General features: G+C 41.4%; 3 protein-coding genes across 4 annotated transcripts; all 3 read right to left on the bottom strand.

Moving 5' to 3' along the window:
• Positions 1-1,284: 1,284 nt before the first annotated feature.
• asb13b (ankyrin repeat and SOCS box containing 13b) lies at positions 1,285-6,610 on the bottom strand. Its single transcript, XM_072681459.1, has 6 exons — positions 6,256-6,610; positions 3,566-3,765; positions 3,238-3,388; positions 2,951-3,085; positions 2,578-2,769; positions 1,285-2,140 (listed from the first exon to the last, which is right to left on the bottom strand). The coding sequence occupies exons 1-6, from the start codon at positions 6,296-6,298 to the stop codon at positions 1,968-1,970; spliced, it is 894 nt and encodes a 297-aa protein (XP_072537560.1). The 5' UTR covers positions 6,299-6,610; the 3' UTR covers positions 1,285-1,967.
• A 2,489-nt stretch (positions 6,611-9,099) lies between these two features.
• Positions 9,100-23,118, bottom strand: plekha2 (pleckstrin homology domain containing A2). Its single transcript, XM_072681461.1, has 12 exons — positions 22,470-23,118; positions 20,191-20,334; positions 19,974-20,030; positions 18,125-18,173; positions 16,595-16,692; positions 14,417-14,548; positions 14,191-14,307; positions 14,037-14,105; positions 13,871-13,941; positions 12,608-12,671; positions 11,738-11,815; positions 9,100-9,861 (listed from the first exon to the last, which is right to left on the bottom strand). Exons 2-12 carry the CDS (start codon positions 20,329-20,331, stop codon positions 9,577-9,579), a joined length of 1,161 nt encoding a protein of 386 aa, XP_072537562.1. The 5' UTR covers positions 20,332-20,334; positions 22,470-23,118; the 3' UTR covers positions 9,100-9,576.
• Positions 23,119-28,662: 5,544 nt separating this feature from the next.
• On the bottom strand, positions 28,663-50,130 carry tasor2 (transcription activation suppressor family member 2). Of its 2 annotated transcripts, none has more exons than XM_072681463.1 (22): positions 49,566-50,130; positions 47,813-47,961; positions 47,594-47,689; positions 47,423-47,495; positions 45,237-45,328; positions 44,965-45,102; positions 44,649-44,776; positions 42,731-42,744; positions 42,438-42,537; positions 42,228-42,322; positions 41,820-41,920; positions 41,652-41,724; positions 41,486-41,557; positions 39,280-41,394; positions 37,900-38,239; positions 35,707-36,148; positions 31,056-35,198; positions 30,846-30,968; positions 30,170-30,323; positions 29,942-30,047; positions 29,653-29,834; positions 28,663-28,981 (listed from the first exon to the last, which is right to left on the bottom strand). In XM_072681463.1, exons 1-22 carry the CDS (start codon positions 49,660-49,662, stop codon positions 28,884-28,886), a joined length of 8,931 nt encoding a protein of 2,976 aa, XP_072537564.1. In that variant the 5' UTR covers positions 49,663-50,130; the 3' UTR covers positions 28,663-28,883. The 2 variants fall into 2 exon arrangements, with proteins under 2 accessions (XP_072537564.1, XP_072537563.1); XM_072681462.1 differs by having other exon boundaries at positions 37,900-38,671.
• Between the last annotated feature and the right edge of the window lie 1,141 nt (positions 50,131-51,271).

Raw genomic sequence — 51,271 nt, forward strand, 5'->3', positions numbered from 1 at the left:
TGACCCATATGTAACCTGACGGGCAGCACCTGTCCTTCTGCTGAATGGACACCATAGAATGGGTGTCATCTACTCTGCTGGAGATCTTCTCTTTTTGAGGGTAAAATCAGATTTTGGCTTTTGGTTAGGGTTGCTCTGTGTGCTGTGGAATACACTGTCAGTTTGGTACATTAACCAGTTAAGCAAGAAACCACACCTGTGTGGAAACATCTGCTTTATTTCTCCCCTTTTATTCAAACGTCTTCATTATTTTGACAGCACCACTGACAGAAGACAACTGAATACCGTTCCAGATGGACTTTAACATGTGTCAGTCATGGCGTCTTTGACTAGATAAAAATAAAAAACATGATTACAACACATCTTAATCATTTCCAAGGAAACCAGTACAGATCACATAAATTATATACTTTGTAGACATATATGTATAACAGTACTATATGTGTATATATATATATATATATATATATATATATATATATATATATATATATATATATATACACACATACACACAGTACAGTGCACAGGTTATGGCACCTAAGCACATTATTTACAAGCATTTCTCTCAGCAATAAGAGTTTTCACTGTAGAAGCTCCAGCACCCATAAATCCAGTAAAAATGAACAAGAGTTTCTCATTCTGAAGAAAGTATTAAGATCTTGTCGGTGAGCTAGTCTGAAGAACAGAGCTCGGTTCCTCCAGGTTTCTCCTGGACGCCCCCCAGTCCAGCCCAGCATAGCGTGAATTTGTTTAACTCCATCAGCAGCAGCAGCAGCAGCATCTCACCTGATTTACCATCATTAAGCCCTGATTTACCACCAAACCAGGTGTTGATCTGAGGGGAACTCTAAATAATACTGGACTCCATGAGGAGAACTTTGGAGATGTTCTAATGATGAACACAGTGATGGAGACCCACCACCACTTTCTGTGGGAATGTTATTAATATCGAGTGGTTGGTGTGGCGCAACAGAAAACACCACTACCTCCCACTGAGTTACAACACCATGTGGGAGACTAGGGTTCGATTCCCGGTCTGGGTGACTATGCTGCGCTGCACCAATAAGAGTCCTTGGGCCAGACTCCTAACACTACATTGGCCTACCTTTGTAATATGAGTAACCTTGTAAGTCTTGTGGTCTGTGTGAATAAACACTTACTGCCCAGATAAGCTGCTTTAACACTTCTAAATTTCACAGCTAACTAAAACCTTTGCACAGTACTGTGTATATATATATATGATAAAATCTAGATTACAATAAGCATACAATAAACATTCACTTTATACAAATACTGGATTTAAATATTGTACACATGTTGATTAGTACATACATATATACACCTCCACATTCACTCATTTATTCTCTGCCATCCGGTTTTACTCATCTCAGGCCTCGATTAAACAGCCAGCTGTTAGATTTAATGCCGACTGCGAAAAGTGCTCAGAGGTGAATCATCACCTGTAGAACATGCGTCAGGGCTGCCACCTGCATGATTTATGGTTTTCCATGACGGGGAAAATAAAAAAAAGGTCATAAATAATACTGAATGAGTTTGAGATAAACACCGTTGTGGTATCTTCATGTAAAGCTGCAGTGTGCAAGACTGGATCAACTATTGTGTTTTGCCTGATGCAAAAGCTTTGTCTAATTCTGCGTTTTCTGTTTTTCACATGATGTGAATCTGGCAGTTCTTTACATTGTTTCCAAATGTTATGATAATAGGACCAATGTAAGTTCCCTAAAATTACTTGGAATAAAACCTTTTTACACTGACCTTCATTGAAGGTTATGTTTTTTTCCCTTCTCCATTTTTAAAAAAAGGAATAGTTTTAATTTAGAGCTGAGCAGGAACTCAACTTTCACAGCAGTGCTTCACAAACTGCAGACTTTACAGTTTTCTAGACAGAGTGAACCAGTTCGTATTTTCCTCTTTATTTTCCTCATTCAGTCAATTGGTCACTGTTAGAGCCCACGCTGCGAGCTGGTCAGTAGGTCCTGGGGTGGCGCAGGCCTGTAGGTGAGGTAGCAGATCATGCGGTTGGGCAGCCCCAGCTGAGGCAGCACTTCCAGCACTTTTTTCCCCATTGCTTTCCTGAGTGCAATCCTGCTTAAGTGCTGAAGACTAAGTGGTTCAGCTATAAACAAACAGGAAAACACAAGTTTAGACTTTAATTTCAGACATTTTCTACAGTTTGAAGCCTAAAACAATGCTTCTGTCATAAGAATCTTTTTTTGTAACTGCACAGCCAGCTGTACTTTATGATGAATAGACCAGTGTAATTTTGAATAATTACATTTTTAAAGTTAAATGAACAGATAATAATGTGATAATAACGTGATGATAACTCATAACAAGTGGAACCTGTTTAGGTGCTGTAAATAACCCTCTATAGAAGGTATTGTATTATATTAGCATAACCAGGTACCATTTATGCATTTAAACAAAATTTTGTTCAGCTGTGGTGGTTCTATATACTTATCTGCCTTTACTAAAGAACCCATAAAGTGCCCTTATTAGGGCTGGATAAATTAGGGTTTCGTTTCAGAGATATGAGGATATGGCAAAACTCACTTTCATAGAAGTCCAGGCAGACAGCTGCTTGAGAGCCAGGGCTGGTGTAGTGGATGGGCTTTTTGCCGAGGTTGTCTCTGGCAAACACGCTGCCCCCAAACTCAACCAGCAACTCAATCATCTCTAGATTGTTTGCTTTAGCAGCATGGTGGAGGGCTGTCTCGTGGAGCTTCGCAGCATTTACATTCGCACCTTTGGACAGTGAGTTTTGAAAAAGGAACAAAGGTATTTACTGAATCAGTGACTTGTTTTTGATGGTGAAGATATCATCTGAGAGTCCAAATACACATTTTGGTTGATGCTGTTCACAGATTGAAGCAAGACTTACTTTAAAATACCGGCAGTAACAAAATACAGCCTGTGAAAAACTGACCTGCATTTAGAAGAACTTTGACGCAGTCTAGATGCTGCCTGGCACAAGCCACATGAAGAGGAGTCCCAAAATGACAGTCATGGGCCTCCATGAGTGCCCCCTGTGTGATCATGAGCTGCACGCACTGTGAATTACCTGACATACAAACACAGATGGACAAACCGAGACTAGGTGTCACACATGCAGTTTAACTGTCACATTCTTTATTTTAGATAAACTGGGTTAGGGGTAAATAAGATACTACATTGTGAAACTAAAGGCCAGAGAAGAAAAAACAGTTGTCTTACCCCCCATGCAGGCCTCGTGAAGGGGAGAGAAGGTGAAGAGAGGAGGGTTTACCACAGCTCCATACTCCAGCAGCAGCTGCACACACTCCAGACTTCCAGCTGCACAAGCGTCACACAGTGGTGTGCTCCCGTCTATGTTACGGGCATCCACCTGGAGAAAGAAAAAAAAGTTATCATAACAGTCATAACATACATAATAATGTCTTTGTGGTGTTAAGCCCTAAAATTAAATAAATATATTTAATATATATTTTAATTAACAAAATATTTTATGTTTTTGTAATATATTACTGTCCCTCTAGGGTACCCACTAGGGTATAATGCTTACATGAGCTCCGGCCTCCAAGAGCAGCTTCACACACTGCGTTTGGCCTTGTATACAAGCTTCGTGGAGTGGGGTAATGGAGTCAACGGCTACAATGTTAACCATTGCTCCATTTTGGATCAGCTGCTGAAGCTGCGCCACTCTTCCGTGAGCCGCTGCTTCATGAACGGCGGAGCGGTCTGTCCAGAAGCCCAGGCCGTGTGCTACGCGTGGGGAGAAGAAGAGATCACAGAAGGTCTGAAATGTACATCCTGATAAAATGTCCAGCTACTTTAACTCCTTAACACTCCAAGGCTTAGTACACACTCGGGCGTATTACTCAGTAACTACAGGGATGTCTGTGTAAACTTGTAGGGCTATTCTTTGGTAATAGAAGTGTGTAATAAACCTTCGGGCCGCTTGCATCATTTCCATAGAAATGTTTTGCCAATACGGTTACGGTTACGAAGGTCCCTAAAGGTCACCATGCCCAATGCCAAGTTATGGCTTGAAGTGTCTACAGCCCCCAGCACTGGGCAGTGGAGCAGTGGAACTGTGGTTCTCTGGGGTGATTTGTGATGGGACCCATCTAACATATGTACATGACCTCACTGATGCTATGGTGGCTGAATGTAATAAAATCCTGACAGTAAAATCTTGATATCTAGCGTAAAGCCTTCCCTGAAGAGCAGAAGCTTTTACTGCAGAAAAATACACTGATCAGCCATTACATTAAAACCACCTCCTTGTTTCTACACTCACTGTCCATTTTATCTGATCTACTTACCATGTATGAGTACTGTGTAGTTCTTTAATACAGACTGTAGTCCATCTGTTTCTCTGATTACTTTGTTCGTAAGCCTCCTATCACCATGTTCTTCAATGGCCAGTGCTGAAAATCACCAACCACCCAAATAATACCTGCTCTGTGGTGGTCCTGTGGGGTCCTGACCATTGAAGAACAGGACGAAAGGAGACTGATAAAGTATATAGAGAAGCAGGTTATAATTAAGTTAAGACTGATCAGCGTGAACTAAATTAATAATAACAAATCAATATTATTTCAGAGGATGTTTGACGAGCATGTGTCTGCAAACTTTTGGACATATAATGTATGTGGCAACTACTGAACCTACAGTTAGTCTCATACAAACCCTTTCTACCCTTATCATGACATTCTTGACCTTAATTAGTTCTCTATACTTTAAAGGTAAATATACTTTACCAAGCAAACACACAGCATTGTCACAACCTCATTATTAATCAACGTTGTGAAAGTTATGAGGAATTACATTTCAACGTTGTGACAATGTTGTTGCAACTTTCGGCCGATTTACATTTTGACATTATGAAAAAATTCAGAGCACCAAATAGAAGTATAAAAATATAACAGAAGAAGTATATATTTTTATGTTGCCACAATGTTATGGACATCAAAAAAAAAAAAAAGGTTGTCACAATGTTCTCACAACTTTTAAAATAATTTGATTTCAACATTGTCACAATGTTATGGCCTTCAATAAAAAGGTTGTGCCAATATTGTCACAAAATTTTAAAGAATTATATTTCATCATTGTCACAACGTCACAATGTGGGCACCAAAACAGGTAGTCCCAACATTGTCCCAACGTTCTGAGGAATTAGATTTCAACATTGTGACAACGTTGAGAGCATCAAACAGACAAGGCTGTAAGCACCCCCTCCCCCCCAAAAAAGAGAAAAATTGTTTAGAAATGTCTGAGGAATTAGATTTCAACGTTGTGACAATGTTGCGGGCAAAATACAGGCTGTTCCAATGTTATCAAAACTTTCTGAGGACTTACATTCCATTATAGACTTATATAACATTATAACTTACATAACATTGTGAAAACGTTGAGCGCACCAAGCAATGTTGTGTGCAACAAAAACAGGTAGTCCCAACGTTGTCACAACTTTCTGAGGACTTATATTCCAACATTGTGAAAACGTTGATAGTCCCAAATTGTCCCAATGTTGCCAGAACTTTTCGAGAATCAGGCGGACAGCGTTGTGGGTACCAAAAAACAGGTTGTCCCCAACGTTGTCACAACTTTCTGAGGACTTATATTCCAACATTGTGAAAACGTTGATAGTCCCGAATTGTCCTAATGTTGCCAGAACTTTCTGAGAATCACGCAGACAGCGTCGTAGGCACCAGAAACAGGTAGTCCCCAACGTTGTCACAACTTTCTGAAGACTTACGTTCCAACGTTGAGACAACGTTGAGGGCACCATGCAGACAACGTAGCGGGTACCGAAAAAATTAGGCAGTCACAGCGTGACCGTGTTCGCTGGGTATTTGGAAGCACAGTGAAAGCCATGCTCACATTCAGACAAATCAGTAAAGCAACAACTCAGCAAACAGCCGGGAAACCCTCCACTGAGACAAACAGCGTGGCTCATACTGGCTTCCGCTCGGTTGCTAAGGAAACCACGGCTAACGTTAGCATTAGCAAGCCTGCGTTAGCTAAACACACTGCAATAACATGAGTCATGGCTGCTTCGTGCATTTCCAGAACAACACCGAATATATTTACCAAGCTAAAGCATGACTAGGCAGCATTTACACGACGTATAAAGCGCTGATATTATAGCTAGCTAGCTAAGTAGCTACATTGGAGCCCATGCCTGTAGCACCTAGCTAGCTAGCTAACGTCAGCTAGCTTAATTCTCTCTGTTTACAGCAGCCTTACCTATATCACTGAAAAGCGACGGCCGTGTGCGTGTTATCTCCATTTCATCTTTCCCGTTTGAGTCTTAGAAAAGTCCGAGGATGTCGTTCAGTCCTGCTCTTAGTAGCTAGCTAGCACAGAGCTGTATGGTAGCCATGGCGTACAGTTAGCTAGCTGGCTAGCCTCCTTTGTTTACAGCGTTAAAGCATTAGCTAGCAGCGGACTTAGCGCCGGCTAGCGTTCCCAGGCTTGCTGCTACCACCGACTGGACTGGAGTAAGTGGTACCTGGCAGAGATGAGACAAATTAAAGGACAAAATAGCAGAGAAAAGTGCTTCTGTAAAGTGTTTAATCACCACAAGCTGCTAGAACAGCTTCAACTGTGGGACTAGAGGGAAGTTAGATGTCCATTCTTCCAAAGAATTTCCCTAAGTTGGTGTTTTGGTGATAATGGAGAGCTCTGCTGGTTTTAGATAGCTGGTTCATGCTGGTCTTGTGCTGCTTTGGCTGCAGGGTCATAATGGTTGACCAGCATACCAGCATTACAATGCATCTGCTGGGTTTGCTGGAAAGGCCAAAGCTCCAACCCTACAATCCCACAAGCACATGCCACAGCATGTCATACTCCTCAAACCATTAGCTAAGTGATCCCCATTCAGCGACTCCCTGAGCCCTGTGGTTGGGTCACTGTCGTCTTGGAAGTGATCAGTCATGATGACTGTATTTGTATGGTGTATTGATTTGCAGTGACCCCTTCTTCTAAAGGGACGAGTGGACCCCAACCATGCCGAGAGTAGCCTTCCAGAGCCTCCTCACTGTTCAGGCCTGTACTGGGCATCATGTTCTTCCACATCTTTGTAGACGACTGCCTTTACACCCCTGAACTCTTTCTAATGAGGGGTTTATGCAGTGCAGCACTACTACAATCTCGCTCTCTGTGTGGTTGTGGACGAACTGTTCTCACTGACCATGTGATTGCGTCCTGTGTTGTTGGAACAGCTGCTTCCCTGGTTTTCCTCAAATATTGCAGTAATGCATTAGCCTCGCGTTTGCCGAATGTGAGCTTTCAACCACAATTTCCAACCCTGATTCCCACAGACCTAAATGCAGAGGTCATTTTCGGGCTGGGCCGGCACAAGCCTTTATACTTTTGATTTGGGGCCCTCCATACCACCACCTCAGCACCAGATGCTTTATCAACCACCCAAGCGGCGCATATCTGCATTTTCCCAACCGCAGGAATTGATTAACCTAGTATTAGTGAGCCAACTATGAAAATAAATTCATATAAAAATCACTTTTCCCTGTATAATACAATTTTGTTTTATCATGTTATTCATGTTATTTTTTACAATATCATGTTATTTTTAAAATATTGATTTTTTTAATCATGATATATTGGTTCCCCTGGCCCTCTTGTGGCGTTGGGGCCCTAAACGGGCGCATAATTCAAGTATGCCTTGGGCCGGCTCTGCTTTAGGGACCCCCCCCCCCCCCCCCCCCCCCACAGTTTGGTACTGGTAATTAACCCACCCATTTATAGCTCCCCCTAGTACTAGCAGTGATCTAGAAGTGATCTAGACTTCCCCAAAACAGGTCTCCTCTGATACATGGAAAGCCAGTCACCACCTCTTTTTGAACTGCTGCTAATGCAGCATCACTCTGCAGCCGAAACACTCGGAGGAAAGCGTCGGGTCTCCAGCTCCACCAAACTCACTAACAGATTGCTTAAAGAGGGATGAGGGCAGCGAGTATCATCTACCCACCCAGAAATATCATGACCGATTATGCTCTCTCCGACTCCGACAGCTGATGGCAAAGAACACTGAGCCACTTGGATGGCCATCAGAGTTGATGGATGTTGTCATCTGGTTAAATGTAGGTTGAGACATCAGGTGACCAGAATTCAAAGCCAACGTCAGTTTGATGTGGAACAGTGAAGACAGCTGACGTTAATATTTCGTTGGTAGCTGTAACGTTAAGTAACCAAAATCCAACGTTTTCCAAACGTCACATGCCAACATCATATGGACAAACAGTACCAACATTTAGTTATATGGATTTTAACGTTGTTAAAATGTTGATAAGTTTTAAGTCATGATGTTGAGCACCCAAAATGTAACGTCTGTCTAACGTGTTGGTTTTTGCCGGATACATGACTTTGATTTCCAACCAAAATTCTGTCTGAGAGTCTGTGCAACACTGTATCAACAGTTTTCCCCATAAATTCAATGTCTGTCTGATGTTAGAGACCAACTTCATCTTACGTCAAATTGACTCTGAGCATTTAGGATGGTAACTAGGCTACTTGACCGCCTTGACCTCAACTGTTTCACTGAAATAAACACACACACATAAGCAACACCAACCCCAACCTGAACACACACACACACACACACAGATTATTCTGATCCTTCCAGTTCATCCACCATATCCACACTGAGCTCCACCAGCTCAGGGACTGTAAGCACTCTGCACTTTAAGCTTTACCTGAACTTCAAGCTGCTACGTATTCCTGCACTGTACACTCTGCTTACGTCTGAGGTGCTGTTTACAAAACCAGTGGGTCTACCTCAGCATACACTCCTGAGCTCCCTGTTTTACTTACATGCACAGCACATCCATCACTGCTCTTTTACATTTACTGTTAGTATAATAACTTCGTTCTAATCTAATCCCCCAGTCTTCATGAACACATTTTTGGATTTATTGTCTTTGTACTTATTGCCTAAGCACCCTGTCTCGTGTTTTGTCTATTGTCCTTGCACTACTGTATGTCCTACCTATTCTGCAGCAGAGACTTGGCCTAACAGTGTTTGATTGAGCTGAACTGAATAAAGCATCACCAGGTTGACATTTTTCCCTCAATCATATTTTATTCATATTATTTAGCGACAGCAGCATTTACGCACATTTAAAAAGTACAGTTAAATCACGAACACACTTCAACAGTTTGTATGAACCTTGCAACATCTTCAAGTATGTGCCATACGGGTTAAGTTGTGGAGCAAAGTCAAAATGCATAGTCAGTCGTACACAAAAAAACACCAGTCTCTGGAACTGGACTTCACTTCTTTTTTTTTCTTCTTCCACATAAAGCACTTTTCCTCCCAGCACCATTCACAAACCTGTGCAGCCTTAACAATGAGGGAATCAGCGTTTTTCTGAACAATGACTGGACCCTGTCACTCCTCGTTCTTCCTCGTCTCTCCTTCACACGTATTTTCTTATTTCTAGAAGCGTTCGTACACTGCGGACAGGCTGCAGGCCTTCATTTGAAAGTAAAGCATAATGAAATGGTTAAAATGACGTAAGTGGTGAGCAGCAGTAGCAAAGGAAACATTTAGACATCAGTGGTGCGAATATGTCTGTCCAAAGGAAAGTCTGTGTCCTTGGTCGGCTGAGGCTGGGAGTGGTGCCTCTGGCGTACTTGTGACTCCATGCTCTCGCCTGTGTGCGAGAGGGAGGGCAGGGAGGAGAAAGCGCTCTCCCTCTGGCCTTCTTCCTTTGACTGCGTCTCGTGCTTTGGGACCGGGGTCCAGGGCTGCCACGACTGAGCTGTGGAGCAGGATTTTACAAGCGGGGGTTTCCCCTGTGCGGAGAACGCAGAACCGCTGAAACGACAACTCTGTCAGAGAGAGAGAGAGAGAAGGAGAAAGTGTAAAAGAGTGTGCAAGAGAGAGAGAGAGTGTGTGTGTGAGACAGAGAGGGAGTTTGAGAGAGAGTGTGTGAGAAAGAGAGTGTGTGTGTGAGAGAGAGGGAGTTTGAGAGAGAGTGTGTGTGTGAGAGAGAGGGAGTTTGAGAGAGAGTGTGTGAGAAAGAGTGTGTGTGTGAGAGAGAGGGAGTTTGAGAGAGTGTGTGTGTGAGAGAGGGAGTTTGAGAGTGTGTGTGTGTGAGAGAGAGAGAGTGTGTGAGACAGAGGGAGTTTGAGAGAGAGTGTGTGTGAGAGAGGGAGTTTGAGAGAGAGGGTGTGTGTGAGAGAGGGAGTTTGAGAGTGGGTGTGTGAGACAGAGAGGAGGTTTGAGAGTGGGTGTGTGAGACAGAGAGGGAGTTTGAGAGAGAGTGTGTGTGAGAAACAGAGAGTGTGTGTGAGACAGAGAGGGAGTTTGAGAGAGAGTGTGTGTGTAAGAGAGGGAGTTTGAAAGAGTGTGTGTGTAAGAGAAGGAGTTTGAAAGAGTGTGTGAGAGAGAGGGAGTTTGAGAGAGTGTGTGTGAGAGAGAGAGGGAGTTTGAGAGAGAGTGTATGTGTGAGAGAGTGAGAGAGAGTAAGAGAGAATGGGTGTGTGAGAGAGACAGTGAGAGAGAGTAAGAGAGAGTGTGTGTGTGAGAGAGAGAGTGAGAGAGAGTAAGAGAGAGTGTGTGTGTGAGAGTGAGTGAGAGAGAATGGGTGTGTGTGAGAGAGAGTGAGAGAGAGTGAGAGAGAGAGAGTGAGAGAGAGTAAGAGAGAGAGTAAGAGAGAGTGTGTGTATGAGAGAGAGAGAGAGAGAGTGAGAGAGAGTAAGAGAGAGAGTGTGTGTGTGAGAGAGAGTAAGAGAGAGAGAGTGTGTGTGTGAGTGTGTGTGTGTGTGTGAGAGAGAGAGGGAGTTTGAGAGAGAGAAAAAGAGAGAGAGAGGATTAGATTATCCAAAAAGTCAAAAAGAATGTAAAAAAAGCAACCGCTTAGCAACTGTACAGCAACCACCTGAAACACCACAGTAATCTGACATAGCACAGCAACCACTTCTTAACTGCATAACAACTACTTCGGATACCTTAGCAACTGTATAGCAAAAGCATAGTAACTACTTGGAACAGCACAGCAACCACCTAGCAACCACCTAGCAAACACCACTTGGCAACAACATGGTAACCACTTAAAATAGCATAGGAACTGTTTAGCAACCACCAGGAACAGCATTGCAACCACCTAGCAACAGTCCAGGAAATCTTATGCGTATCAACTGCATAGCAATCACCATGACATCACAGCATGTGTTTTGGCAACAACATGACAACCAACAGCATACCAACTGCCTAGTAACTGCATAGCAACCACCAGGACACCACATGCAACAACATGGCAACCACTTAGAACAGCATAGCAACCACCAACTAACTGCCTAGCTACCCTCCAGGACATCATAACAAGTGCTTAATAATTACAAGCACTTGGAATAGCTTATTAATCACCTATCAACTGCATAACAACCACATTGGATATTTTGGATAGCATCTGTCTATGAACATCACAGCAATCACCTAGCAACTACTTAGCAACCATTAGAGAAAAAACTGAAAACTGGTTTGTTACTATGGTTTTTTTTTACCAGTCAGTGAAGGTCTTCATTCATGGGCAAGGTCATCATTTTTCATCAAGTGACTGTCCAGCCTTTCGCTGTATTGTTTTATTGTCTATATTTTCAATTTAGTGGATATTTATGATCACAAATTCTAATGAATTCTAATATTCTGGAGTTTGTTCATTTTACACTGAGCTGCTGTCCGTTCAGACACTGTGCACTTTACCTTTGATGGTCCTCGGAAGTCTTGGATTTTTAATGCAATATCTCTTATCCAGCCATTCATTTCCTCAGGAGTGTCTGCCTGTGTGGATAAAAAAAACCCAACATCTCAGAATTAAAGCTCTGTCACACTACGCACCCCACACCCCACAAATCTACTGCAGTTTATCAGCATCAGCTTCTGACTGGAAAATTTTTCACAAAATACTAAATATTCTTATTTTAATATAAATATAAATGTAAAATATAACTAAGTATAAATTATACATTAGTACAATACATATTAATAATAAATTAGTGATAAATTGAATAACAATACCTGATATATAATAAAATATAATAATAAACAGCAAACATGATAATGCATTTTTATTATTATATTTTATTATATATCAGACAATGTGAAACTAAATCATTTATCTTAACCCAAGTACTTTTTCCAGTGAATGAAATCTGGTAACGACTAGCAATCATTATGCAAATTATTCAGGGCTAAAGGCCCCAGCCAGCCTTTCATTCATTCTCATCATCAGTGTTTGGTTTGAAGAAATTCTTTAATCATAAAACTGATGTAAAATGACTTACTAAAACAAAGTTTCAGCGGGTAAAAATATTCAGGCATTACTTGTAAAGCAACCTCCGCGTTTACAAACATGCCTCAAATGAGTTGCTGAATGGTGTAAAAGCAGGTGTTGTTTACATCTTGCTTGACCAACGATGCATTTAAGCAGAGATCATTCAAAAACAGCTTCGCTCAAAATACATTCAGGTGCAGATCACTCACACACACAACCTCAAACGCCTCCACCAACATCTCCAGTCCGTTGTGAACTAAAATCTTAATTTAATGTTGAGGATTTTTAATTTTAGGTACCTGGATGTAGAACGTTCTTGCATTGGTGATGATCTCAAACAGGTTATCACGTGAGAGCAGCTCCCTGAAAATACAGCAAATAATTAAGATGGGAGAAAAGGATTCTTTCTCTTATTAAAGCTAAATTCTAGGATATATTCGTTTTAATGTGAGCATTCTGTAATTAAATCAGTTATACATAATATTTCTGACTAAACTCTTCAAAATAAAGGTGCTACAAAGGGTTCTTTGAGTGATGCCACAGGAGAAACACTTTTGGTTCTATAAGGAACCAGGCTTGTAAAAGAGGTGTGTGTGAAGAACCTTTAAACTAGTAAAATCCATTAAAAATGTTCAGTGAAAACATTTTTGGCACCTAAGCACATTATTAAAAAGCATTTCTCTCATTCTGAAGAAAGTAGGTGAGATCTTGTGAGCTACTCTGAAGAACAAAGCTTGGTCCCAGGTTTCTCCTGGACGCCCTGGACGTCAGAGTGTGGGTTTGTGTGGATCACCTCCATCACCAGCTCATCTGATTTGCCAACATTAAGCACTGATTTACCAAACCAGGTGTTGAGGATGGTAATTCTAAATAACACTAGACTCCCATGAGGAGAAGTTTGGAGATGTTTTAATGAATGCCCTCAAAACCACAACTTTTTCTCCCAATTTGGTACTGCCAATTAACCCACCCGTTCTAGCACTAGCAATGCTCCAAGTGCTAGGAGGGCAAGGCCTTAACTCATGTCTCCTCCGATACATGCAAAGCCAGCAACCGCCTCTTTTCAAACCGACGCCTGTGCGGCATCGTCGGGCAGCCGGACAGTGCTGGGTCCCTGGCTCCAGCTAACCAGCTAACAGATGCCTGTCCCAGCCAACATCGCTTTAAGAGAGATGAGGGGAGAGAGCTCCATCTACCCACCCGGAGGGAGAATGGCCAATTGTGCTCTCTCTCTCAGACTCCGGCCACTGATGGCAAAGAGCTTTTTTACTTCTAATTTGTACAGGTGATGTATATATCCATGCATAAATATGTACAAACACAGTAATGCAGTCATACAGATTTAAATAACAGACCCAGATATTCAGCCAGATTTCAGCAGAATTTAGGCTAATTGACTGCCCAGTCTCAGCTTGGGATTTAGTGCTTAATTTTAGGGCTGGTTATTCAGTAATGTAATATGAACAACTCAGCAAACACAATGAAACTAAAGAAGACTTGAAGGGGTTAAGAAAGGCTACTCTAGACAAGTCAAACACATGACTGGAATCTTGTCTACTCACCCTGATTTTACAAGGCACTCATGAACCTTGTGTATGTCCCTCAAGCGAATGCTGCGCAAGGGGTCTTTATCCTGCAATTAGACAGTTACACTGGTTACACTGGAGTCCACTGTACCTCTAGTTCTTCCATGAGCAGAAAAGGATCGCTGGGATTCCTGTATCTCACCGATTCATTTTTATAGTAGCTCACAGCCTGGTCATCTAAAATGAAAAATCTCCTCTTCCAGCTTTTTCTCTGAAAGGGTTCAAGAAAGAGCAGTTAGAGCCGTGCCTGTAGGATGGTCACCTCATTTCAACAGCTGAATGGTAGCACAGCCTACCACATTGCCTTGTTTGACGCAGTAGCCTGATCTCACAACGTTGGGGCGTAGACTTATGCACCTTCTCAGCGTTACATGTGAGCTCGGTTCACTAGTGAAGACATCATCTGCTTCGTTCTAGAAAACACAGAAAGCAGCGACCCAAACAGGCTCACAAACCTCTGCTATCATGTGCTCTCAAATGTCCTCAGAAAGGTAATAAAATACAAAAGCCGTTGAAAAGAACCTGTTGGACCGGTGTGTGGACGACAACACCTCCCACAATCTCCGTCTTGTAGGCCTGTCGAGATGTCGACTGAGTTTGGCTCGTCACGGTGGCGGCATCTGTGCTCTGAGCAACGGGTGATATTTTGGGAACCTGAACGTGGAACCAGAGGAACAGCACTCATTAATGCCCAGCTGTTCTCAACTTGAAGGTGGAGCTGGCACTACGAGCTATACTCTAGCGGTCAAAACTAATTGGTGACTTTCTGAAATGATCACTGCTCTACTGACCATATAGGAGCACTCTGTAGTTCTAAAACTCCCGACTGTGTCCATCTGTTTCTCTGCATACTTTGTTTGTTAGCCTCCTTTCACCCTGTTCTTCAATGCTCAGGACCCCACAGGACTGACCACCACAGAGCAGGTAGTATTTGGGTGGTGAGGCATTCTCAGCACTGCAGCAGTGACACTGACTGACATGGTGGTGGCGAGTGTGTTAGTAGTGTGTGTTGCGCTGGTGGTACGAGTGGATCAGACACAGTAGTGCTGCTGCTGGAGTCATTAAACACCTCAGTGTCACTGTGTCCAGAAATATCCAGCCAACAGCGGCGTCCTATGAGCACTGATGAAGGAACACAAACGGTGCAGCAACAGATACATAGCTTCTGTCTCTGACTTTACCTCTACAAGCTGGACCAACTAGGTAGGGGCGTCTAATAGAGTGGACAGTGAGTGGACAGACACAGTGTTTAAACACTCCAGCAGCACTGCCGTTTTTGATCCACTCGTACCTCCAGGGTAACACACACTAAAACACACTTTTTGCCACCATGTCAGTCAGTGTCACTGCAGTGCTGAAAATGCCCACCACAAAAAAACACCACACGAATAATAGCTGCTCTGTGGTTGAAGAATCAGAGGAGACTAACAACGTATGCAGAGAAACAGATGGTCTACAGATGGTCGGTTATTACAGAACTACAAAGAACTGCAAAGAACTGATTCAGAGGGCAGTGGTGGTGACAGGAACCGGGGTCACAAAGTCTACAAACAAATATGGCCAAATTGACTATTGACTATTTAAAACTAGCAGTGAACCTACACTTAAAAAATGTAGGTGCCCTAAATTATTCTTTACGAGATGCCATTGAAGAACCACCTATGGTTCTATATAAAGAACCGTGTTTGTAATAGAGGTAAAGCTGGGCAATATGACAATATTTTATCAAATTGCGATAAAGTTTGTTATCATGTTACACAATATGCTTCTATGAGTGTATCATGGATATCGTCAGTGTTTAAAGAGCACTGATAAACTGCACGTTTCATTACAAAGAGTGTAATCAGTAATCAAAAATATTGTAATAAATATCGAACATCATTAAAAATATCTTTAAATATCGTGAAATAATTTTTTTCCAGATCCCCCACCTCTAAATAGAGGTGTGTAAGTGTGTAGAACCTTTATACAGGAAAAGAACATTTACATCCAGTGAAGGTTGCTTAGACCTTTAGCATTTAGCATTCAGCTGATGCTCTTATCCATAGCGACTTGCAAGGCTACTCGTATTACAGAGGTGGGCCAGTGTAGTGTTCGGAGTCTTGCCCAACACAGCAAGACACAGCACAGTCACCAAGACTGGGAATCGAACCCCACTCTCCTATATGGTGTGGTAGCTCACTGGCAGCTAGTGGTTGAATCAATTGCACCAGACCCAGAACCACTTCTTCACATTCACAGATCTCTATTACAAACAAGGTTGTTTATGGTTCCTCTATGGTTCCTCACTGCGGTCCACAGACCTCTTACACCACACTTACACAGTCCCACAAGTTGTGCCTGCTGTTTAAATCTGAAAATGGTCTTGACATCGCCTGATCTTCCTCACTCCTCAACTCGCTTAATCTCTAGATGAGGTTCCTATAGTGTGTGGTTGTGAGCCACAAAATGAAGGGCATACACATCCATCTGGCTGCTAAGCATCAGTGTATGCCATATGTTCATCTGAGCAACTCTCATGTGCATTATATATATATATATATATATATAGAGAGAGAGAGAGAGAGAGAGAGAGAGAGAGACCTCTAGTTCTATGAACACACTTGCGCTCAGGAACAGTGTGGTAGATTGCAAACTTTCAGTACTTGTTCACAGTCACAGTAGCCTAAAGGTTCATGAGACTGAGTGTTGTTAACTCACTGTGATTTTGGTGGCCTTATTCAGTGCGATGACCCACTCCTTTAAGTCTGCCGCATCATTGGCTTGGAGGAAGTACCGTCGTGACAGTGCATTTATCACTGCAGGTAAGGTAGAATGTGTTATTCATGTCATTACAGAATAATAATTTATAATTGAGTTAATATTCAGTTATTAAAATCTTAAATAGACTCTAGATTCTAGATTAGTTATAATTACAGTTGACAGGCTGCTTTTGTTACTGTGCCTTTAAGACTGTTGTATGTAAACAATCTCTGTTCTGATTAACTGCACTGTGTTCTTTTAAAATGCAGGCCATCACTGACTGGGGCTATATATATATATATATATATGACGGGGTTCATAGATTGAGAAGAGGTGGTACAGTGCAGGGAGTGTCTCATTGGATGTTAGGAAAATGGGTCACAAAGCAGATATTAATGATTGGCTAAAAGACCATAATGAGACCATAGTGTGAAGGAAGTAGCTGAATCTGCAGGTAAAGGTAAAGGTGCACGTATTTGTCACTGTACAGTGTACAGCGAAATGTGTCCTCCGCATTTAACCCATCTGGTAGTGAACACACACTCACACACACACATGTGATAGGGGCAGTGAGTACACACACACACCCAGAGCGGCGGGCAGCCAACTCCAACGCCCGGGGAGCAGAGAGGGTAAAGGGCCTTGCTCAAGGGCCCAACAGTGGCAGCTTGCCGAGCCCGGGAATCGAACCCACAACCCTGTTATCAATATCCCGGCGCTCTAACCGCTGAGCCACCACTGCCCCAGGTGTATGGAAGCATATGGTCATACGGGTCTACCAGCAGTGGCAAAAATCCCAGTCTATAAGACATTCCAGTCAGAATTGTGTCTAAAAGACGGCAGAAATGAGGAGAATTCCCTGTAGGCTGAAATTGTTGCCACTGCTGGTAGACCCGTATGACCGTATGCTTCCATACACCTGCAGCTTCAGCTACTTCCTTCACACTATGGTCTTTGGCCACGCCCAAATGCAATCACTCCTTCTTAGCCAATCATTAACATCTGCTTTGTGACCCATTGTCACACAGCCTGCAGGTATTTATAGCCCAATCATCCTTATGCAGAGCCATCTGTGGAGATTTATCATGAAATCCATTTATCATGATAAATTATTCCAGATTCATATTATGTCAAAAAGAAATTAAATTCCACAATGAAATTTCACCTACTCAGCAAACACTAAACTAAAGACACAAAACGTTTAGGGGTTACTAATATACTATATACTATATACTATTTATATAGATACTATATAAATGTGCTCACAAATCAGTCCATTAGAATTGGGCAGTATTTTGCAGTGCAGTAACTCAATATGAACTGTATGAGCGAACGTTATGACACCAATGTTTACAGTGAAAAAGTGTCCATGATATGAGCCCTTCAATAATCCTGAGACAGATTATTATGTGACTACTATTATGTGACTCATGTGTAGGTGATGTAGGTGTGGGAGTGAGGAGGGCTTGAGGGGTGACTAGCACTCACCAAAGCAGAATTCAGTCTTGGGTTTCTGCTTGATTGACACTTCGCTGACCTGTAAGCAAACGAGGAGTAAGGAAAAGACGAAAGAATTAAAATAAACATGTCTATGCAAATAAGACAGAGCTGAACAACATCCTGAACATGAATGACATTAAGGTTTTGACATGCACTTAGACCCCAAGTGACAGCAAGGCCACTCAGAGAGCATACAAACAAACATCAATTTTTAAATGTGCAGCATCAAATGCAGCAGTGTTAACTACAGTCTGGAATCAATAGTGTAAGGAATCAGGGTTTTAACACTGTAAAATGACTTAATTTCAGATGAATATATATAACGTATATATTATTGTACTTCTGTGCAATGCAATACTTAGTAGGAGGCCAAATAATTTGTAAAAAAAATAAAATAAAATGAAGATATTAAATTGAAGAAATGTCTAGACGTGCTCTCAATAATGAACAGTGCTGTAGATAAAGGTAAACTGACAGAGAACACTGCAGCACATCAGGAATCATGTTACAATCCTTTATCCTTTTTCTTACTTCTTTTACTAATTACTAATTATGTAAAGCTGCTTTGTGACGACAACAGTTGTAAAAAGCTATACAAATAAATCTGACTTGACTTGACTTGATAATAAACTGAACATACAGAAGGCCTTGTATTTGAAGCGTGGTGGTCAAATCCTGAAATAGATCAGCTGACAGAAGTAACTGTGAGTAGATAAATAATGTACATTCTTTATTTAAAGTACACAATAACTCTAAACACTTGATCTACTGGATCTACTCTAATTACTAATCTACTCTACACTGTATTTGGTATCACTGCTCACGAAATTACAGAAAAGATAGGATAATCCTTTATTAGTCCCACAGTGGGGAAATTCTCAGTGTCACAGCAGAAAAGGGGTAGCAAGACAGATGCCTAAATGTAGATAAATTACCAATATATACACAAAATAAGTAATAGAAGTAAAAAGTAATAACAATATTATTTACAGATTATTTACAGGTAATTGCAAATGACTTTTAATTGCACATGTGTGTGTGTGTGTGGGGGGGGGGGGGGGGCACATTGTATTTTTACATTGAGGGATCTCTTTTCCCTGAACATGTGTGTGTAGTTTAAGTGTGTGTGTGTGTACGTGGTCCGCTGGGAGCAGTTCTAGTTGTAGAGTCTGACGACAGCAGGAAGGAAGGACCTTTGATACTGCTCCTTCACACACTTAGGGTGAAGAAGTTATAGAAAATTATATATATAATATTATATATTAATAGTGTGATTCCAAACTTTTTAATGTTGGTGTATATTGTTGCTTTGTTTTTGCCATTTTCATTTGTTTACACAAAGTCAATCTGGTTGTTGTTCTTTACATTTTTGTCCAAATTCTGTTAAATAGTGGAATCTAATTATTTTGCATTCACTTCCACTTAAAGTTACAAATGTTTTTTCCTCCTCCAATAAAGTTGCCAGTTCAGATTTCTGCCACTGCTGGTAGACCTGTATGACCGTATGCTTCCATACACCTGCAAATTCAGCTACTTCCTTCACACTGTGGTTTTTGGCCACAGCCAAATGCAGCCAAATCTGCTTTGCAACCCATTTTCCACACATCCAATTGCACTGTACCACCACTTCTCAATCTATGAATCCTGTCACACACCATGAGCTTATATATATATGTGGCTATATATATATGTATATATATACATATATCATTTCTATTTTTTATATTCAATCATCGTCATGTAAAAGCCTCAGACATTTTGTGTGACAAACAATAATTAAGTGCATTATTTTCGGATTGATAAATCACCTGCTAACTGACTGTAACAAAAACTTTACCTTTGAAATGTAACTCAGACGCAAACTTCCAACAAAGCCTGCTCCCTCTGGTAAGTTCTGTTCCCAAGAAGAATGCAAAGTTATGCAAAACATACAAGCAGTTCTTTGGAATCAATAGCAGTCATAACAGCCTTCTTCAAAAGTTCTGCTTTTCATCAAATCTGCTGCTACTTCAATGGGCACAGGCCCTTCTGCACTACTGTGCTCTTCTAATTACCTGTGGATTGTCCATGTACCAGAAGAGAGAGTTGCGCGAGGTGTCCAGGATGAAGTAGCGCCGGTAGAACTTCCCAGTGCTCTCATTTTCCTCGATGTCCAAGAATCCACAGATGCGGTTCTGTCTGTCCAGATAAGGCATGTCCTAGAACCAGCAACAGCAGACCAACCGTTTAACTACACACTCTCACTTGCAGGACACAGGTCAAACTAACGAGCTGTTAATAGGGATCCACATGCATATTAATATTAACATATATATAACATATAATATTAACATATAATTACCAACAGGGCTACAGAAAACTACTGAATCATTTAAAGTGAGAACTATATTCTGCACAGACAGGATGAACACTGCTAATATCCAGTGGCTTCAAGTTTGTTGGTTGGACAAAACTTTTAATTTCTTCTGTTTCTTCAATTTCTTCTGATCAAACTCTTTCATTTCACTCTCTACTGGAGAGCCAGTCTCATACCGGAGCTCTTTGTTTCATCTGCATGAACGGTGTGTGTAATATTGAGAAATAAGTTATAATAAAAACCCACAGAAGGCCTCATGTTTTAAATGTGCTAGATAACTTACCACTAAATAATAATAATAATATAAATACATATTTAAATAAGTATAATAATAATGAAATACATGAATGTATTACATACTCAAATAGCTTTTTGATGCTAAAAAACAAATTTATAAAACAGAAATATGAAAAGAACTATAAAATAGTATAGTATAGTATTACATAGGTGAATGTATATGTATATATATATGCACACACATTACAGCTATTTATGTATTGGTTATATATATACATTTTGTTCTACATTATATTTTATGTTATTTCTGTAAAATTAGCAACAGTTATTAATATAATAAGTGATTCTAAACATTTAAACAGTAGCATAACTGAGCAATATTAAATATAGCATCAATCTTGCATCAATCACTGCATCCTGTGTCCTTCTAAGTGGATATATTATAAATGTCTATGTTTGTTAAATATAAAATAAAATAAATAAAATAAATCACTTATTTGTATTATTTGCATTTTTATTTGATCCCTTTTACATTCTTTAAAAATGTATTTTAAAGATAAAGATTAAAGAACTTTATAGTAGCTCTAAAATTGCCATCAGATACAGAAGCACAAAGTTTTCTGTTTTCTAATTTAAAAATCCAAAAACAGTAAAATCCTGCTCCACAGACTTACTGTGGTAATGAACCCTAGAACCCTACGCAGCTCAGCCATAACATTAAAACCACCTGCCTATTATTGGGTAGGTCCCCCTCGTGCCCCCAAAATGGCCAAAATGGACTCCACAAGACCTCCGAAGGTGTCCTGTGGTATCTGGCACCAAGACGTTAGCAGCAGATCCCTTAAATGTTGTAAGCTGTGAGGCCGGGCCTTCATGGACTGCATCAATGAGCCTTAGGCGCCCATGACCACGCTGCTGGTTTAAGGACGGCTGTCCTTTCTTGGACCACTCTTTGGTAGGTGCGGACCACTGCGCGGCGGGAACACCTGCTAATCAGGAGATGCCCCAGCCATCACAGTTTGGGTCTTGTCAAAATGGCTCAGATTCTTATGCAGGCCCGACTCATCACCTTCAAGAGCTGACTGCTCACTTGCTGCCTAACACGTAGATCCCACCTCTTGACAGGTACCGTTGTAACCTGATATTCTCATAACTCTCATAACTCTGTCTGGTTATAATGTAATGGCTGATCGGTGTACAGCACCACTCCAAGTGACCTACACCGCTCACCTGTGCGATGACTGATACTCAAATATTTATGGACCTGGCCTGCAGCTGGTTTGTGTACACTGACAATAAGCCTGCCACAGCCAGCAGCAGATCAGCTCCACCTGAGAGCTTCCCCAACCTCCAGAAGCTCACTTTATCTGCTTGTATTGTCTATGCAAAGCACTTGTAGCTGGACCTGCTCGTGTTTTAATGTCTATGGCTGTCCTGTCCTGAGCTGAGACTGCTGGTGGGGGTAAGAAGGGTGTGAACTCTGAAGCATCAGCTGCTCCCACTTACGTCCACCACAAAAACCAGGAGGTGGACAGGTTTTACGTCAGAAGCAAGGATGGTGAATATCAGGAGAAAAAAGCCTTTCAGGAGGGAGGAAGTTTCTCCTGAGCCACTAGCAGTCCACACACACACACACACACACACACACACACACGCACACATCTGCCACACCTAGTATCAGCTTCTCTGCGTTACCAGAGCTCCACAAAAAAAGCCCACTAGGGCAAAAGTCAAACTCACCGATGGTGTCCTCGTTCTGTTTGGGTCTTAGATCCTCCTTCTGCTCCTCAAAACGCGCAGAAAGCGCTCACCATGGCGGAGAGGGCTGGAGAGAGGGTGTTTCGAGCGGGAGAGGAGAGGACAGTTTGCTTTAGCGCATGATAGCTCTGACATGGATGGCTTTTCCGGGTCTCTCTGCAGTTGAGTTAAAACGAAAACCACGCATCCGGTTGTGCGCTTTTTTATGCAGAAAGAGGAACGTAAGTAGGAGCATGTGCGAAGAGGACTCAACTGACCACACATGGACACTGGCAGCACAACTTTCGGGCGACTTTCCCCCCCTACACACCACCCAGAAGCTGCCTGACTGCTGTAGACACTGTGGTGACTTTTGTGCGTTTGCGTTTTTACGCGTAGGCGCGAACAGCCATATAAGTCTATATATAGCTGTATAAAGTTCCCTTTTCTATTTTAGCAGTTCATGAAGTAACTTTACAGCACTTTAATCAGTAATGGCTGCTACTGTCTGTACAGTTCGGCTTATTTATTAACCTTATATAACCCAATGCCTTCTTTTAATCACCTAAAAACAACAACAACGACAACAACAACAACAACTACTGCTGGCGTTTGTAGCAATGCATGTACCCGCACGCAGGCAGTGCACCATATGTGAAAACATCGACATGCCCTTTCCCCTAGAGATAGTCTGCCACCCGCCCAAAGTCCAAAGACTCCGTTATAGAGAGCTAGAGAGAGAGAGAGAGAGAGAGAGAGCTAGAGAGAGAGAGAGAGAGAGAGAGAGAGAGAGAGAGAGAGAGAGCTAGAGAGAGAGAGAGAGAGAGAGAGAGAGCTAGAGAGAGAGAGAGAGAGAGAGAGAGACGCCACTTCCTTTAGAGAAAGACAAACATGCACTTGGAGGCGCTATTAGACAAACTACAACAGAGGTGGGGGTTGTTACACTGAGAAGGCAAAGTCTGTTAAACATTTGTTTGTGAGACTCTGAGGAGGCAGCAGTGTTGTTTGTAGCAGTGTGAGAAGGCAGCAGTATTGTTTGTAGCAGTGTTAGGAGGCAGCAGTGTTGTTTGTAACAGTGTGAGGAGGCAGCAGTATTGTTTGTAACAGTGTGAGGAGGCAGCAGTGTTGTTTGTAACAGTGTGAGGAGGCAGCAGTATTGTTTGTAACAGTGTGAGGAGGCAGCAGTGTTGTTTGTAACAGTGTGAGGAGGCAGCAGTATTGTTTGTAGCAGTGTGAGGAGGCAGCAGTGTTGTTTGTAGCAGTGTGAGGAGGCAGCAGTATTGTTTGTAACAGTGTGAGGAGGCAGCAGTGTTGTTTGTAACAGTGTGAGGAGGCAGCAGTGTTGTTTGTAACAGTGAGAGGAGGCAGCAGTGTTGTTTGTAACAGTGAGAGGAGGCAGCAGTATTGTTTGTAGCAGTATGAGAAGGCAGCAGTGTTGTTTTTAGCAGTGTGAGGAGGCAGTGGTAGTGTTTGTAGCAGTGTGAGAAGGCAGCAGTAAAACTACAGCAGTATAACTACAACAGTGGCAGCAGTGTGTTTGTAACTTGAGCTTGGAGACCTCATTAGGGCTTGTAGCAGTGAGAGGAGGCAGCAGTATTGTTTGTAACAGTGTGAGGAGGCAGCAGTGTTGTTTGTAACAGTGAGGGGAGGCAGCAGTATTGTTTGTAGCAGTGTGAGGAGGCAGCAGTGTTGTTTGTAACTGTGTCAGGGGGCAGCAGTATTGTTTGTAGCAGTGTGAGGAGGCAGTGGTAGTGTTAAACTGTGTTAGGAGGCAGCAGTGTTGTTTGTAGCAGTGAGAGGAGGCAGCAATATTGTTTGTAGCAGTGGGAGGAGGCAGCAATATTGTTTGTAGCAGTGAGAGGAGGCAGCAGTATTGTTTGTAACTGTGTGAGGATGCAGGGGAAGTGTTTAACTGTGTGAGGATGCAGGGGTAGTGTGTAACTGTGAGGCGGCAGCAGTATTGTTTGTAGCAGTGTGAGGATGCAGGGGTAGTGTGTAACTGTGAGGCGGCAGCAGTATTGTTTGTAGCAGTGTGAGGAGGCAGCAGTATTGTTTGTAACTGTGAGAAGGCAGCAGTATTGATTGTAGCAGTGTGAGAAGGCAGCAGTATTGTTTGTAGCAGTGTGAGGAGGCAGCAGTGTTTGTAACTGTGTGAGGATGCAGGGGTAGTGTGTAACTGTGTGAGGCGGCAGCAGTAATGTTTGTAACTGAAAATGCAGCAGTATTGTTTGTAACTATGAGGAGGCAGCAGTATTGTTTGTAGCAGTGTAAGAAGGCAGCAGTATTGTTTGTAGCAGTGAGGAGGCAGTAGTATTTGTAACTGTGAGGAGGCATCAGTATTGTTTGTAACTGTGTGAGAAGGCAGCAGTATTGTTTGTAACTGTGAGGATGCAGGGGTAGTGTGTAACTGTGTTGCGGCAGCAGTATTGTTTGTAGCAGTGTGAGGAGGCAGCAGTATTGTTTGTAGCAGTGTGAGAAGGCAGCAGTATTGTTTGTAGCAGTGAGAGGAGGTAGCAGTATTGTGTGTAGCAGTGTGAGAAGGCAGCAGTATTGTTTGTAGCAGTGTGAGGAGGCAGCAGTACTGTTTGTAGCAGTGTGAGAAGGCAGTAGTATTGTTTGTAGCAGTGAGGAGGCATCAGTATTGTTTGTAACTGTGTGAGAAGGTAGCAGTGTTGTTTGTAGCAGTGTGAGGAGGCAACGGTATTGTTTGTAGCATTGTGAGGAGGCAACAGTATTGTTTGTAACTGTTCAAAGAGGCAGCAGTAGTGTTTGCAACAGTTTGAGGAGGCAGCAGTAGGATTTGAAACTAACAAGGCAGCAGTAGTGTTGCCAGTAGTAGTGTTGACAGTGGGAGGAGGTGGCAGTAGAGTTGGTTATCATGTGATAAGGCAGCAGTAGGTTGGCATCAGGATGGTAAGAGGAAAAGAAGCAGATTTGAAAGAAGGGCAATTGTTGGGGCATGGATAGCAGCCAGACTGCTCAAGTGACCAGTGTGTCAATAGATACAGTGACTAAAATGACCTCTGCATTTAGATCTGTGGGACAGACATCAGTAAGAAAAACAACAGGGTTGGAAATTGGCAAATATGCACATTCAGTCAGAGTGTTGCAACTTTTCCTCAGGTGACTGAAAATGTAAGAATAGGACATGACCAGACTCGCAGCATGGCAACTGCCGTTCACAAACTTTTACTTTTAATTAAAAATAAATAAATAAATAAATAAATAAAATAAAAGTTTTCAATCCCCCCCACTCCTAGTAACTGAAATCCAAGGTCTGAGAGGAAAGATCACACTTTTTTAGAGATCCACCTTGAGATTTATGGTTTTTGTGTACCTAAGCAGTCATAATCCACCATTGTTATTCCTTAGAATTAAATGGGCAATTCCTTTTCATTTACATTTACGGCGTTTAGCAGACGCTCTTATCCAGAGTGACTTACAAAAACTATTTACCCAAGGATAACCTCAGCTAGTTTGAATAGGCTAAAAGTTCAAAGTAAACACAAGTCAATAAGGAGACCACTCTACTCTTCGCCGGAAGAGGAGGGTCTTCAGTCTGTGTTTGAAGACCGTGAGCAACTCTGCCGTTTGGAAGTTCGTTCCACCACTTTTCAGACTGACACATGTAAGCAATCTCTGCTCTGTGCAGCTGCCCCGGAACTCGATTGGGTGGGGCTTACTTTCCATATCCAAGGTGTTTGTGGGTCTATGCTGTCTAATACTCAAATAATTTGAAGGGAGAAAGTAGATCTGTAAAATATTTTGATACAATATTACCTTTAATGTAAGAATTTATGAATCAGTATTCAGTGTTTCTAATACATGTATCCAAATTACTGCCTATTCAGATTACTGCTGTAGTGCAAAAAAGTTGTTTCTCTGCTGTTGCCTCTTTTTTATCTACTTTTTTGAATAATTTGAAAGTTGGAAATTGTTGAAATTTAATGAACATGGTGGACAGACCAATAGCAGTATTGTTTGTAACTATGAGGAGGCAGCAGTATTGTTTGTAGCAGTGTAAGAAGGCAGCAGTATTGTTTGTAGCAGTGAGGAGGCAGTAGTATTTGTAACTGTGAGGAGGCATCAGTATTGTTTGTAACTGTGAGGATGCAGGGGTAGTGTGTAACTGTGTTGCGGCAGCAGTATTGTTTGTAGCAGTATTGTTTGTAGCAGTGTGAGAAGGCAGCAGTATTGTTTGTAGCAGTGAGAGGAGGCAGTAGTATTGTTTGTAGCAGTGAGGAGGCATCAGTATTGTTTGTAACTGTGTGAGAAGGCAGCAGTGTTGTTTGTAGCAGTGTGAGGAGGCAACGGTATTGTTTGTAGCATTGTGAGGAGGCAACAGTATTGTTTGTAACTGTTCAAAGAGGCAGCAGTAGTGTTTGCAACAGTTTGAGGAGGCAGCAGTAGGATTTGAAACTAACAAGGCAGCAGTAGTGTTGCCAGTAGTAGTGTTGACAGTGGGAGGAGGTGGCAGTAGAGTTGGTTATCATGTGATAAGGCAGCAGTAGGTTGGCATCAGGATGGTAAGAGGAAAAGAAGCAGATTTGAAAGAAGGGCAATTGTTGGGGCATGGATAGCAGCCAGACTGCTCAAGTGACCAGTGTGTCAATAGGAACAGTGACTAAAATGACCTCTGCATTTAGATCTGTGGGACAGACATCAGTAAGAAAAACAACAGGGTTGGAAATTGGCAAATATGCACATTCAGTCAGAGTGTTGCAACTTTTCCTCAGGTGACTGAAAATGTAAGAATAGGACATGACCAGACTCGCAGCATGGCAACTGCCGTTCACAAACTTTTACTTTTAATTAAAAATAAATAAATAAATAAATAAATAAAATAAAAGTTTTCAATCCCCCCCACTCCTAGTAACTGAAATCCAAGGTCTGAGAGGAAAGATCACACTTTTTTAGAGATCCACCTTGAGATTTATGGTTTTTCTGTACCTAAGCAGTCATAATCCACCATTGTTATTCCTTAGAATTAAATGGGCAATTCCTTTTCATTTACATTTACGGCGTTTAGCAGACGCTCTTATCCAGAGTGACTTACAAAAACTATTTACCCAAGGATAACCTCAGCTAGTTTGAATAGGCTAAAAGTTCAAAGTAAACACAAGTCAATAAGGAGACCACTCTACTCTTCGCCGGAAGAGGAGGGTCTTCAGTCTGTGTTTGAAGACCGTGAGCAACTCTGCCGTTTGGAAGTTCGTTCCACCACTTTTCAGACTGACACATGTAAGCAATCTCTGCTCTGTGCAGCTGCCCCGGAACTCGATTGGGTGGGGCTTACTTTCCATATCCAAGGTGTTTGTGGGTCTATGCTGTCTAATACTCAAATAATTTGAAGGGAGAAAGTAGATCTGTAAAATATTTTGATACAATATTACCTTTAATGTAAGAATTTATGAATCAGTATTCAGTGTTTCTAATACATGTATCCAAATTACTGCCTATTCAGATTACTGCTGTAGTGCAAAAAAGTTGTTTCTCTGCTAATTTGAAAGTTGGAAATTGTTGAAATTTAATGAACATGGTGGACAGACCAATAGAAACAGTCCAAAACACCATGGCAAAATATTGTAACATTGAGTTATGCAGTTTTTTGCTTGTCCTGTAAAAATCCTAAAAGCTTTTGTTCTGACAGTGACAGAACACTTATCCAACTACAGTCTGTTTGTCCCTTTTAGTAGCGCTGGGTGATATGATCTCAAATCAATATCATGATTAACTGAGCAATTTACCTCAATTACTATTAATGAATGATTTATACAGCTATATAAGCTGCTCAAGTTGCTCAGTTGGCTCGGTGTGTGAGGTCTCCTCCTGTTGCTTCCATGTTGCAAACTGAATGGAGTGGAGTTATGTGACTACATCTGTGGTAGTACATGAGGGGAATGTACATGAACACACAGTATAACAACATACATTAACAGAAATAAATTAACAAAACAAAAAATCATTGAACTAATAGAAGTGGGTAGGATCTTGTCAGTTAAGAGGTTCTGAATTGTCATTTTCTTGTTTATTTTTCGCTTAATTGTCGAAAAGTACTTTTTAGGAGTTTATATTTTCAGGAAACAAAAGTAACCTGTAAAGAAACTGCATAAAAAAAACAGACCAAAAAAGGAACAAAAACTGAGTAACAAACTAGTATACAAACAAAGTTTTTTATTAAAATTAGAACTGTCAATATGATTTATAAAACCATATGAAAGGAAACAAAGAAACACTAAAATACCACTGTATTTTTTACAGTATTTAAAACTGACACATATGAGACACTTTACATAAGCTTTTACTACAAGTTTAGCATATACACATCAAAATAAGTTATAACTATTAACAAGGGGCTCTCACCAAAAGGCAAGTAGCCGGAATCTGAAAAAAAAAACTAAATGTCATTAGTTAGCCTTATGAAACGGAACATGTGTCATTTGAAAGAATCCTTGAGAATGTGTAAATATTCATGGTTAAAATTCCATTTTTCCCAAAGGACTCAGCCTGTGTATCTGAAACGGAAACAAAAACAACACACACATTAATATAATAACTAAGTTCCTTTTGAGTCAAAGGTCAGCAAACTTCAGCAAACTCAGTAGTGGAGGAAATGCTATTTTTTGCCTGGAAAGACCCCAGTTTGACGTACTTTAATGAAGAATGCTTCTTTTCCTGGATCAGCAATGTTCTGTAATACTTTATACTTTAAAAGTTAAACGGACAAGTATCGGGACACCCACTTATTCACTGTTTTTTTCTGAAAACAGTACTCAAATAGAACAGTGTAAAAAAAAAAGAAGAAAAAAACGCCTGTCATTGCTGTGAGGATTTGATTGCATTCAGCAACAAGAGTGTTACTGAGGTCAAAATGTTGGATAACATCCACCACATCCCTAACTCATCCCAAAAGTATTGGATGGAGCACCATCTTCCCAAAGACACTAAAGCTCCACTACTCCACAGCTCAATGCTGGGGTCTTTATACTTCTCTAGCTCACCCCTTTGACATAGAGTGCTTGTTCTCCTGCTCCAGAGAGTCCTATTCTATTGGCAATACTTCTCTACAGAGACTAGAGAAGCTGTGGGTGCAACTTAAAGCAGCTGAATGCATTCATTAGAAAAGTTGTCCACAAACATTTGGACATATGCTGTACATGAAACAAAGCAATTGCAAGAGCTTTACCTGTAATGAACACAGGGAACCGGGCAGAAGCGTTCTGGATCTGGAGACGAACTAGACAGCGAAGGTAGTCTGGTCTGTCTCGTGAAATGACATCACACTCGTGATAGGGTAGGACCTCCACAATCCCGGCTTCCTGGCAGCAGTCCATGAAATTCTTCCTCATCTGTGCCTCAGGACTGCACCTGCATATAATTATTATTGCGGCGGTTTGTTGTCTGTCAACGGGCTGCTTCTGTCATGGGTTTGCCTTACGGTTTAATACATACAGAAAATAAAAATGAGGATTTACCTTGCATTTTCCCGAAGCCTGCGACGGTCCCTGTAGTGCAGAAACCATTTCCACTTCCCTTTTTTATCTAGTTCCTCCATAATGCCCACAACCTTTTTCATGTGTTCTATTTATACATTTCAGACAAAAACAGAATCAAAATTACATACAGTATTTTAATATTTCAAGCAACAGACGAAAGGATAAAGAAATATTTTTATACTTAAAAAAATCCAAACAAACCACTACCTAAACTCAGGGTGTCCAGAGCAGTATCATCGAATACAACAAAGCCTCCCTTTGCAAAAAGTTCCTGATGTGTGAGGTTCACAACATCATCCGGCTGGTCGATGCCCGCAAACAGGACTCTGGATGACTTCTTCAACTCAAGCAAATGTGGGACCTGGAAAGACAATAAAATTAAGACACAGACAAAAGACAACCACATTCACAGTTTGTGTTGGACACAGATAGACCTTGGTCTCTGCCTTTAACCCATCTGTGCAATGAACACACATACATACACACTAGTGAGCAAACAAACACCTTGCTCAAGGGCCCAACAGTGGCAGCTTGGCAAACCCAGGTATCAAACCTACAATCCAGTCATCAACAGCCATGTGCTCTAACCCCTGAGCCACCACTGCCCACCTCAAGAACATTCAGCAATTTATTTACATTTACATTAATGGCATTTAGCTGACGCTCTTATCCAGAGCGACTTACAAGGTTACTCGTATTACAGAGAAGGGCCAATGTAGTGTTAGGAGTCTTGCCCAAGGACTCTTATTGGTGTAGCGCAGCATAGTCACCCAGACTGGGAATCACCCAGTCTCCCACGTGGTGAGGTAGCTCACTAGCAGGTAGTGGTATTATCTGTTGCGCCACACCAACCATATTTATACTCTTGCACAGCATGACTTACTTCACATATGTGCTCTGCAATGTCCTCATTTCTCAGTATAATGAGAAGAGGAGTTTGGTCATTGTCATCAAGATCAAACTGATAAGGCTCAACTGCCGTGTGTCCCTCTGCCTCCAACAAGTCCTGGAGAAAAGAAAAGAAGGGGTGAACACCCTTCTATAACCAGACTACAATTATTATCCTGTAACACAACTTCCCTTGTCTTCCTACCTTGGTTTCCTCAAAAAAGGGATCTGCTGATGTAACCAGGATGTAGAACTTGTACTTAATCTTGCATGCTTGCCTCACAATCGAGTTCAAGTTGTCATGTAGATTATCAAACATGGCCTTTTTGATGCGACCGCAAAACGCTGACTGTTTCCCACTTGGGGCACTCTCAGTATCCCATTTTCTTTTTATCTTGTCACTCTGACGAGGAAGGCTCTTCCCAGTACAGACGTCATTCATCAAGGTGTTGTATGATTGCAGACATTCTTTGGATATGTCTGATATCTTGGAGCAAGATGCCTCGTTGCCTCTTTCACAGAAAAGGCTTTGTAGATGCAAGGGTTTACCATAATTCCCAGTCTCTCTCATGCCTTTCCTTTCAGACATGTCCACGTTTATCTTAAACTTGGTAAGACTTGGCCACGTGTCATCAAATCGATTAGAACTTTCCTGCTCGTCGAGTCTTGAGAACTGAACGGTCATGGGAGTTTCAGCTGGGTTGAGATTGGGCCGGTGTTGTGACTTGGCTCTGGAGGCAGCCTTGGAGTTTTTCAGCATCCGATTCATGTTCTCGGAGAAGATGAGATACTCCAGTTCCATTAAAGACTGGGTGCTGTCAGATTTTGATCGCTGATCTTCCCAGTCATGGAAAGAGTCTTCAGCAGTCAGGTTCCCTCCATGCGTGCCTACTGATCGCTTTGAAGAGGAGGCATTTTCAAATATGACTCTATTACCTTTCTTGTCGAGCACAGTGACAATAGAAGATGGTGGATCACGGACAAATCGATGGTTCTCCTCTCGTGTATCAAATATTTCCTCTCTCCTGAAATATCTGTGCCAGTCAAAGGACTGTTTGCTTTCTTTTTTATGGTACGGGTTACAGGTGACTGTCCTTAACGTTTCAATTCGATCTACACCACAGGAAAAGGTCTTCCTTATGCTGTATTTTGTAGCTCTGTCAAAGTCTACTTTGTCCCACTTCTCTCTACAGAAGGTTGTCCTGGGTTTCTTTCTTCTGTAATGAATACTGTCAGAGTCATCGTTAGATTCAGAAAAAACGAAATCCTCTTGATGTCTGAATGGGAAAACTCTTTTATTTGACTCATCTAGAGTGGATGTGGAAGCTGCATAATGAAAGTGCTGGACCCAGCCAGGAATGTCTGAATCACTCCCTGTCGCCTCTCTTGGCATTTGTGTAACTTCTCTGTGAATAGAAGTACTGTTTCTGAAATGTGTAAGAGGACCCTTCGGAGCCTCATCACATGCATAGGGTTCCCTGAGATTATATGGTTCATCTATTCTATAGCTAGTTCCATGCGTCCACGATGAAAGCAGCTCTGATGGCTGCTCTTCGTATTGCTCAGACCAATGGCCAAATTGGTCCTTTTGAGGCTGACCATCTTTGGAAAAAATATCTCTTGGTGGAGAAATGGCTTCATGTTCGAAATCATGAAAAGTCTTTTTGGGCTCATACTCCTCGACAAATTGACTTTTATCAGTCACCTTCGCTTCAGTGTCACGCTTCCTAACAGGCCAACAAGTACCCTCAGGGAAGGATTGTGCTCTGTGGTCTGGGGAGCTGGGAATGTGTGTTCCTGAACCTGAACTGGAAGGTGGACACACATCCCTGTCAGGTTCCAAACTTGTAAACGAAGGGCTCCTGTTTACAGAGTGGAGCGGCCTTTCAATATTGTGATTGTCTTGCACATTCGGAGCCCCCTGAATCCTTTTATCCTCACAAGCCTCAGGATTGTAAGGCAGTTCATCCTGAGTAGGGGTGCAGCTTCTGCTGTTAAGCTCACTCTCTGTATCTATTTGCAGAGCAGGTGGTGACATGTCACAACTGTCAAAATTGTGCTGTATCTCTGAGATTTTGTCAGCAGACATTTTGCAAACTGTGGGAGTCAGGCGTCTCGGGCCAGTGCCTTTCTGCTTGGATTCAAGCTCTTTGCTTGAATAATCCTCCTGTGTTAGTGCAACACTTACATTTGAAATGGCCAAATCATGAGCTGCTTTGGTTGAGTCCAAATGACCAGACTTCTTTATCTCATCTGGTTCTGGGCTAATGACTGTAGTGCTAGGGGAACCATCACTGCACACACTTTTAGATTCAGTCTGATTGATCTCGGGAGTCTCATTCTGAACCGCAGGAGAGCGATTCAGCACTGTGCCTTCACTGTTATTCTCTGTTGGAAAGGAAGTGTCACCAGGAGCAGGTGAACTCTGGCCTTCCTCTGACTTGATGAACTGACATGCAGTTGAGCTCACATGATCTGCAGATGAATCATCTGCTATCTCTGGATGAACACAATCACTAGTGTGCTCTTCATCGTTGCTTACCACTGATCTCTCAGTTCTTGTTTCACCCTCATGAAGGCTTACAGTGTAAGAACCAGTCTGTTCTGCCAGTGCCTCACTACTAGGGAGGTCCACCTGAGTCACCTTAAATTGACTCTCATCTTCTGAAGCATTTCCATCAGAGATTTCCATATCAATACTATCTGTGCAATCTTTTTCCGAAGCAGAGACAGGAGACTCAACATCTGAGTCTAGTTCACTGTTGGTATGATCACAAACAAGCTGTTCTCCCTCGGTTTTCTCATTTTTCTCTCCTTCATTACCTTCTCTGATCTTTTCAGATGCATCTTTCTCATTGTGCTCCAACACACGCTCCTTGGTGACATGTTCTCGAATCCCTTCCTGAACTGTCATGCTTTCCACCTCACCAGCATGGTGCTCTTTCAGTGAAGTGCTGCTTTCCACCTCACCAGCATGGTGCTCTTTCAGTGAAGTGCTGCTTTCCACCTCACCAGCATGGTGCTCTTTCAGTGAAGTGCTGCTTTCCACCTCACCAGCGTGGTGCTCATCCACAGAGGTGCTGCTTTCCACCTCACCAGCATGGTGCTCTTTCAGTGAAGTGCTGCTTTCCACCTCACCAGCGTGGTGCTCATCCACAGAGGTGCTGCTTTCCACCTCACCGGCGTGGTGCTCATCCACAGAGGTGCTGCTTTCCACCTCACCGGCGTGGTGCACATCCACAGAAGTGTTATCTCTGACATCAAGCTTAGGCCTCATTTCTGTGAGGACTTCTTTTGTTTTGTCTTCCACATCCTGCACATTTATAGCCACACCAGCTCCATTCTCAGAATTTTCGTTCACATCTTGTGCATCTACAATTTTACCATCATTAGCATCACTTACAGGTTCAACTCTATCCTTTTCATCATCATTAATATCACATACATCACTTTTCTTGTCAGAAACATCAGCCCCAGCATCAGGATTAGGTGTCTCATCACGGATGTCAGTTGCACTTGTACTGTCAGTATCATCATTCCTCCCGTCCTGTGCAAGTTCGTCAACTCTCTTAGGCTCGATTTCATCCTTTGCCTTTTCATTCACATCCACAGCTATGTCATCCATGGCATTACGCACAAGAGTATCATTTTGGCCAACAAGCACAGGCGTGTCCTCTCTGATTTCAGGCACAGAGCTTTCTTTTTCACTTGAACCGTCATCCACTTTGTGAACGTTCACAGGTGCGTTATCTCTGCCATCAAGTGCAGATTTCACTTCCATTTTTGCACCATCCTGGCCATCACACGCAGCCACAGGCATGGCATGATCCCCTTTTTCACCATTATCATGACCGCATGATGCACTCACATGTGTGCTATTTTTCCCAGCGAGTGCTGCTTCACCTTCACCTTTTGACACACTGTCATTGGGCCTTGATACAGGCGCCCCATCTCCAGCTTTGTCCTTAGAACCTAGTGAACGGAGTATGATTTTTCTCTCAGAGAGAATTACAGGCCTAACAGGCCTAACTACCTGGTGGAATACAGCAACAGCTTTCGGATCAAAGCTGGGGATGGTGCCAGAGGCCACTTTCCCAGGACTCTGGATCCTTTTCAGGGCCTCTGGCATATTCTGCTCCTTGCAGACAAGTACATTCTTCTGCTCTTTCAAGGATTTCCATTCATCTATGTGCATATTTGATGCCTGTTCACACAAGTGGCTGTATGCACTGTTGTTCTCCAAAAGTTTTGTGTAAGAGCTTCCAGTGGTAGTGTCATTCTCTACGTCACTGTCATCATCGTCAAGCTCCAAGATTTCCTCGGTAAGATTCGCAGTGGGTCTGTACTCCTGCAATGGAGAGAAATGGGTATATTAATCTATTCAAGACAATATGATGACATTAATAAAAAGAAATGATATCACAGAATGCCACAATATGTTGTTCTGAGTACATTGTGGAGATCGTATGCACTTCTAAAACACTAACAGGGCAACATTTCTCAATAAAAACAGTAATATAGATCAATATTATTAGCCAGGATTTGATTACAGGACAAGAGGATACTGTTAATTGTATATGATCTCATACTGTTACCGTATCTTTGCACTTTGCAAGATTAAGTTCTCCATTCCATCAATTTCCATTAATTTCAGAGCAGAATACTGCGACTAAGTGGATGAGAAGACGACGACAATGATGATGTTGATGATAAGAGCAGAATTATTTGCACTTGCCATCACCAACCTTACGCTGACAATTCTACAAGTATTTGGATGTTGTTCAACCATTTGCTGGTTACTGTATGCAGTCAATAAAAGGTTTTGTAGAATTTTATATTGCTCTATGAATACTTACCATAGTCGTTAACTTTGTTGGAAGGCTGGGAGACTGGTGTGAACTGGTCGTGTTATCTGGCTTTTTACTTTCTGTTGCGTGTTCCAGTTTTGACTTTATGTCAGAACTGGTTGCAGGGTTCTCCTTACTGTTTTCTGGTGTAACAGTGCAGTAACTGAAAGGTCCGGATGCTTTGACTGAAAGGTCCAGAATGTCTGATGCAGGACGCGATGAACTAGTCCTGTCCTCTTTTGAACTGGAGACAACATCAGGCTGATTCGTTGTAGTCTGAGTAGGGTTGATATTGCTGGTCACATTTGGAGGGTCCTTTCTTTCTAGAGGTGGACAGTTGTGGTCAAAGTGAAAGAACCTAGATGTGGGTTTGCTGTAGAACAGACCTATCCACATATGGAAGATGAGATGGACTTGCTCAAAGGTGTCTTCAATGTTGAAATCCCAATTGCTGAGAGAATAAAGGAAATCTTATCAGTAGACAGTATGATATAAGACTGATATTTACAGTTTACTGTGTACTTAAGCAACCGTCATTTGCACATCAACAACATGTACGCCAAACAACCTGAATCTATTCAGGTGTGTCCTCTATTGTGTCTGAACCTACCTTTTCCCTCAAACATGCACAAGACGGCTAAATATATGAGGACACCCTTCCTTTAATTAGTATATTTAGCAATTCTGGCAAACTTCAATTGCTTACAGGTGAATGCATTTCTGCTCTGCTAGAGTTGTCCCAGTCATCAGTAAATGCTGCATATTATGTACTATGTACTAAATGCATATGTATGTACTACACACTAAACATTACTAAATTCTAGTGCACTGTGCTTTGAAATATGGCTTAATGCATTCACTGATTTACATAACATACATTATTTTATTTTAACCCACTAATACATGCCTGAAGTTAGTTCATTTCCTGCATTGAAATGTTTTATTTTGACAACATTTCCCCAACTATTCTATTCTCGTATCTATTACTCTTTATTGCAGAATAATGCAATGTAACATTTACCTTAATTTATTAAAGTTGACAATAAAATTGGGCAATATTCATTTTTTTCATACCATCTCAAAAATATTATTGTGGTATACAGCATTAAAAAGGCAGGGAGTAGTGTTCTAAGTTTATGTGACCCCCGTACCATCTCATTATCTGTTATTTTACAATCAAAAAATGATCAGATACAAAGTTCAGTTTGCTCACAGGGTTACAGACTAAGTAAAGATTGTGCACACTTGTACATCAACCATTTAATAAATGTTACACCATCAGTCTGACAATTACTGTTAAACTGCCCTGAATCAGCAGAGAGAAGCTTGGTTGGCCTTAGCTTAGTTAGCACGCTAACTTCCTGTTCACTACAGAACAAATTTAAGTCTGACACTTCTTAACATTTAGACAAGAATAACTCTGATCTACTGACTGGTGTTGAAAAGAGCTGGTGCTGAATTTACAGCTTTATTGTCATGGTGTAGGTTCTGTAGCTCACTTGCCAAGCAAGTCTTTGCTTGGTTTGCTTGGTTACAGATACACTGAGTATCAGGCAGCTCAGTGCAACTGCTGTTGACTAACTAACACGACTATCGACAATAAAAACTTGTGTACGAGAGCACGAGGGACTGGTGTTGGGAGTAACAGAAGGGTGAAGAAATGAGGCCTACCTAGGCAGCTACCTAGCAGGCTAAACACAAATCACACTATAACTGAGAGCACAAAGTCAGGTCAATGGTCTTAGAATCATTTTCAGGCACATTTAGTAAACTAGTTCCAGGGTTGCTTGCACTCCCTTTCATTTGAACTCGACTTTGCTAAACTCGCAACTACAGTGGGCCTGTTATTTTCCCACCTGTTTTTGGAGCATGACATCACCGAACCGTGAGCTCCCACAGTACCCTCACCCTGTGGCTTGCTAAAATGCACATGAATGAATGAGCTATTTTGGCTGTGTACTAGATAGATTTGACCCATCAAATAGTTATTTTACAATACCATCCTCAATACCATCAATTTACATACTGTGGTATACAGAATTATCCTTATGTCACCCAACCCTAGTTGACAATTTAACTGAGGAACCCCCTTAATCAATATTATGGATATAGCATTACAAGATAAAGAATCAAAAATCATAAAATAATATTTTATATGTACATATATCAGCAAAGAGATTATGGGAAAAATACACCACATACCCATGTAGCGCTCTTGTCACACTTTTCTCTAGAGCGTCATTCGTGAACCTGCTGTCAAATCTGAAGTCATACTTTTCTCTCCAAAGTCTTGCCACTTGAAGCAAGCCCTCTTTCTCAATAACGTGCCGGTGGTGGTAAAACCTCTGCCTTCGTGCTTTGGGGGGTGGGAATGGCACGTCTAAGGACGTTGGGTGTCTCCATCCATTTTTGCCTCCTTTCTCTTGATAGTTTGTGCCACTACTGTGACCAGGTAACTTCAGCTGAAGTTTAGGATTCAAGGACAGAAGAGACTCAACACATCCGGCTGGAGGGGGAAACTGGGGGCATGCTCCTGACAAACCTGATAGCAGAGAGGTGGGCTGTGAGTAAGAATGCTCTTTTGATATTTCCAACAGCAAATCCCCAGGCACTATAAGACCCTCTGGGAAAGGGGACTGGGGGGGTAATTTTAATCTGGCAGAGGAGCCTCGCAACAAAGCGTGAAGAACTGACTCCGGCGAGTTAGTCGTCTTGACTCCAACATTGGTCTCCTGTCTGGGTTTTGCTGGGTTAGCCAGTATTTTGTCACTATTGGCACTAAGGGCCAAGTCAGCCAGAAGATTAAGAGCATCTGAATGCAAAGGTGGACTGGTGGCCAGAGCCTCTTTTCTGCTTTTACCCTCAGAGCTAACACTTTTTCCTCCTACCCTATTCCCAGTTAGTGCAGATATGGGCTGTAGGCCAGCTTGTTTAACTATTTCATTTGGAGCAGAAGTGTCAATATTGCTGCATCCTGTGAAAAAAAGAACAGAAGACAGAGACAATAGAGCATGAAAAAGCAGCAAGAAAGAATGGGCTTGACAACAAAGCAGCATCTTTTACACGCATACACAAACATGCACACAACAGGGTAAGCAGCAAAAGAAGAAAAAGCTGTGACAGTCTGGTGCTCGCCCTACTGAAAATGCACAATTTGTTAAACACATTTTTAACACATTTGTTAAAATACTGTTAAAATCTCATTAATGTCATCATAATGTAAATGAGCATAAATGTAATCACAACTGGTTGTTTATAAAATTGTAAGATTTTTAGTAGGGTTAGCAGGAAAGAAGCAAAACAAAAGCAGACATAATACACTGGATAAAGTTTCTACACCCACGTGATCCACACTATGTTTCCATGGCTTCTTTATTAAATCCAAATTTACTATCTAAACCAATTTTGAAGGCTTTATTACGAATTTGACGAATTTCTGTTTTTATTTTTAGGGCATACTGTAGAGCTCAATTTTACAACTTCTTAACCATCAAATACTACACTACATCTTATTACATGACAACATTCAACATATTGTGCTCCTGTGTTCACACAATAAGTAAACCAGTACTCTTTTCATACCATTTTCTTTTGGCTTCAGCTTCTCTTGGGACGATGAGGTCTTGAGGTCTCTCCATGATACAGGGGTTGGTTTTGACTGTGTAGTTTTGCTTGGCTCTTCGCTGCCAGTCAGTTTAGGACTTTTCTGTAACGCATTACTGGTTTTATTTTTTGCATCTTTCAAAGGACTCAATTTGCCACTGTCAGGCTTGATCAAGTCCACATCTGTGCTCGGTCTGCCTTTTTTCAGATCAGGCTCTGCATTATCTGACGCTGATTTTTCAGGATCTTTTGGGCCAGGAGACTTCATCTGTTTTGCTCTTTTGAGCACAGTCTTTAGTTTGCTGATGGAAATGGCCTTGTACACACTCGCATTTCCTTTTTTGGGGTCAGGACCCAATGACTGGTCAGAATTATTCTGGGATGCGGTGTCTTTCTCAGTAATTTGTTCGGGGGGCGGTGCTGCTGCTGCTGTATTCACAGAAATGTTTTGTATGTGTGTTAGGGGCATGTGTTCATCACTCTTTACCGGTTGTATCGGAGAAAGTGTTACTGGTGTATCTTTTGGTTTCTCTTTTGTAGGACTGGTAGTAGTTACCAAGGACGAGTCTTGACCGTCGTTTGAGTCACTTGTTGACTTTATGTCTCCTGTTGCAGCGTCAGATCCATGGGGAACAAAGACAAAGCCACAATCTGTAATTATAGTCTTCAGTCCATAACGTTCTCTCATACTAAAGCCCTCCATCTTTCTTTTTGGTGTGCTGGAGACTATGCTCCCTGTAACACTAGGTTCTGTAATGGGGTGACTTTTCTCCACTGAGGGCTCATTTTCACTGCTCTTAACATCTGACCTCAATACCCGCTTTATACTGACATCAGCATTCCAGAGCTTCTTGCGCCTTGGACGAGTGCGCCAGTCTTTTCTCAGCGGATCACTAGGTGAGGAATCTACCACCTCACTATTACTGCTCTGGTCAGGCGTAGCGTCTACAGATGGGCAAGAGGGTAACATACTGTTTTGATTCTGGTCTTCTGATGTTTGATCAACTTTCTTAAGATTTCGTTTCACACCCTTCCTTTTCCTCCTGCCACGGTGTCTTGGCAAGCGTTTCAAATTACCCTTTGTCTGCGGAGGATCATCACTCTTTGTTATTGGTTCTACTTTTTTACAATCTTCAGCTAATGCTTCAGTCTGGTCTTCTGATGTAGTAGGAGCTGAAATAGATGTTAGAAGACCTGCTTCTTTTGCAACGTCCTTATCCACAACAGGCAGACTCCCACAAGTATCAGTCTTCTCCTCTGCCTCAAGATACGGACTAGCCTTAGCTGCCACCGCTGAGACATTGCTTCCCTTTTCTGTTAATGATACACTGGTGGTTTCAATGGGAGTTTCTTTAGCAAACTCCCCAGTACCTCCACTGCATTCATCATTAACGCTGACATTTTGAAATGTCTGTTCACCGTCAGGCAAGTCACCTGACTTGGGTGAGGGATCTGTCCTGTCAAAAGGGTTGTCAGAAGAAACCACCACCACTGTACCAGGTGTGCCACCTTTTTCTGGTAAAGCAGAAGGGGGCACATCAGCAGACACATCCGTCTGCTTTTCAGTTTGCTGTTTGACAGTGGTTTTCACTTCTTCATTATTACTGCCTCTTATATCTGTTTCCTCTGCCACATCCCTTTCCAAAGTTGTGGTAGCAGGTGTTCGAGGGCTCTCCTCAGGTGAAGATATATAGTAATAGACATCATCATCATGATCATCATCACTACGCTGCTGTTTTTCAGGAACAAGGAGCTCCACTGCTCTTGCTACTGGAATTAGAAAGCTGCATGGATTGTTCAAGTAAGTCTTTAAGCGTCCCCCAGCCTCCTCTGTCCATTTTGGGGCAACCAATGGGAAACCATCAGGCACATCATACTGGTCAGGAAACATACTGGCTTCTCTAGCAGGACTGCTTGATAGGCCAGGTAAAATAAGAGTGGCAAAGTTCTGCAGGTGCTTCTCCACTGTGCCAAGGGGCTCCCCCTGCTGATTTGGAGGACACTTCTCCATTTCTGATTCAGCATAATTCAGTGCTGGGAGAACCCGAAGAACCTCCTGTGAAACCTTAGGCTTGAGGTGTCCTCTTTTGGTTTCTACACAAACCAAAAATATAAATCAATAATTATAATAAAATGATAAAAGACACATAAAAAGTATGTCATAAAATGATTTAAGTTTCCTCACCTCTTGGTACAGTTCTGGAGTCTGGGAAAATGAACATTCCTTGAAGAGCAGAGGCTTTATCAGTCCCTACACCTAAAAACACACATTCCCCATATTTTACTGGTCAAGGTAAAGCATTAAAATAATTCACTCAACATGGATACTGGATATAGAGTAATGATATTACCTTCATAGGACAGGAAATGTGACGAATGCAATATTATAAGGAAACCACCATCATCTAAACCTATAACAAGGGCCTGTGTGTGGAAAAAGAAAATGAGTATGAAAACTTATTTCTAACTCCAAGGCCCATAATCCCCCAATCAACACACTACCCCTGCAGCAGACTTACCAAATCTTTCTCTTTCAACTCCTGAGTTAAAAGAGACAGATCATTTCTTTCTTCAAAGGAGACTACATCATACAAGCTAAAACATCTGCTGTCGAGAGAGACTGGAAGGAAAGGAAATGTAATCAGATGAAAAGTTATGATAAAAAAAAAAAACACACACACAGTGTAAGTTTAAGCAATCTAGCATGCTTTGCTAAGTCAAACATTTGAAGATAACGGTCCTTTACTGGACGTCTTTCAGCTTATAAATATGTTCTCCAAAGCACTGGTTCTCAAACCACTCCTCGGAAATCCCCTGGCGGAGTGTTGCTCTATTCTGTTGGGCTCATGAAAAATCTGTCTGGGGGAGTCCATGAGGACCACCCTGAAAAGACTGACTAAGCAGAATTACAACAAGCTTTTACACACCTTCACCAAGGAAAGAAGTTTCAAAAATTTCTTGGGGCAATGTCTTTCTCAGCTCAGAGACTCCAATGACATGGTCAACTTTGATTGTCTTTGGACTGAGGAAAAACACAAGACAGATCACTATTGGTTTCACATGACACTCTAAAATGTATGACCTTCATTTATCTGAATTATTTTTGACAACATAAAACACGAGTCAACGTGACGCACAGATTTGCTGGGAACATGGCTCCATGGATGGACTGCAACCCGACATCGTATACAACAGACTCAATCTTGAGTTGGCCAATCCAGGGCTGGTAATGAAATGCTGTAATTGAAGGTTTTCATTAAATGCAAGAACAAAAATTAGGATATTCAAAGAGGATGAACAACATTGGTTATATAATGTGATTCAATTCAGTTCAATTTAAAAAGTTTGCTGATCTTACACCCTAGTAGTGACAAACTGCACAGATAGAAGATTTCTAAGAGTTAACACAGAATAATAATGTAGTACTTACATGTTTTTTCTTGGCTGTAGAATAAAAAGAAAAGAGAGACAATAGACTCAATATTAATGCAGTGTTAACATACATACTTTGTAGGGCTGGACGATATGGTTAAAACTATTTTGATAACAGGTGTCACAATTTAATTAATAAATAAACGCAATATCATCTCCATCAATGACTGACGATAACCAGAACCCTTCTACCAGACCAAGCATTTCAGACCACCTTCAGTGAGTTTACACTGCAGCCTACAGAACCAGAAGCAAAGTGCATTTTCCCCTGGATGCCCAGTTTGTCCAGTAAGTGTAATGTTTCAATGTGCAGTATATGTATTTTATTATTAAAACATTTCTATTCATTACATATGAATAACTTTATTATTAAATTACAGAACGTGAGCTCAGCTCTGTTTGCTCTGTGCTATCCAGTGTGGACCAGAGGAGGATGGGTTCTCCTTTGGAGTCTAGGTTCCTCTCAACGTTTTCTTCCTCTCGATCTAAGAGAATTGTTTCCCTGCCACTGTCGCCACTGGCTTGCTCAAAAGAAGGTTTGGACCTAAATCTCTGTATAGCTGTTTTGTGACATTTGTTGTGAAAAGCGCCATATAAATAAATCTGAATTGAATTGAACTGAACTTATAAGAACCAAAGCTACTATGGTTTAACCCCTGAGCTGCTATAGCGAGAGAGTTAGCATGCACCAGTGATGAATAAAAGAAGAATGGTTGAAATACAGTTACATTTACATTACAATACATTTGGTGAGTTTGCTGACAGAGACCAAATACAAATACTACCTAGTCCAGCACATCTAACATCGGTAGTTGTTGGCCAACCAGCTTAGTTAATAGTGGTCATTTTACGCAAACATCTTACAGGACTTACAGGAAAAACGGCAAAGAACTTTGTACAGGGTCTGTTAATGTGATTAAAATGCCTAATTTTTACTTAACTTTTTCTTAAATTTGCATCATGTATGGCAGCAATTATATTTCAGGCATTTTCTCAAACAAAGCTGAGTTACCTGACTTTGTAGACTATGAATGGCATAAAGTCACTCAACAGCACTGTGAAAGACTAGTGGAGAGCCTGCCAACACATGAAACCTGTGATTGGCAGTCAGGGTTATTTCACTATAGTGATTTTCGAATGCTCTCAAAGTTCAGATATTAGTGCTGTGTTGTTTAAATGTGATTAATAACTTCTTTGCATTATAGTTATTATAATAATGTCTTTGCATTATTTCAGCAGTTGTTTTTGAGCAGTTGTCATTTCTGCAAATAAATGCTCTAAATAGCGACATATTTCTATTTGGAATTTAGGGGAAATGTTGCCCATGGTTTATGAAATACAATGCAAATGTCAATTTCCCTAAATTGATTATAACATTGCCTATAAATAGTAAAACCACAGAGACTGATAATGTAGGCTGGTCTCTTTTTCCAGAACTACATATACTTTGTAAGTTTAATTGTTTATTTTTTTTCTTTTACATGCTACGACTATTCAAGTACAAGCACAAAGTGGCTAAACTGGCTGATTAGACATCTTGCTTAAATGCATCTTTTATTACAAGCAAATACCACACTGCACTGGCATGGAACTCTCTACAAAATATCATGTGTCAAGCAAAGCTTTCATGCATTTTTCTTTTACTACAATACATTACTCTAAACTGCCCTCGAAATGTATCCAATATTAAGTTAGTGGTTTACATAATATGCTTGTGTCAATGAATGTTTTTACAGCTCATCTTTATTGATATTTATCGGCCTCAATCCAGCAGATTTAATTCACATTCTCTTTGTTCTGGTACAATATTACTGTGTAATTAATTGAGATGGGTCTAACGTTGTTAGAGATGTAGCTACATCTAACAGCCTACAAGCTATTCAGATTGTGTGAAAGGTTGAATCATTAGTGCTGACCTTTTCTCCTTCAACTCCAATGAGATGGTGGTCTTGCCATAAGAAAAGGCCACTACAGCGAATGGACACACGTGCCTCGGGCATGGCTCAGGCTTACTACCTCCATCCAGCAGCTCATACAAATAATACTGGAAAAATAAACATTAACTTAGTTGGGTACACATTTCTTAAAAAGCACACTGTTTTCTGGCAGACATGATGAGCGTGGAATGTTGAGTACTGAGCTTTTCAATAAGCACAACTGTGTCAGGTAAAAACTGCTAACATGAGTTACAAGTAAGCTTTTGTAATGCATAACCTCTGAGCTGTAGGTCACCTGAGTCCGCTCAAAAGCCAGAAAAGAGCTGGTGGTGGCACACACTGCTCCAAGCTGCTCTGAAACATGACAGTCAAAGCCAGTCGTTGGAGGTGTGAAGTTCTGGGTGTAGTTTTCCGTCACCTCTTTGACGCGACCCTGATGATATTGTTCAATATTAAAAATAAATCAACAAATGCATTTTGAAAAGTTTAGTTTAATTATGTTACTTTAAAAAGTTCTAACGTTTGGGAACTCTCACTCACTCACTCCTTCACACCTTTTTTTCTCACCTTTGTCAACTTCAAAAGGACAATAAAGCCAGTCTTCCCATCATACCAGCGTTTCAGGTCAAGGCAGTCAGAGTACTTTGAGATATATACACCTGGTTCAAGAAGACATTTAGATTCAGATGTTATTAGTATAACACAAAAGCAAAGCTCTTTTCCTAACAACTGACATCATTAAAATGTTAAAATGTGATTTCTATCAATTAGCACTTCTTGATATTGCTCTTATTTGTTATATATAGTTACTGCTATACACACAGCACACTCAGTTCGTTTTAAGATCATCTGGGGAGTCAGGAACGACTTCTGTAAATGGCTCAAATTTCAGACGCATAAAGGAGAAGCATTGACCACATGTGAGCTTATTTTTAACCACCTCTAACTAACAGAAAAGAGCTTCGACATTTTCAAGCTCTAACACGCTGCCTACCAACGTAAAGAGAGATACAACTCAGGAAGAACCTGTTCCTCCACATTATTATGGAAGAAGCAAGGCCACCAAGAAAGTGTGAGACTTGGTCTATACAGAACAAAGCAATCCTCAAGGCAAAACTCTCAGCTCTCAAACTCGCAAAGCATTCCTTAAAAATGCCTGAAAAACACTCAATTCTGCCATTCAAGTCACTATTACAGGTAGATTATTGCTTCTCATGTATCACAATTATACAATGCTTCTTAAAGCTTTGAACAGAAGAGAGCACAGCACATTCTAGTAGACCGACCCTGATACTGCTGTGTTGTAGCACATACTGTTCCTAAGAGGAAAAAAAAAAAAGGCAGGGAGAGGGGAAGGAAACCCAACCCACTGTGTACTCTGCTGTGACTAATAACTACCAGCTACAGCAGGCCAGATTTTTTCATCCCATACCCTTTATAGTAGGGTATTTGGTATGGTATGGTAGGGCATTTTCTGTGCTGATTCAACACAGCAGCCTAAATGAACAGAGTTAGGCATGCTAGAGAAGGGAAATGATCAGTGCACGGTTACTGTAAGACTGCAATACGGAATGCCAGAAAGCCTTATTACCTTATTATACTTTAAAGATGAATGAATATGAATGCAGGACAGGGATGTCTGCACCATTGGGGTGCATTTTGTCAAAGCTCTACATAACAGTGACTTCTTTAAGCCAGCGGAAATCATGAGTTGATCATTTACACTGACCTACATACCTGAGGCACGTCGAGGAAGCTTTTTACTTTACCAGTACTTTTCACGTCCCTACTGAATAAAGGTCCTTTAGGCTCTGTTTTGGTAAATGCATCCCTTTCTTCAAGAGTGACAGCAGAGGCCAAATTAACTGTACTTGCAGTGCTCTCGTACCTCTATTTATCAAATTAATAATTCATTTTTCATCCTCTCAGGCATGTCTGCCTGTGTTCACTGTAGCATAAGCACTTTGCCCTTGCTGCACTAACACTTTCTCTTTCTGTTTCTCAGTCATATTGAAGCATATAAAGCTGTACATCGACACTTTCACTTTCAAAATAAGAAGACTGCCTGGCCTGGACACATCATACGGTGAGAGCATACTTAAACTTGACTTTTCTGTGGTAATGCTGAGTCTACTTTTGCATTTGAAGGGACTGTCAACTTCTGTTTATGATCTGTGGGTCGTTGTAATCTCAGAGAGGCTTGTTACAAAGGTGCCGGGTATGATACTGTGTTAACCCAGTTGAGGCACTTGAGCTGAGTGAGAACAACATCTAAACTTACATCTGAATATGTCATTTAGTTAGACGATCTCGAGTGCTATGTGTGATCTTTCACATTTAGTTATACATATCGTCATTTTATAGTGTTTAACATGTTTGCTTTATCAATGTGTGACAATCGTGGTACAGAAACCGAAACCAAGTGAAGCTCAAACCTAAGAACCTAAGGGGCTTTCAGTTTCACACTGGAAAAACATCAACCGTGACTTACTTACTATTATCAGAATTATTATTCTAAAGTATTTTGTAACAGTTTAATTGTGTATAAAAAAGGGTATAGGGGCATAACACACCAAAAGCTGCTTGTATTACACCTGCTGACTATATCTGATTACTTTCTCCGGCATGAAAAAAAGCTGTTTATGTGTTTTATGATAATACATGAGGCCTCTGCTTTTGGGTCAAGCTACATTCAGCAGACACACAAACACGCCATTCTGTGATAAGGCTACCACAGCCGCGGTAATAATTACCCTTAGAGGAATCTCCGAGAGTGGTGCATGTCCCTTGTCCAACCATTAATCCTGTATCCGCAAGTGTGTTTGCCTTTAAATAAAGATGAACAGGTGTGTCAGGAAACGAATCAGCACTTTCGCGGATTTATGGACAGTTGCAAAATGGTGCTCAGTGTTGCAGATATGTACCCTGGATTCATCATCGAATAACAAGAAGCCAAAAGACTCTTCCAGTTCCTCTTTAGAATAGCCATTTTCCCGCTTCTCAGTGCGGAAAGCAGAATACTGTGAGCAGACAAAGGAAGAGATCAGTTGGGCAACAGTGTTCGGAAGAAAATGTGCACACAAGATTTATATTTTTAAAAATAAATTAATGAATAATTATATTTATATGTAACTTATACTCACCCGTCCTTGAAGGGTTGTGTTACTGATCAAATACGCTGAATTGTAAGTAAAACACTCCCTGGACTCCTCATACAAATAGTTGTTTCGAAGAGGCGCTAAAATACTGCTGTCAAAGGTTACCGAGCCTGGAAGCACAGGCTCAAGAAGACCTGGAACACAAACAAAGACAATCATGAGAAATGTCCCGTCTTAAATGAAAAGCTTCTTAAAATGGTCTCTTGATAGAGGACACACTTCTGATCATCTGCTAATGCAGTTTCAAGTTAAGTTAGCCCATCAGCACCATGCAGATAGGCCTAATATTTTAAAAGCTAGTGTCCTATTTTACTAAATTCATTTAATAAAAATATTAAAACGTGTTATTTATTGTTATTTACTGCAGAACTAAGATGGTCCAAAATATGTATGAGTTCTGAATTGGGTGAAAGACCCATTTAAATCATGGAATTAGTGTCTACAACTATCCTAAATACACACTATTGTATAAATGTTTAAAACTGAACTTTCTACGTAGAGTAAAATATTCATTTCTTTCAAGTCATTTCTTAACTGCTTTATTAACCATATTCACGGACGCTCTTATCCAGGGAAACTTACAGATGTGCTCAGACGTCCATTCAGATAATATCCCCGGCTAGTGTGAACAGCCTCGCTCTTATTTATAAGAATATTTTCTACAACTACGGTACCTTGGGTCTTGTTTTTTTACATCAACATCAACTTTCAATTGTACACAAGTCGCAAGACACTTTGGCATAGATCTGTGATCTCTCCAAACCATCTGAGCATTGTCTCTCAATGACACATGGGGTGGAAGTTGGAAGTGAACCATGAAATTACTGGTGGATGTTAATGTTAGGTTATCAGACGCTGTTTCAGAGGCTGCAGAAGGAAGGGAAAGGCCAGATTCTTGTATTTTTGAGAAGACATGATTGATGAACCAAGGTTAATATGAACAGGAGCACGACCTAACAAGGCTAGACATCCCCATTACCCTCTCTGCTCCCCGGGCGCTGGAGTTGGCTCCCCACCGCTCTGGGTGTGTGTGTTCATTACCGCAGATGGGTTAAATGCGGAGGACACATTCACATGCACCTTCACCTTTACTAATCTGATTATAATTTCAGGCCCAGGGCTTATATATGAAAGTCCCAGCAGCCGAACCTAAACTTGGTATTGGTCTGTAGTATTTATCTGGAGACTCCTCCTCATCTTGGGAACACTTTTGTGAGTTTGCATCTGTGTAAAAGCAGAAAACACACAATTATAGACTTCAGAGAGTGGCAGTCTTCTGGATGGGACACTGGTCAATCATTCTGAAGGTTTATCTGCAAGGGGGGGAGGCTCAGGAGCCTCAGGAGCCTCAGCAGGACCGAGGCAGACAGTCCTCAGACATCTCAGCAATGTTGCTGGTACACAGCCACACATTTACCACCACCATTTCTCACAACACAACACTAAACCCTGCTGGACTGACGCAGACTGGTCTTCATTCCTGGCGAGCTGGTCCTCCAGCCTCTCTGCGCTGCAGGTCCTCCAGCCTCTCTGCGCTGCAGGTCCTCCAGCCTCTCTGCGCTGCAGTGGAGCCCATACCCACGCAGCATGGAGCTCCACCACAACTCCGCTAGCTAGTAACTCACGCAGGCGACTCGGCCAAAGCACGCATCGACTAAGATGTAGTAATTTCGTTGTGAGGAAGCCTAAATAAGGACAAATGAGGACTGAGACTGGAGTAAAAACCGAAGTCAGTCACCTTCTTTTGCTAGCGTAGCGTCATTCTCCATGAAGGCGAGGCATCGGCGTGTGTGTGCTGTCCTCTGGCTTTCAAATCCTCTAGATCTTCGGTTCATGAACTATTAGCTTGTTAGTTAGCTACATTTCTCCGCATCCGGACGTCTGCTCAACTTTGAGTCCCGCTCCAAAACCAAAGCCCGAAACGTTAAGGCGTTCACCCATACGCGAACATAGTCCTCTCTAGCTTCGCTATTATCTAAAGTCAAGACACTGAAAAAACTGGTTCGCCTGAGAGCTTCGAGGATATGGTGGTTGTGCAACCAGGAAGAGGCTTTTCCAAACAGCTAGCCAAGCTAACGGCTAAACAGCCAAAGGCCGTTCAAGCCTAATTATTAAACACTAGCTAGTGGATAAGTGTGGCTGGATCTCATGGGCCGGTCCCACATGTCGGATATCGCCCCCGGAGCGGTGTGCTAACAGCCTGCCGTTCAGCACGGTCCCTCTCTGCTCTTCTGTAGCGTCGAGAATCGAAAAAGAAACAGAAAGTTAAACGCGGGCCTCCACCATTTTGTGCGTCGCCCTCCTCCTCCTCCTCCTCCTCCTCCTCCACCTCCACCTCCCCCGGCTTGCTGTTTCAGGGTCCCGTCGCTGGTGGTCGCGGCGGTGCAGCCGAGGATCAGACCAGGCCGCTCACACGTGTCCTAGCTAGCTTAGCTAGCATATAGATAGATAACTACAGTGCACACGAGAAGTCACATTTAGCTACGAATTTAGCTATAATACACTTTATTTATCCCCTCTTATATATTTATTCCCCTTCTTACCTAACTTTAAACCAAACCTCTAACCTCAAAGTATAAATAGCTAGTAGCTAAGCATGTATCTCTAGCTATCACTAGCTACTTTGGCCAGATGCTGGTTTACAAGCCTATTTACAGCAACTCTGATATTTTCCCTCAAAAATAAAACACCATTTATTTGATAGCATCCCCATGAAATGAAATAATTAAAAAAACATCACATTTTAAATTGATAAATTGATCTTGAGATAGCTACTAGCTAGCTAGCCATCTCATTTCTTTGAGTTGCTAGCTTAGCGTCATTATGTAGAGATGCTAATGCGAAGATATTATTTTTAAATATTATTTCTCAAATTTAAATCATTTTTTGATATTTTAAGATTCTTTCTCATCGTTATTTAAAAAAAAAAAACCCTGATATATTTTCTTGTTATTTTGAGTTGCTAGCTAGCTTAGCGTCATTATGTAGAGATGCTAATGCAAAGATATTATTTTTAAATATTATTTCTCAAATTTAAATCATTTTTTGATATTTTAAGATTCTTTCTCATCGTTATTTAAAAAAAAAAAACCCTGATATATTTGAGTTGCTAGCTAAGTCATTCTGTAGAGATGCTAGCTAATGCTAAGCTATTATTTTCTCATATTATTTCTCATTTTTAGATCCTTTCTTGATATTTTGAGATCCTTTCTCGTCATTAGTTTTTTAAAAAAATGTTCTCATTATTATATTCTTTTCTTGTTATATGTTATAGTTGCTAGCTGGCTAAGTCATTAATTAGATATGCTAATGCTAAGCTACTATTTTCTCATATAATTATTTTTTTTAAAATCCATTCTCAATATTTTGAGATCCTCTCTAGTTATTATTTTTTCAGAAACTGCTTGAATATTTTGAGATCCTTTTCTTGTTATTTTGTGATTT

Source organism: Salminus brasiliensis, chromosome 6 (assembly GCF_030463535.1).
Source record: "Salminus brasiliensis chromosome 6, fSalBra1.hap2, whole genome shotgun sequence".
In the NCBI taxonomy this organism is placed as follows: Eukaryota; Metazoa; Chordata; class Actinopteri; order Characiformes; family Bryconidae; genus Salminus; species Salminus brasiliensis.

Bases quoted from the DNA above. Each gene is read 5' to 3' on its own strand.
- asb13b (XM_072681459.1), bottom strand. From the start codon at position 6,298: ATGGAGATAACACGCACACGGCCGTCGCTTTTCAGTGATATAG. The intron at 3,389-3,565 runs GTAAGCATTATA...TTCTTTCTCCAG, and splicing joins TCTTGGAGGCCGGAGCTCAT to GTGGATGCCCGTAACATAGA. The intron at 3,086-3,237 runs GTAAGACAACTG...TTTGTATGTCAG, and splicing joins TCACGAGGCCTGCATGGGGG to GTAATTCACAGTGCGTGCAG.
- plekha2 (XM_072681461.1), bottom strand. From the start codon at position 20,331: ATGCCTTATCTGGACAGACAGAACCGCATCTGTGGATTCTTGGACATC. The intron at 18,174-19,973 runs GTAAAGTTTTTG...GTTTGCTTACAG, and splicing joins GTCTGAGTTACATTTCAAAG to GTCAGCGAAGTGTCAATCAA. The intron at 16,693-18,124 runs GTGAGTGCTAGT...CCTTACCTGCAG, and splicing joins CAAGACTGAATTCTGCTTTG to TGATAAATGCACTGTCACGA.
- tasor2 (XM_072681462.1), bottom strand. From the start codon at position 49,662: ATGAACCGAAGATCTAGAGGATTTGAAAGCCAGAGGACAGCACACACA. The intron at 47,690-47,812 runs GTGAGTATAAGT...GTCTGCTCACAG, and splicing joins ACACAACCCTTCAAGGACGG to TATTCTGCTTTCCGCACTGA. The intron at 36,149-37,899 runs GTATGTGGTGTA...TTATTCTCTCAG, and splicing joins GTGACAAGAGCGCTACATGG to CAATTGGGATTTCAACATTG.